General features: G+C 37.9%; 1 pseudogene; it reads left to right on the forward strand.

Moving 5' to 3' along the window:
* Nucleotides 1-23,792: 23,792 nt before the first annotated feature.
* Nucleotides 23,793-24,001, forward strand: LOC116506856 (annotated as a pseudogene).
* The last annotated feature ends 48,088 nt before the right edge of the window (nucleotides 24,002-72,089 follow it).

Here is a 72,089-nt window from a genome sequence, read left to right on the forward strand (position 1 = left end):
GGATGATGGGAAGCGGGGAAGGGGGAAGAAAGGCCTCTCTCAATGGCTGCCTGTCAGACAAATGCTTCAATGTCTATAAATACCCAGACAATGCCGGGTTATCAGCTAGTAAGGCTAATAAAAATAATAGCCATAGTGTGAGATTGAAATACACATACTGTATACATTTTGCCCACCTCATTCACTTCAAACCTTTCCATCTAGAGGAGAAAAGCCTTGAATTAGGCTCTGTGTTATTTTGAGCACAGTTCTAAATCTCAGTGAAATCAAGGAAACTTAGTACAATTATAATAGCACTAAGTTGTGGGTACAACCTAATTGCAGATTTTTTCTGTAGGGCAGGATGAGGAAGATAGGGTTGGGGTGAATAGCTGGGCTCTCCTATATGCTTTCAATTTTATAACCCTTGAAAAGGGCCAATCAAGACACCTGAGATGTGCTAATATGAAGGAAAGAACCCCTCCCCAAACCTTTATAGCTTACTCCTTTACAGGATATTATTTATTTAATGTGCATGTTTAATTGATGCTATGGGTGTATGTGAGAATAAAGTTCAATTTTATAAAATAAAATAGGATATTTTTTATGATAGAAATCATAATTTCAAAAAGGACAAAATGCTTCTCACTTATTTTTGCCAGCTGGGGAACATTTTTTTTTGAAGTTTCACAAACTCATGACATGAATATTAGCTCTTCCTGCTACTTGAACCATTAATTCTCTTGAGAACATATTTGCTTCCTGATTATTTGGAACTCTTGAGTTTTTCACTCAAGCTTCTAAGAATTCCATCTAACACCTTTTCTAAGTCATTCACTCTGACTCTGCATTTTCTCATGAAGATTCACTGTTCTAATCTCTAGTCACTGTTCATGTCTGATATCATTTAGCATTTCCATTTATTTTTCTTTCTCTCTCTAAGACTTCAACATTATGTTACTAGCTTCTCCCTCCCCTGAAAACCTGGAATCAGTTGCTAATTTTTCTTGTTCTGTCAAGATTAGACAAACCGTTCTGAATAAGCCTACTTTGTTTTCCCAAGGGAGTTTGCTTGAAATAATCCAGTGTTTATTTTTATTCAAATTCTCACAGTACTACAAGGTTTCAGTGATTTCCTGGGATGTTTCTAGTTTTTTTCCACCAGGCCAAAAGGCTATTCTCAGAGGTAGCTCCTTCATGTAAACCTAAAAATGGAACTTTCCCACATTACAGATTACTGGAGAGTTGAAAGTTCACTCGTCTGTCTCTCAGGAAAGTCAAGGAAAAAACATACAGTACAGGCATTTCCCATTCCACTTTCTGAAGAAAAGTGCAGCTCAGTCCTTAACAAGAGCAAACGATGACTGAACAGAATATTGTTGAATAGAATCCATTTTAAAGCATCTCCGTTATATACAGCTTGGTTCTATGTAAAGCCTTGAATCCCTCATTTTAAAATTTATTTTTAATTTTTTTAGAAAAACTGACTATCCATCAATATCTTACAGTATGAGTGCTGTAATGTTTGTAACAGATGAAAACTAGTGTTGCCGTTTTTAAGACTGAAATACTCAGCATTGTAGCAAGCACAGGTATCCAAAACCTGTATTTGCCATGGAGTATAAATGTTCAGGGGAAAGACTAACTTTTTAGGGGAATATATGCAAGAAGCAAGACAAGGGGAATTCAATATGTGCTGCATCGGAAATATTCTCCAGATCTCTCCCCCTCCCCCAATTATTTCTCCCTTCCAAAACCAGAAAAATCTAGATGGAACAAAAACATCCTACTGAGGCATTTTCATGGGAGAATGTTCTGAGAGAATGCCTTGACTTGGTGTGCTCACCCACCCTCTCCTTCGCAATGGCCACAAGGAGGCAACCCAAGACTTTTGCTTCTGTTTTCCATTGGCCACAAATTAACCGCAGATCAGGCTACATGTAAACCTTAGAAGTATTATAATTTTTGTTTACCATGCAAGAAAACAAATCAGCTATAAAGTTAAACTGAACTGATTTTTTTTTAAAAAAAATGTGGCTGGTTTTAACAGTGATCAATACAGTTCACGATTTGTCCATGACAGATGTAAGACTAAAATTGGCTTAGACAAAAACAGAAGCTTATTGATCTACCAAATATAATAAGGAAAGGGGACAGTTAAGAAACTGGAGGTTCATTCAAAAACCTTTCACTCTTGCATCCAAACCAGGTCAATGCATGAAGGATTTACCACACTGGCCAAACATTCAAAACATCTCTAATTAAGATTAACACATTCATAAGATACACAGAAAAAACGTAAATAACTAATATACTGTATGGAGTCCAATTTACATTGCACATATGTGCAAAAGCAAATTACTCACATATTTGCCGAATCATGGGTAAAGTAATCTGCTACTGCTATTTCTTAGGTTAATATGGGATTAACAGCTCTATTTCCCCAGTGGGATTGCACAGTGTGCTAGGCTGTAATGAAGTTTTTTTTAAAAAAAAATTCTGGGCTAGAATAACATAAAAAAAAATAACCATTATAGTTTCTAAATCAGTGTTAATGAACTGATGACATGGATATCAAAGGTGACACGCCATGACGTTTCAGGTGGCAGCCTTCACTAGCACCTGACAACAGCTCTTCTCAAAAGCACACCCTGATCTTGTATGATTTCCAGAGGCTGTGAAGGCTGTGTGAGAATGGCGTGTGGTCTCTTGAAATCTCCAGACTTTCTTGAAGTCACAAGAGAGGGTCATGTTCTCACATAGCCTCTGGAGCATCTTAAAATCACACAAGAACAGGGTGTGCTTTCCCGCAGTTTTCGAATGCTGCAGAGGCTGTGGAAGAGCATTCTCCAAAGATGCTTCAGTACTAAAGGTCTTGTGTGACCCACAGAGGCCTCTCAGCAGAAAAAGAACACCATCTAAAGGCAAATGGCATGTGGCAGACCCTGGGAAGTGCTGGGTCGCAGGGGCAATTGCACTATTTCCCAAGGTTCACACATCTTGGGAAACATCATGAGACAACCTTTTTTGAGTGACAGCAGTGGCTCTGCGCTGGAAATTCAGAACTGGGTATAGGGGCAGCCTTGGTGCTGCTGCCAAGTACCACTGTTGAGCATAGCCTAGATGCTCAGGAGTTGGAGGGGGGGGGCAGAATTGTTTCTCTTTTGTTTGGGAGTGGGTGACACACCAGCAGAATCAAGTTAGGCATTTTCCAAATTTTTAATATCCCCAATCCAAATAGTTCACCATCATTTTCTAATTCCTACAATGGCTTAGTATTGTATGGCTTAATCAGCAAATCATAACTGTCATAAAACATAGCAGCCAATGAATTCTTTTCTGTCCCAAAATCAGTGGGATTTACAAGCCATTCCCAATGGAGAGTAAAATAAGAGGAAGGAAGGACCACAAACCCTGGCACTAGACGCAGCGTCAGAGGATGCTTTGAAACCGCATATCAATCCAGGGCTGCAAGGAACCTCAGAGGTCATCTAGTCCAACCCCCTGCTCCAGCAGGAGACCTTATATCATCTTGGTTATTTTGGTGTCTCTAACAGAGAGGAAAAATTCCCAGAAATCCCCAGGCATTGTCAACCTCTCCCCCTAGTAAAAAAAAAAACCCCTAGAGCAAAAGTTTCATGCAATATTAAATAGAAGAACAGAAAAGGGGACTGCTATATATTGTTTACTGGACTGCTAAATTGGCAAAATGGACTGCTAAATTGGCCAGGGCCACCAAGTCACATGACAACATGGCAACACCCACCAAGCCACACCCATGTCTACAGAACCGGTAGTAAAAAAAATTCAATCCCACCATGGGTATGCATGTATCACATTCAGCAGGAATTATGCCATGCTGAGGTCTGATATGATTCCAACAGATTCTATAAAACTGGATTTTATGCTGACCTCTCATTTTGAACAAATATATTTCTTAAAAAACCACTGTCATACCTACAGGAGAAAGTATAATACTAGACTATCTAATGGATAAATAATCATTTTCCCATTAGCATACTTGTCATTTGATTTTTTATTTGTGAAGTCCATTAGTTTTCTTTTTAAAATATCACTGATACATGTATTGTATTTATTATTTTATTTGTATATTTCATTCTATTATTGCTGCACTTGCTGTTTCAAAATGTGTCTGGGGTCACATTTAGACATGTTTTGGGACTATAAGTGCTGTTGTTATGATCTTAAGATCTAATTAATTGCTGATATTGATTAGTTTAATTAAATATTGATGTTATGGTTTTGAGACTATTGCTTTTTGAACTTTTTAAAAAATAAAATGGCTGGAATAATTTTTATTAATTCATAGCCATTTCTTCAGTTTTGTTATATTGATAGACATATTTTTGGATACCACTCTATTAATCCTTTTAAAAAAAAGTTGTATTGTATTTTTTTCTTGGAAAATTAAAACAAAAACAAAAATGGATAGAGCTATTTAATGAAACTGTATTATCCTCCCTCTGGACACTTTGCCTACCTGCTCTATCATTATTTTTATTTTTCATGAAAATAACTGCCAATCACATTACACACACAGCCTCACATACAGTCACACACAGACACAGTATAAATATGCAAAGTTAAGTTAAATTTATATATACAAGGAGAAAGCATTAAAATGCTTACCATGTAGGCAGTAATAGTTTTAAAAGATGCCCTTCTTTTCAGCAGTATAATATTTCCATACCTACTTTTACCAGTACTGCAGAAATATCATAATAATTATGATCCTTCCTTAGCATAGATAAAGCTGTGAGTCAAGGCCTAGTAGATTTTGTTAAATTATAAGTTTTCTCTTGTTGAGAAACTAGTTTTATCCCTGAGGTTTTTAAAAATGTACCTACAAGATTATTAGATTTTTTTTTTAATGATATGCTTGTGCTGCAATTGAAAAATTATAAATTAAAAAATAAATTGAGTTTTAACCATAAACTATCCTACATTAAAACAGATTCTAGCCTTAAAAAGGGTCTTATGAAAATTGACTGGGACATAAATGTTGCTTAGTTATTTTTGGGGGAGGGGGGATTTGATTTTGTTGGACCTGAGGAAATGGGTTGTGAACTCAGCCACTTATATGGACCCAGATTGTTGGAGGCAATATGCTGACTCTGTAAACTGCTTAGAGAAAGCTGTAAAGCACCATAAAGTGGTATAAAAGTCTAAGTGCTATTGCTATTGCTATACATTAGATTGCTGCTGGCGTTACTGCTGGTTTGGAGTGTGCATAATAACCCTAACCCTGACATCACATCAGAGCCCTAGAATTTCCTGCTATACAATTCCAAATTCTCATGTTTTTCTTTTCTATTATTCTCCATCCCTTCTTTCTGTAACCCAATGATCATTGCTTTAAAAATGTGTGTGTGAATCTTCCTCTGCTGAGTTATGTTCCATTTTTGCCATGCACAACAGTGCATGCTAGTGTAGTGTATGTGTGTTTTGAATTTGTGCTAATTGAGTCAAGGAAAATTATTATTATCTTTGTGATAATTTCATTCTATTATATTTTTGATTCTACCTTAAGCTTTGACTTTCAGATTCCACTCTCGGTAGTTCTGTGAAATTTTGTGCTATTCAGCCATTAACATCTATGTTTTGTACTACCTTAATTCTTTGATCCTGATTCAGATGGGAATCCCATCTGAATTCCCCCCCTCTGTCTGTCTGTCAATCTCTCTATCTCTATCTCTGTATCTCTATACCTACCTACCTACCTACCTACCTACCTACCTATCCATCCATCCATCCATCCATCCATCCATCCATCCATCCATCCATCCATCCATCCATCCATCTATCTATCTATCTCCTGTGTGTCTGAGGTACTGGCTGTGTACCTATTGTTCTTTTGTGTTGTAACGACCTGGGTAATGGGCTGTGTGATGACATCCTGAGCTATATTGTAGTGATATCCTGAGTCCTGTGCTACAACCTCCTGGAGGGTTGGCTGCGTTGTAACATCCTGAGCCTTTGCATTGTAACCTCATGAGTTATGTGATGTAATGTCCTGAGCAGATGGCTGTGGTGTAACATCCCCGGCTTTGGTTTGGCTCCGAGTTTGCGGTCTGGCCATGTGTTCATGGCGTGTGTCAGTTTGCTTTGGGTGCAGCAGTTGGTGATGCCGCCGTGGTTTGGCTTCTGGATGGTGGTTGCATTTGGTCTATGGGATGTCATCACACAGGAGGAGGAAACAGATACCAGACATCTCAAGATGCAGGGCCAGGGTTCCTTGCAGGACTATGCCAGTGAATTCTGGCTACTTAACCAAGATTCTGCCTGGAATGAGACAGCCCTCATGAACACTTTTCAAGATAGGCTGTCGGACGACCTGCAGGATGAGCTGGTACGGGTGGACAGGCCACTGATGCTCAACATGCTGATCCACCTGTGCCTCTGAATAGACGCCGGGTTGCAGAGGTCGGGGTGTTGCCATGCATCCCAGGAGACCAGAGAGGTGCTGATCCTGCGGGAGACCTTAGCTCCACGGGAAGAGCCAATGGACTTGGATGCCGCTAACTGAGGTATCGCGAACTGAGATGGACAGATGGTGCGCAGGGGTGTTGTTCTTTTATTGCAGGGATCTTGAGCACCTGGCATTGGTTTGCCCCAAGAAGAGTAGGGGGTTGAGAGGTCTGGGGCCTATCCCTTCAGCTCCAGAACAACTTGTTGGGAAACGAGTGGAGCCCAATATGAGGGAGACCTTAGGTCAGGTGCACACTGAGACAGAGATTGATGGCCATCCCCGGCACTTGATCATGGCAGCATGCATTCTCCTGTCTGGTAGTCTGCCGGATTTTTTTGCCCATGCCCTGGTCGATTCCGGGGCTACCACGAACTTCATGGATGAGGCATTTGTGATCAAGTATGCCATCCCTCTGTGTCCAGTGGACCCACCAATGCTGGTTGAGACCATTGATGGCTGGGTGCCGTCTGGCTCTATCAAGACCGCCATGCATCCCTTACGCCTGGTCATCGGGGATCACAAGGAGGCCATCCACTTTTACATTGCCTCGGGCCTGCACTTCCCCTTGGTTGTGGGCTTGGTCTGGCTGTGGGTGCACAACCCCCAGATTTATTGGTCCCAGAACCTGGTCATATTCCCATTCCTGCAATGTGTCGATCACGCCAGTCACGTCTGTGCAGGAAAAGGTGCTTGGTTCACCCAGGGTGTCCTTGCCACCGGATTTAGCAGAGTTCGCAGATGTCTTCAGCGAGCAGGAGGCAGACCAATTGCAGCTTCACCAGCCTTATGACTGCCCCATTGACTTGGTACCGGATGCGAAGCTCCCTGTGGGTCGCCTGTACTCCATGTCCGAGCCAGAATTGGCTGCATTGCAGGACTTTCTGGACAAGAACCTCACCCAGGTTTTTATCCGGGCCTCATCTTCACCACTGTCTGCCCTGGTCTTTTTCCTCAAGAAAAAGACCGGGGATCTGAGACTCTGTTGTGATTACCGTCGCTTGAATGTGATCACGGTGCACAACCATTACCCTCTGCCCCTGATTCCTGAGTTGCTGGAGCGGCTCTGGGAGGCGACAGTGTTCATAAAACTGGATTTGCGTGGCACCTATAATCTGGTCCAAGTCTGAGCGGGGAATGGAAGATGGCCTTTGGCACCCGGTATGGATGTTTTGAGTACATGGTTATGCCGTTTGGATTGACCAATGCCCCAGCCGTCTATGAATGATGTCTTCCGGGACCTCTTGGACCAGTTTGTTGTCATCTACCTAGACGACATTTTGATTTACTCAGCTTCTCAGGAGGATCATCAGCAGCACCTACGCCTGGTCCTGCAACGACTCCGGTAGATCATCTGTACGCAAAGCTGGAGAAGTGTCAGTTCTGGTAGACTACCATCAAGTTCCTGGGGCACCATATCTCCCCTGAAGGAATCGTGATAGAGCCGGGCAAGGTTGAGTCGTTGCACAGTTGGCAGCCTCCTCGGCAAGTGAAGAATGTCCAGAAACTCCTCGGGTTTGCCAACTACTACCCGACCTTCACTCCCAGCTTTGCTTTCCTGACCGCGCCCCCTTACTTGGCTCCCGCAGAAGAGCCGTTTCGCTGGGGGCTCACAGAGCAACACGTGTTCGAGACCTTGAAGCACGCCTTCATGAAGGAGCCAATCCTGAAACACCCTGATCTCCATTGTCCATTTGTGGTGGAGGCAAATGTGCCAGACATCACGGTGGTCATGGTGTTACTGCAGGCTCACGCCCCTGGTGGCACCCTTTTCCCTTGCACTTTCTTCTCGCGGAAACTCAATCCTTCTAAGAGCAATTACACCATCTGGGAAAAGGAGCTGCTGGCCATTAAGTTGACATTTAAGGCCTGGAGGCATCACCTGGAGGGGCCAGGCATCAAGTCAAGGTCTGGACAGACCATAGGAATCTAGAGTTCCTGAAAACGGCGTATAAGTTGAACCAGCGCCAGATCCGGTGGTCCCTATTTTTTGCCTGGTTCAACTTCAGAGTGGCCTACATCCCAAATGCACACAACCAAAGGGCGGCTGCCCTGTCATGGATATGTGAGTACTCTTGAACTGCAGATCCGCTTCCACCCCGGACAATTTTGCCTGTTGAATCCTTGGCTACAGTTCACAAGCCAGTGGACTTACAGCCTCAGATATGGGATGCACAGTGGGACAATGGGTGGGTGGAGCAACGGAGGGCAGAGGTAGGGCCGGCCTCCCCATTGCCCTTCAATGATGACCTCTTGAGGTACCGGGACAGGCTCTATGTGCTCGTGGGGCCCCTCCGGGGACTTATTCTCTCCCAGTGTCATGACAATTCAACGGCGGGACATTTTGGCCTTTTCAAGACTTTGAACCTGGTCTCCCGTACCTTCTGGTGGCCGCGCTTACAACACGATGTACAGACATACGTCACCTCTTGTGTACAGTGTCGGCAGGCCACATCAGTGACGGAAGCTCCTCCATGGCTGCTTCAGCCATTGCCAACCCTGGTCAGACCCTGGGGAGCCGTGTCCATGGACTTTCTGATGGACTTGCCTCCGTCTTTGGGTTTTACCATGGTCCTTGTGGTGGTGGACATGCTCATGAAGATGACGCATTTCATTCCATGATGGAAATTGCCAAAAGCCTGCACCACCGCCCGGATGTTCATCCAGCACCTCTTCCTGCTGCATGGCCTACCCAATCGGTTCGTGTCAGACCGTGGGATGCAGTTCATGGCCCAGTTCCAGAAAGGGCTGATGGAGGCTCTGGACATCCAGATTTGTTTGTCCTCAGTGCACCATCCTGAAACCGGTGGGGGGGGGGCAAAGAAGGTGATCGGGATCTTGGAGCAGTACCTGCGCTGCTTCGTGAATCAGCAGCAGAACAACTGGGTGGACTACCTGGCCATGGTGGAGTTTGCATTTAACAATCTCCACGCGGATGACGCCCTTCCTGGCTAATGTCTGGTATCACCCTCACTTCTTTCCTCTTACCCCAGTCAGCACAGGGCTTCCTCTCAGAGCTCCAGGCGGTCCACCAAGTGGTGCACTGCTAAAGCTAAAGAGGACTACAAGAGGGTGGCGGATAGGTCTCCCAGAGTTGGCTGTGGGGGATTTGGTGTGGCTGTCCATGCAGCACCTTCCATCCCACAGGCTAGCTAAGAAGTTGGACCATCGGTACCTTGTGCCATTTCTGGTGGAGGCCACAATCCACCCGGTGGCCTATCGCCTGACTCTGCCACACTCAATGCGGTGTTCCATCACTCGCTCCTGGTCCCTGAGCAGTTGGCTTGTCCTCTCTGCCCACCTTCTTCTCCCCAGCCGTCAGCATGTGAGGCGGAAAAGCAGCTTATGCATGAAGTGGCCCAGATCTGGTTCTCGAAATGGCTAAAGGGATCATTCCAGTACTTGGTGGACTGGAAGGATGATGGGCTGGACTGGGGGACATGGGCCAATGCGACGGACATGCATGCCCCCACTTTAATGTGAGCCTACCATGCACAATATCCCTCGAGGCCGCACCCCGAGCATCAGACCTGGGGGAAGGGCCCTGTGGTGAGGAATAGTGTTGTGGCCCAGCAGGATCTGATTGAGCTGCTGATGGACTCGGATAGCAAGGAACCATATGAGTCTGCCATGGAAGATGTGGAGGATCCTGTCCAGGATTCAGACTCAGAGCAGGGACCAGAGAGGCTGGTTGGCCACCAGGAGGCGCCTGAGGCATGGAGCGGTGGGGAAGATCAAAGTCAGTTTGCCCCTGAGAAGGACTGAGAAACAAAAGACACAACTCCATAGCCAGTCTCATAGAAGATAATGAAGCACAGGTGGCTGTGGATTGGCCACTCCCAAGAGGGTTTATAAGTGAGGCGTTGGGAGGGGACATTTGTAGGAAAAAACTTTTCGAACTAGTATTGAAGAAATCTGTCTGTATTCTAGCTGTGTCATGTGGATTGTCTGCATTGCTTCATTTGAACTTTCTGGGTTGCTGCCAAGCTATTATCTTGAACGTGAGTTGCCTGGGTCTTCAGCCAAAGGATTTGTTATCTCATTAATTAAATAGTGGCAAACAGCCCAGCTGGTGTTCTGGTTTATTCACAGGCCGGTGTGTGTGTGTGTGTGTCAGAACACATGACTAAACGCTAAAAGCAAATGATCCCTATTTTTCTATTTGCATTTTTATGTGCTTTTGAACTGCTAGTTTGGCAGAAGCTGGGACAAGTAACAGAAGCTCATTCCATGATATGGTGCTAAGGGATTCCAACCACCGAACTGCCGACCTTTCTGATCCACAAGCTCAGCGTCTTAGCTACTGAGCCACCATGTTTGTGTAGACCCACACATTTGAAACCACAGAATAATAAAATAAAATAAAAATCTGTGTAATAAAAAAGAACAGAAAAGCCATATGCAATATATGTATACAAGGAGGCAAGTAAAGGGATACAGGAGGAAGTTAAATTTCACATGTTGATTTGAAACAGGCAGCCAAAACTTTAGCTGCAAGTTGCTAGTGTTACTTCAGTTAGGCAATGGACCATTTAAATTCCAATTTTCCCCAAGATTGTTTCTTACTCCAGTGAACTAGATGCCTTCTATGTAAATGTAATGAGGTAATGTGGTCTTGCAGCTTTTATGTATGTGTACATGCACAATTTCCTTTCCCCATCTTTTTTCTTTTAGAATTTGTTTATAGATCAAAACTTCAGCCAAAAACATTTTCAGCATCCATGAAGGGATATCCAAGAAGTGCAAATCTAGGCCATTTTATTTCCACCTGACCAAAACACAACTATTCATCTAGTATAAACTATATAGTAATTTTGTTGGAGGGGAAAAAAGAATAACCGAGAGGGAAAAAAAAACATATCTGGAATGGAAGTCAAGTGTCTAATTTCTTTCCAATCCAAATGTGAGCCTATAAAATGAAAGAAGCCCCACTGCCTTAGAAATGGGAAAAAATGAGCCATTTCCAATTGTTCCCTTTGGCAGGAATTGAGATAAGTAATTTCCTGAAAGATAATTATGAATAAATTCAAAGGTAATTACAGCTGAAACCTTCTCTTCAAGCGTAAGCAGTTGTTTATAATCATTTGATTCAACTTGCATCAGTCACAGAGGAAACAAGCATATGCACTCAACTTGGCAAAAGAGTGCTATTAAACAATTCCAAAAAGAATCCTGGCTCTAACTTTCATGCCCAAACTGTCCTGTATTTTTCTTTTCTGTGGTTTAAAATCATATTATAGCCTCTTTTGGCTACATTAAAAGGTTTGGCAGGAGTTGCTGGTTAATAAGGAGTCCTTTGCTCCACATCTTGCTTTCATTTTGCTCCTTCTAGGAAACACTCCAAGAGGTTTGGTGTATCAAAGAACATGGCTCCTTTCCCCCAAGGATTCAGCACCTGGGTCAGCAGACCTGCTCTCTGTCATAGCCAACTTAATCATAATGGCATCCAGTTAATCTATTTTTTTATATTCACATATCTGAAGTATAAACAAATCACATAGTCTAGGTTTACCCAAAACATTAGACTTATGATTCCGTGCATTTGAAAGATAGCTTTTATGTATCTACCATAATAATAACAGCCTGAAGTTCTTTGATAGCTTTATATTGTTGTTGGGTTAGAAACAACACATTTTAGGACGCTGGGAAAGAAAGGATATCTACAACTCTTACTTCCTTATCTGAATCTCAATTTGCAGATCATTCTTCTCATTTTGAGAGAGGGCAACAAGAAAGGATAACTGATCAGGGGCTGATCAGCATTGGTGACAATGCTTAGCAACTACATAGATTTTCTCTGTTCTCAGGATCTCTTTCTGGTCATTCAGATCTGTACCTATCGATCACAACAAAATGTAAGGACAGCCAAATATTGCTTCAACAAACAAATATACCATGTTGCTACTTCCTTGCTTCTGAGTGATCCACGGGGGCTGAAGAATCATGAAGAGTTTCATATTTGTCTCATCTGGAGGCTACTGGTTCCCATAAAATGCAATTGCAACCTATTTTCTTTTGAGCGAGGAAGGTACTACCTAAAAAAGAAGCAGGCAGACACCTACAGTACATGAGTATAGGGAAGATTCCTAATAATTTCTTGTGTACACCATAAAACAAGCTCCCCTCGCTTCAATGTATAAAACTGAAATTCAGTGCCAAGAAAACATATAATAGCCATGCTGTTTTCCTTTGATTTGGAGCATAAAATAAAATTAAATACTGTATTTGTTATTAAGCCCCCAAGAAGCTTAAAGCATCCATAAAATGTGGCTTTCCCCCAAAAAGAAAAAAATAGGTCAGTAAACCCAACTCTGTTTTCCACAGTAAAATCATAACTGCATCTCAGATGCAGCCCTTAGAGAGCAAAACAACATGAACAATTGTGCAGCCACAACTATACGAGCTTTCCCATCTCTATTTTAACTGAATATGTTAGGGATTGACTTTCTTTCTGAATGCAAAACATACTCTGGCATTAAATTATATGTCTTCCATTAATAGGCAAACTGAGCAGATTAATATCCTGTCTTTAATTTTTGAGAATATAGATCGCATTAATTCCAAGAAAAAATAAGGGGAAATCTCCCTGAAAATTGCTTTGATCTTTCTGAAGAGATAGGTTACACATTTATAAACATATTAAGCAATATTGGCAGCATTTGGTTGTAACTCTATTGTTACATAGAGAAAAATGTCTGTTGAATACTAAGAGCAGATCTCTTTCAAATATATTTTCTGACAATTTAGGCTACCACTGTCCTTTCAAGATTACCAGCAGTCCTCTTAGCTTAGGTTTACTTAGAAATGTGGAAAACAATAAGCAGTTGTATATCATATAACCATGATGGCACACAGGTGGTATGCAGAGCACTCTGTGGGCACGTGAGCCATCACCCCAGCTCAGCTCCACCGCACATGTGCGTGCATCTCCCACCGGCCAGCTGGTTTCCAGATCTCTGCCGTGTATTTGCGGAGGAGAGGGGTGCAGCAGGAGATACATGTGCATGCATGTGGGGGTGCATGTGCAGGGTACGTGGCACATGTGAAGGTCACATACACTTGCGGGAGGAGTGGCATGTGCCGGATGAGGGCGTGCAGGGCGTGGTGTCACAAACACATTACATTATGGATGCTCATGTGCGCATACGCATATGCTTTTAGCACATGGTGATAAAAAGTTTAGCCATCACTATCATGTAGCTTAAGAAAACTTCATCTCCCTGTTCCATACTAAAATGCAATATCTAAATAAATAGCATCTGGTTGTGCAGAGAACATTTCAGTAATTCCTATGGAAGGAGGTAACTGGAGAAAGAGTCACACCATCTTATCTTTTGGAAGGCTTGCTAGCCTGGCTGCAGCATAGGTGCTTAGAAGCAGAGTAAAACCGCCCTTTAGGCTCTATTGAGTTGCAGGTTTCTAGAAGACAGACATGCTGCACTTGTTTAAAGTACCCTGCAGTTGAGCTGGAAACAAAACAGCTCCGCTATCAAACTGAGAAGGTATTGTGAGACTACAGGAGCACAGAGTAAATAGTGAAATGGTGCAAACGCCATGTGTAGCAATTCCTTTATATCCTTGAACTATTATAGACTATTGCATTCAACAAAAAATGGTAATATTAATTCAAAGCTCTATTTTATGGCATTCTTTTTGATACACCAATGGTGAGGTCACAAGACGGCAAGCTACCAATTTTGAAATCTCTTCTGGTTACAAAAAGGAGATTTTTATGAAATGGGAAAAGGAGAAAAAAATACAATCAGAAGGGTTGAATGTTCACAACTAGGAATCTAGTCGAGACATTCCTTTAAACAAATAATACCTGCAGTAGCACACTAACTTCTCCAAGCTATGCTGATGCAAAAGATTTTTGAGCTATTGAAAGGGGAAAAAACAAAAAAGCTCATTAGTCCCAGAAGAATAGGCAATTAATTTTTCAAAGGATGTTTTGTATTTATGTCAGAAGACTAATCTCAGCCTTTCCCATGCCGGTGCCCTCCAGATGGGGGAATTTAATAATCTGCAGCTAACATGAGAAATATGTCTGTGGAAACGCACATAGAAAGTCTGTGCTGTCTTTTAAGGGGGAAGTAGAATACACCCGGCATAAAACAAAATTCTTCCAGAACAAATTGAACACTCACAGAAAGACACATACCGAAAGATAAACAAATGACAATAAGAAGTTTGTTTCAGAAAAAAAGTTGGATTGTGCTGTTGGCCGTACTTAAAAATAAATCCAGCTAATATATATCATTTATGGGTGTTGCCATCTTTTGTTCTGATGATTACTGCATTTTTAAATTGCTATATAACCAGCAGACATTCAGTGCTTAAAGCAATTCCCGTGTGAATCCAATTTCATATGCTAGAAAATAGTCACCTGTTTCATTTTTGTCATCACACATCTGTTAAAGGCATAGGACTCTGCCAGAAAGAAATAGAGAGATGGCAAACTTCCAGGATATCTCTCCATTTCCCCTTGATGCCTGAAAATAACAGCTCATAATTACTGAACTAATATTATCAATTCCAACAGATATCACATTTATTAAATAGAAGATGCTAGATTGCTGTTCATCAGTTCACAATGTGTATAATTGAAACATGAATATGATGCCTGTAAGAATGTATGTGATTCATCATGAATCCTATAAGCTTTGAACACACTTTCTCCTGTTCTTAATTAAACTGTCAAATAGAAAACTGATAATTAATGCAACGGCATTTTTTCTTTACCTCCCTATAATATTTTGCACAAATGTCAGGAATATTTCTATCTATTGTTAGCTAGAGATGCAACTATTCGGGGAGTGTAAAAAAAAGTCAGCCTTTAATATCTATTTTAATTTATTTAGGACATTAAAATATTTGCACATTTTGATCCTAAGATTAAGATGGGTTATATGGGCTTAGAAGAAGCCATCAGAAGTGGATTCTAAGGCAATGCTTAGGATTGATGACCTATTATGTATGGTCACAAATATATTTTTTTTTACTTTCACTTTAGTATTTTGAAAGAAGATCAGGTTTAAAATCTGTTGAATTGATCAAGGATTACCCCTTGAACAATCTTAGTATTACATCTCTAGATCAATTATTCAGATAGTTTGGGTCTTTCCTAAGTGAGCAAAAATTACTTATACAAATTTCACACATACATACCTCTCCACCTTAATGTCTGTAGACATCTGGGGTCCTGTTTCTGAGATTATATTCTATGCTGGTTTTAATTTTTTTAAATTATTGGGCACTGCTCAGAGTCTGAAAAAATGGAGCACTTTAATGAAACCTTAGTAAATAATATACAAAATGACAAGATTAAGAGCCATTAGCACAATCACTGTCAAAAACATTCTAGAAACTAAGAAAAGAGTGTACACATGTATGAAATTTAAGGTTTCATTCCCTCATTTTTATTTATTACAAATATTTCAGTGTGTTATTTACAAAAAATATTAAATCAGTCTAAAATAGAGTAGAAATGGGTAAAAACCTTCCCATCCAGACAGAGATATTGGATCAAATAATTAATTACCAATGAATATTCACAGCTAATATAATTAATATTCATTGGTAATTAGTAATTAATTTTAATAATTGATAATCATAATGAATAAGATTTTTAAAATATTATAGAATAAGTCTGATTAAGAATTTGGAGTATAGCAGAAGAAAATGTATTCCAAAGCACAGGAACTATCACAGAATCCATCTGATTCTGGATCAAGGTACAAACCCCATTCTACAGCCGAGAGGCAAGATTTTCTTTGAAGATTTTGGGTGCCTAGAGGCTTATAATAAAATTTTCTACCTATCTGACATTAAGAACAGAAGTGTTTAGTATTTCTCACTGAATGAAATGTGGTATTTAAATATTTGAAAGGACTGTTTTCAGTGTGATAAAAAAACCATCTGTAGAATGACCTTCTCAGAAAAAACTCACTTGACACCTAAATTAAGAGGTTTTTTTAAAAAAAATAAATCACTGGCAAAGGACTTTTTGATTTCCTCCCTTTTTTCAGTCTTTTAACTTTATTGTGCATTTTATATACTGTAATTTATATTACAATTATTTACGGTTATTGATCTTATTTTGGTGAATTCTTCCTATTTTGTTTTAAGTGTCCACACTTGTTATATTTATTGCAGTAACATTTTACTTTTTTTGTTCACTATCCACCTGTCTGTCTACCTAATTACTTCCCATATTCTAGAGTTTTCCAAAATATCATATTGAAGAATTTATTTGAAATTCTTTCATAAAATTCCAGATTAATTATGACATGTTCTGTGTGCTAAAACATACCTACACACACAACCTGCAGAGCTTAAACAGATGGACAAGAACTTCGCTTTTCAAATGCTGGATCCAAATCCAAATAACTGGTCATCATCATAGTAACTAAGCCTATTTGCAACAAAAATATTTATGAAAAATAACACAAACTTTTAATTTGAAAAACAGGAATCTAAAGCAGGGGTCTCCAACCTTTGCAATTTTAAGGACACCAACTCCCAGAATTCCCCAGCCAGCAAAGCTGGGAGTTGAAGTCCGCCAGGCTTAAAATTACCAAAGTCGGAAACTCCTGGTCTAAAGTACAAGAATGATCTCCTTTGCAAAAAGACCCTCCTCACTACTTGGGTGGTCACAATAATTCTACATGCCTCTTAACACTTCACATCCAATTACAACTCTTCCTTTTTGTGCCAAAAGAAATATCTAAACTATAGATGGAGAGAGGCAATGGTAGCTGTGGGTCCTTACGTCTGCCAAACAGAGCAGCTGTATTGCTGCGTATGTTTGAGAAACCAATTAAAAACACGTGGGATGACCAAGATGAGGAAGAAAGTATATAACATAAAATAAGCATAGTAAATAGTGTCACTTTGTGGGAAGCTAGACAAATGGAAGCAGAACAGCGTTGGGGACAAACCTAAGTAAAAAAAGGATTCAAGTACCTCCAAGATAAACATGGAAATAATCACAGTCTGCAATCCAAGACTGAAAGAAGTATTCATCATCATAGATTAAACCACATCAGTATAAGGATTACAAGGTTGTTTCTGTGGGTGTAGGCATGAGCAGCCACATCATTGGCAGTCCCAGTGGAAATGATGCCTGAAGACAGAAGCAGACAACTAAGGACAGCTTTCAGAATAGCCCCACGTTTTGGGGCAGCTGTTTTAATTGTTCGTGGAGAGATGTCTATCATCTAGGTCAGGGGTGTCAAACTGGATTTCTTTGAGGGCCGGATCAGCATTGTAGTTCTCTGCAGCTGGCCGGAGGGGGGGGGGAATGGCTCCCCACTCATGTTTTCAGTCTGGAAAGCCTCCTGCAGCACTCTATGGCCCAAATGGGGCAAGGGGTGTGTGCACGGTTCCCCACACCCTGTTTTCAGCTTGGATAGCCTCCTGCAGCAGTCTGCCAACCGAAACAGAGCGTGAGGGGTTTGGACTGCCAGAGCTACTGCAGACCGATCCTTTGCTCTTTCTAGGCTGGCCTGCAGGCCAGATTTAAGCACAACATTGGCCGCATTTGGCCCATGGGCCTTGAGTTTGACACCCCCAATCTAGATCATGGTTGTCCCAAAAGTGCTTTTTCCAAAAGGTAATTGGATTTCTTAGTATTTTCTTTGAAAAAGTTTTTGCTTCTCATTACAGATGAACCGAAGAAGCTTCTTGGATGAGAAGCAAAATGTTTTTTTAAAAAAATCAAGAAAGTCCAAATGTCTTTTGGAAAAAGCACCTTTGGTTCAAGGAGAGGTTGTTTTTGTTGATGCTGATGTACTTTAAATAGCACCTCTTCTGAATATTTTGCAGAATTCACCTCTTCTGAATGTTTTGCAGAATCTAGTATACCAACCATAGTCTATTACTCTTGATGCACTCCTTATTCCAATCCCTGTCCAAAAAAGCTTTTAAAAGAGAAGTTGGGAACCAGTATTCTCATTAATATAGATTATGCAAAGGAGAAATTGGGTGTGAGTCTTCTCACCACTCCATTTTATAAATTAATACTTCAAATGGTCAATGTAACAAGGGCTAAGAATGGAAGGAATTAATTCCTTGTCTTCCTGTTCTTGGGCAAGCTTATGAAAAGGAGGGGAAACATTCTAATTTGCAGTAGTTTTCATTCAATGTTGTTTTTGATGTTGAGATACAGGTTGGATTTTACTAAAAAAAGAGATATTCTGCTGATAGTGATCTGATGTTTGCAGGGCAACAAATACTTTGGATGAAATGGCAAAATAGGCTTGTAATATTTCCTTGTCTGTGGAACAATAAATGTAAATATGTTAATAAGAGCATACCTAGCCTTTTATTTTGGAATCTAATTTTACAGATACATGTTGATTTAATTCCCCTCCCCCCTCACATGTACTTTTGCATTGGACAATTATTTTTCTTACATATTTGAAAAAGGACCCTACCTCCTAGATTTAAAGGGAAAAAATCTACTGGAGAGATTTCCTTATAAATAGTGTATGAACTCTTTAGTGAAATAAAACATCAGTTTTGGCCCGTGCCATAAAGCTGGTGGATTCTTCCTTGTTGAATCTTTCTGCCAAAGGGGTGGCTTAAAAAAAATATGAAACCTTTTGTTTGATTAAATCCTAAGTGAGATTCTTACTTTATTTTAAGCAAGTCAGGAATTGTTAAGGTAACTAACTTTTTTATAATAGCTTCAGTCGGGGAATATTATATCAGTTATGACTAATAATATCTAAGATAACCATATTTCGGCTGCAAAGATCTGGACCAATATTTTTTAACCTTAGCAATTTTAGAATATGTGGACTTGACTGCCAGAATTCCATAGTCAGTACGTCCACATGTTTTACTACAGTTGAAAAACACTGATGTAGACAACCTCTAAATGGTAGCAAAGATTTCAAAGTTTTGAAATCTCCTGTCCTAAATTCTTGCTCCCTAAAGGAACCTTATGGTAACAGTCAAGTGGAATACTCTGCTGCTTATTAGACAAATGCTCAGATCCACATCACTGCAGCTATTAGCAAACATATTTTTCTTATTATTGATAGTTTTATCACATATTGTAAAGAATGTTTCATTTGCATAATCAGGTTAAAACAGGTTTGTGGTAGTAAATCTCTTTCTCCACTGAGTCATGCAATTGTCTGAAATATCACTGGTTATTTTTTAAAGGCACCCTGTAAAGTATGTTTTTTTTCTCTAGTACGAAGTAGTTCTCTATTCCTCTCACTTCTTAACATGCACTATTTTCATTTCAAAAAATGTTAAACCTAATTGAATAAATGAAATGCATTTTATAAATGAATCCAAATATACCAAAAATTAAATGATAAAAGTGATAAAAATTTGGGTCAAAATCACCCAAAGTTATCTGAAAAAAATTAGACCGTATTCAGAGATAAGATTTAAGGAGATTTAAGATGTTTAGGAGCCATTTACCAAAGTTGTGATTTGGAGACCATGAAAATATCAGTCTCCAAATCTTGTGAAATTATAGAAAGTCTGGATGAGTGAAACTGATTTTGTTTATTGGCAATGTGTATGAGGTTAATGCCCAAAATGTCAATGCATTATATGCTTGATCATGAGAAGTATGAAGAAATTGTATAAAGTATGAAATAAAGTGTTAAGTTCTTTCATATCCAAATTGAAATCACCAGCTGGGGGTTATGTAAGATGTTGCACAAGTTGCTGAAATAATTGCATCTATGACATGAATAAAGAAAATTCAGAGGGAATGCTTATTGATTATTTGATAAAGGCAGAGATAATATCCATTAATGATCTTGTTAATGCAGGGCCAGCAGCTTTAATATTCTTTTTATATTCTGTATGTAAATGCTTATGTTTATATAATAATAGCTGATGTTTGACTATTGTAGTAATTTATTTTCAAAAAAACTAAAAAGCACTCCTGTGTTTTATTGGAAAAGAGCTTCTGAAGCAGACACGGCAGCAACAATCCTCTCCTTTTAAAAAGCTATAAAATGGCACAACATCACTTTGAAGGAAGCTCACAGCCAACCCAACAGAAGTGTGAGATCTGTGTACTGAAGCTTCACATGAAGCACTTGCCATTGCAGTGAATGAACAAGTTCAGAGATTCCTCAAGTTTTGTGGTCAATATTTAGAATTGTGAGCGTGTTTTATGGACAACCTCATTTAACAATTGCCATAATAGGATTGTGTGGTATAATGGTTAAGGTACCAGTTTAGAAACTGGGACATCATGCATTCTAGTTCTACCTTAGGAACGAAGTTGGCTGTGTGACTTTGGGCCAGTCACTTTCTTCCAGCCATAGGAAGGAGAAAATGGCAAACCACTTCTGTATCCAAAATTTAGAGACTTGTCCAAGCATCCAAAAAAGGGATTGCATCATTTTAACATTTTCTTTTCCAAAAATATACTGGAAGTTACGTAAGGTCCTGAGACTTCATCGGAGGTATAGATTATATTTAAAATGGTTGCTTTGGGTTGGGTCACAGTCTTACCAATCCTAGTGGATTCTAATGGCTACATTAAAATGCTTATACATAGTAGATATCAATAACAATAGATAGGACTGAGAGTTTGCTAGCATAAGGAACATGTTGTAAAACAGTTTGTTGGCCCCAAGTGCCACACTGGAAGCACAGCTTAAATCAAAGAAATTATATTATCATACTTAGACAATCAGAATTAAAAGTGGATTTTAAGGTCAATCTCTGATAGCTATATTAAAATATCCATGACAGATGGCTGTTTAAATTCTGCTTGAAGACATCCAGGGAACGAAAACATACCCCTTCTTTATATGTAGATTTATATTGCCACCACAAATGGTTCATAAAGCCGATCACCACAGGGAGATACAAGCACAATTATATAACAATCCATCAGAAATACATATAAAGTATCTACTGTAACCAGTATCATCAACTGAAACACCTGTCTAAATAAGAATGTTTTGATCAGCTGTGGTAAAGTCACAGAAAATATTGCTGCCTACCCTGTTCCAGAGCTGAAATAGGGTGTGAGAATAACTTTGGGAAATAGGGGGAGGAAGGGATTCTCTGGATCCCTTTCAGTCCGGTTTCAGGCCTGGCTACAGCATGGAAACTGCTTTGGTCGCGCTGATCGATGATCTCTGGTGAGCCAGGGATAGGAGTTATTCCTTTATCCTAGTGCTCCTTGACCTCTCAGCGGCCTTCGATACCATTGACCATGGTATCCTTCTGCGACAGTTATGGGAGGTGGGAGTGGGAGGCACCGTTCTATGGTGGTTCTCCTCCTACCTCTCGGACAGATCGCAGTCGGTGTTGGTTGGAGGGCAGAGGTCGACCCCTAGGCCCCTCAACTATGGGGTGCCGCAGGGTTCGGTCCTGTCCCCCTCCTATTTAACATCTACATGAAGCCCCTGGGTGAGATCATACAACGGCACGGGATTAAATACCACCAGTATGCGGATGATACTCAATTGTATCTGTCTGCCCCGTGCCAACTCAGTGAAGCAGTAGAAGTGATGTGCCAGGGCCTGGAGGCTGTTAGGGTCTGGATGGGAGCGAACAAGCTTGCACTCAATCCCGACAAGACCAAGTGGCTATTGATGCTCCCTCCCAAAAATGGTCCAGTTATTCCATCCCTTAGCCTGGGGGGTGAAACCATACTCCCCTCAGAGACGGTTCGCAACTTGGGAGTCCTCCTGGATCCACAGCTGACGTTAGAACATCATTTGTCGGCTGTGACCAGGGGGATCTTTGCCCAGGTCCGCCTGGTGCACCAATTGCGACCCTACCTGGACCGGGAGGCCCTTCGGATAGTCACTCACCCCCTTGTGACCCCAAGACTGGATTACTGTAACACGCTCTACATGGGGCTGCCCTTGAAGAGTGTCCGAAGACTTCAGTTAGTCCAGAATGCAGCCGCGCGAGCGATCGTGATTACACCTATATTACACCTATCCTCCGCAAGCTGCACTGGCTACCCATTGGTCTCTGGGCGTGCCTCAAGGTGCTAGTCGTTACTTATAAAGCCCTACATGGCATCGGACCTGGGTACCTGAGAGACCGCCTCCTGTCATCATGAAAAGAAAAAAAATGTAAAAGGAAAAAGGCATGAGCTGAGGTCAGGCTGAGCTAGTTGCTGCCAGAGTCACCATGGATGACTCTGCTTAGTGCTTAACTGTTTAAAAAAGCCTCTTAAAAAGTGCCCTCTACAGGAGGTGGCAGGAGAACGATGTGCCTCATCTAGTCTGACTTTTTATGAACACTCGAGCAGAGTTAAGCAAAGGTTAAAAGCCGAAAAATTCCTGACATAGATGAGGCACTATGTAACACTCTAATACTATCCCTTTGGGTCTTCTGAAATTTTAATTATCTAATCATAAGCAAAAACAATGTTTTCAGTAGAATGAATTTCCACTTCTACTTACACCTGCCAGCCAAAATGCTGCTAGTAGTATTGTTAACATGGGCTGAGGAGGAAAACCTAAATTTTCTGAATCCTGATGCAACTTTGTGTGTGTGTGTGTGTGTGTGTGATTGAGAGAGGGGGGAGGGAGGGAGAGAGGGAGGAAGGAGGGGGAGAAGAAAAAGAAAGAAGGAAACTTATTTAGCAAAGGAGAAAAACAAATGCTGTCGCTTTAAATCGGAACTGAGCATGCCTGGCTGTGGAAATCTGGGAGTTGAAGTCCACAAGTCTAAAAAAATTGCTGCCTCACCAGCCATAAACCTCATAGCATGTCACTGGTGCCACAGAACCTTGCTTCATTCCTGTCAAACTTACTTTCATGGTCAGTGCAACAGAGAGAAGGACCTGCGAGGCATACCACTTTATAAATTATGATCAGCACTGTAAATTGTTCCAGAAACGGCTGTGAGCCATGAAACTTTGGTTAAATGGATATGATTGAAGCCCCAGAGCAAAGAAGCATTTATCACCAGCATTCTAAATCAAGTAAAATTTAGAAATATTTTTCAAAGGCAACTTCAGGCAGAATGTGTGACAGTAATAGCTATATGTGATGATAGTCCAAACAAAATGTAATGGACTGATTATCTGTAACTAAGTAGCAGTTAAATGAGGAAACATGTCCTTTCAATTGAACTCTTATAAAACCTTGGCAGGAAAATTCCCCAGCCTGAATCTATTACTCCAGTTGAGCAGGTATTCAGGATTGGCTGCCGTTACTAAATATTGGCAGAGGCAATTCTTTTTTTTCCAGTGCATGCCCGGAAACAAGCAATGTTGTCCGGGGAATGTATTAGCTGAGCCTTGGAGGTTATCAAGAAATGTATTTAGCACCAACTTAATTTTTTTTTTAAAATCAGCATTTTTTTCTGGTACAGCTTTGTGCAGTGGCAGTATCGTAGCCAATGAGGTTTATCCGAGGCACGATTATTGCTAGTTGAAACTCTGGTACAGAAAAAGAATTGTTGGTTTTGAATTTTGTAGATCTCTCTCTCTCTCCCTCTCTCTCTCTCTCTCTCTCTCTCTCTCTCTGTATGTATGTATGTATGTATGTATGTATGTATGTATGTATGTGTATATTTATATACACATCTTACACGGGAAAAGACCCAAATACAACAAGACCAGCATTTATTTATTTATTTTTTAGCACAAATGCAACATACATACATACACACACACACACATGCACACAAATATACATACATGTATTCATACATGTATACATACATATATGTATACAAACAAAAACAACATACATACAAAAAACAAAACTGAAAGTCCAAATAATGCCATATATATATGGCATACTATTTGGACTTTCAGTTTTCTTTTTTCTTTTTCTTTTAATTCCCATGACATGTCAAGCATTAGAACAATAAAACATGAAATAAAAAAGTAAAATAGAATTTTACTATATTAAACTTAGATTTGTAGAAGATTTGTAGAAGAATGGTAAACCCTCAGGAGATATTATATATTAGATATAAGGATTTTGTGGGAGCCAAGAGATCAAATGTGCATGGGCACAAACAAAAACAATAGTGAGGATTTCAAATCTTGAAAAAATTAGCTGCTGTCTGTAACATTTCTATCCAAATATAATGCAGTTTACAAGAATGAATAATAACTATTTTCAACAGTAGCAACTGATGAAAATACCAGATCTCCATGTCTGTCTATGTTAGTTCCTGATTTTGAATGAGTTTTAAATGAATAGATTAAACCTACTTATATAATCTAGGTCAGCAACATTAAAGTTACACTAGTACAAAAGGAAGATTAGCTTATTTTCTGGATAGTTGCAATCAAAGAGTAAATGTTCACATTAGTTCCTTTTTTGCAATTCTTACATTGAGTATGATATATATCATGTGTGTGTGTGTGTGTGTGTGTGCAAATATATAATAGAGGTTAATCCTGACTTACAATGGACCTCCCTAGGACTGCATACAACCATAATGTGAATTTCTGATGGGTGAGCCCCTCCTGTGTTCATGTGGTCATATTTTGGGTGTTCAGCAACCAATCAACATTTACTGCCATTTGCAGTATCTCATAATTTGCAACACTTTTGCTGGAAACCAGCATTTAGAGTCCTGGTGGTGCAGTGGTTAGAATGCAGTATTGCAGACTAACTCTGCCCACACCCTGGAATTCAATCCTGACAGGGTTTAAGATTGACTGAGCCTTCTATCCTTCTGAGGTTGGTAAAATGAGGACCCAGATTGTTGGGGGCAATATGCTGGCATTGTAAACTGTCCAGAGAATGCTGTAAACCATTATGGAGCAGTATATAAGTCTATGTGCTATTGTTATTTATTCTGGTTTCTGGCAAAAAAACATCCTTTGTAGACAATGGATTCACTTAACAACTATGGTGTTCACTTAACACCGTGATTCAATTAATGACTGTGCAAAAAAAGGTAATAAATTTGGGCACAATCACATAGTGATTCGCTTAATGACTGGCAAGACTTATGACCATAATTTATTTATTGGAATTTGAATTTTATTTCATTTATATGCCGCCCTTTTCCACGAAGGGGACTCAGGGCGGCTCACAATCCAAGTCAAGGGAAGGGGTACAAATAAAGAATAAAAAAGACGAACAGAACAATACACAATTTAAAAGCACACAACAACCATACCATTCGAGGGGGGGGGGCAAAAGCTCTTTAGCCCCAGGCCTGTCGGAACAGCCAGGTTTTAAGGGCTTTGCAGAAGGCCTGGAGGGTGGTGAAGGTTCGAATCTCCACGGGGAGCTCGTTCCAGAGGGTCGGAGCAGCCACAGAGAAGGCTCTCCTCCGGCTGGTCGCCAGTCGGCATTGGCCGGCGGATCGAATTCGGAGGAGGCCTAATCTGTGGGATCTAATCGGTCTATTGGAGGTAATTGGCAGCAGGCGGTCTCTCAAGTTCCCAGGTCCAATACCATGAAGGGCTTTATAAGTGACGACTAGCGCCTTGAAGCGTATCCGAAGACCGATAGGCAGCCAGTGCAGCTTGCGGAGGATAGGTGTTACGTGGGTGAACCGAGGTGCACCCACGATCGCTCGCGCGGCTGCATTCTGGACAAGCTGAAGTCTCCGAATGCTCTTCAAGGGCTGCCCCATGTAGAGCACGTTGCAGTAGTCCAGTCTAGAGGTCACAAGGGCATGAGTGACTGTTGTGAGGGCCTCCCGGTTCAGGTAGGGATGCAACTGGTGCACCAGCGAACCTGGGCAAATGCCCCCCTGGTCACAATCGACAAGTGGTGTTCAAAAGTCAGCTGTGGGTCCAGGAGGACTCCCAAATTGCGAACCCTGTCTGAGGGGCGTACTGTTTGACCCCCCAGCCTGAGATATGGAAAACTTGGCCAATTAGTGGGAGGGAAACACACCAGCCACTCAGTCTTATCCGGATTGAGTGCAAGCTTGTTAACCCCATCCAGACCCTAACAGCCTCGAGGCACTGGCACATCACGTCAACCGCTTTTGGTCTCAATTACAGTGGTACGTATAAAATGGAGAATAATGCATAAAAAAATAGGCTGTTAACATGAGCCTGAGCTGTTCCACATATATACAAAAAGAGGGCTGTGAAAATATCTACAGACCTCTGACATCCTGGACATAAACTGTTTAAACTTCTTCTCTCACCACGGCATATCAAAACAACTAGACACAAGGACAGTTTCCCCCCTATGCCATCAGTCTCCTAAGCAGCTAATTCTCACAACACTGTAAAACTATCTGGTAGGGCTGTATTAGTATTATCCTTCTCATCTCTCCTAGTACCTATTTCCTTATCTTCTTACCAATTTCATTGTATTTAAGTACAATGACAATAAAGATTATACTTACTTATGACTATAACTTTGCTGCTTGTATCTTACAATTTATATTAATTGTTTTATTTAGTATCCTTGTATGATTTATGTTCATTGCTTATTTAGTATTCTATGACTATCAGTGAGTGTTGTATCATGATTTATGATGAATGTATTTTATGATTATAATCATGATTTATAACTTGTTGCTTGTATGTACACTGAGAACAAATTCCTTGTGTGTCCAATCACATTTGGCCAATAAAGAATTCTAGCTGCAGACGAAACAAAAATAAGAAAACCCAACTTGTCCATTTGTTCACACTTTGCAATGCCCTTTTGGAAGGGTAGATAGAAGACAGAATGGCTAATCTGTCCAGGTCTCTTTATTAAAACAATGTCAGAACAGCAAATCAACTTCTAAGAAACCTTAATTTTCACCGATTCAATTCAAAAAAGCTACCAAGAGAGAAGGAAAAAAACTTTTAGAGATGATAATAATACCGTGGAACTATAAAGGGCCCTTTAAAACTATCAACACCAACATTCTTGTTGTTATAGGAGTCTACATTGAAGCATCCTTGGCAGATGGCTGCTTGAAATCATACTATTTATGTGCAGTTGCTTACAGATTCAAAACAAGAAAACAGTGAATATGACAGATGCAGAAGTTTGGATGGTTGATTGAGTACTACTTTTTTTTTCTTTTTACAGTAACGTTGTTAATAGGGCCAAAAAAGCTGATTGACTCATTAGGCCTATAAGTGGGTGAAGACAATTCTACAAATGAACAAATCCTCAAGCCCTTCCAACATATCAGATTATGATTGTTATTTTGTCTGTTTTGAACCATGTTGAGCAGCTGTCTGACATTTGAAAATAAGGCAATTCACTCTTACAAATTAGGGCAGGGTTGTATAGAAATCTCTAAAGCCAGCAATTTCAACTGGGAGAAACATCATTATATGAAACAGTTGAAGCCATGACAAAATCTGGGAGAACAAGAAAAAATTCTGCTAGAATTTCTCCCTAAACAAAGCTGTAAAACAGAATCCAGATCACTGCAAATGACTTGTGCGAAAGTCTAGCTGACACTGGAACAGTTGTGTCCATACATCTGCAGTATAACTGCATTGGAAGAATTGCTAGAAGGACTCTTTCCATAGCCTTCTTGTTAGTCATAAAGTATGCAAAAGGGAACAAATGGATATACCTGAAACATTTTAGAAGTTAATGGCTTGGACAAACATTGAACTTGTTGGTCACAACTGCAAGCCATAGTTCTGGAGAAAAAAAGAATGGTGTATGTGAAAAGAGGACACTATTGTACAGTGGGCTTTAGTACGCAAGAAACAGACCAGCAGAGATACAACAGCATTTCTTGACTTAAACTGGAACTGAGGAACAGCAGGCAATTAGTACCTGTAATTTATACTCTGGGCCCACAGGGCCTTAACCGATCATAACACATGAAAAACCCCACCCAAATATGAATGTTCAAAGTTTCCCTCCAAAACAGTTGGTGTTAACAGTTAGGGTTATCTAAAGGTTAGTTTCGGTGGAAGAAGGCGGGGCTTAGCAGTGAGAAGATGGAGTTTCAGGCTATTCCTGAAATTCCTCTATACCAAAGGATTTTTGGATGGGTTCTTTGAACTCTAGCTGTCCCGGAGACGACAGTGAAGGTGGGGAGGGACCCAGGACCCCAGAGATATTCGCAAATCTCTGGGGGGGGGGTATTAACTCCTCGTGCCAATTCCTTTTTGGATTAGCTGCGTGCTAACTGAAACTGCAGGTTGCCCCTAAGAATGGAAGAAGTGATGTCATTTGGTAAGCTGATTTTATTATCCAAGAGAGACTGTTCGTGTTAAAAAATTAAGCTAACTGAATCCAAAGAACAGGAAGATTTAGCAGCGAATTGGCTCTTCCTAATGGATTTATGACTGGTGGTTACTTTACTTCTTAAATGCTTCAAGAAACTCCGCGACATCCTCCCCCCTCTGAATCTCCCTAAGTGGATCGTCACGATTCGACATTTTTATTACTTTACTACCTAGTTCTGTTTACAACTAGATAAGATTGACAGCCTGTAAGAGACTAAAAAAAAAATGCTTTGAAGCCTGTGGGGAAAAAAAAAAAGAGAGCCTCTAATTTTTAACTACGACACATCATGGCGTCCCAAAATACCTCTAAGATTTCATTTCAGACTCTTTTCTCTGCGTGTAGAGGACTCTTTGATTCTTACCAAAAACTGGAAAGAAAACTGGATCAACTGATTCTAAAATATGAAGTTAAAACTGAGATCGTTGAATGCTTAAATGTTCCTGAAACACAAATGGAAAATGTGAGAAATGGTGTCTGGTCTATCTCAGAGGAAGAAAGGAGGGGGGAAGCTATAAAGACGACTCATTTAAAGAGACAGTGTGCAGGAGGAATGGAGAATCCACCCTTGAGAATTAAAGTTAATTTGGGAAATTTTATAAGCCTAGGACAACATTATTATTTCATCACCGACATTCAGAATCCAAAGGTGCCGAAATATTTTTGTTTGGATTTGCTTATGGAAACATTTGGTAAATTTATCCAACGAATGGCTATTGGACGGAGGAAATCTCGTTGTTGGAGGGACACAGGCTGACAGATGGGACAATACAACCTAAAATTAGCTAGATCGGATTACTTCAATTTGTAATAGATATAGCTGAATAATGACTGATATGGATAGCAATATATATAATTTGGAACTGGCTGATAGATTGATGAATACAATTGAAAACTAGTTAAACCTAATTGCTTTTTCTTGTAACAGATATTGCTGAATAATAATTGATATTGATAGTAATGTATATATTGTGGAGTTGATATGATAACTAACAATTGGATATGAGAAAACACCTTTAGATTATACATAAAGAGTATTAACTATAATAATTAGCACTATTAAAAAACTAAATAAAATTCATACAATCAAATGTTAATCAATACTGGGAAAATGTTATGATATATGATATAATTGAATATTATGGATGTTTAGCTAAAATAGGATATGAGGATTTGATGATAATAGAGGATTTTACAATTAAGTAAATGAACTGCCAGCATGTGTTATGGACTAATTCCTTAGCATAGCTAAGGATGAAGGATGTTTAAATAACCATAATAATTAAAACTGGAGGTATAATGATGTTGATATGGTAAATATTCGAGTTAAGATATCTGAATTAATATGAACTAACGGAAGAGAAGCACCAAAACATGTTGTAACCAGTTGATATACTTCTTTTTTTTTTTCATAATAGACACCTGTGTTTTGTTTTGTTTTCCTGATTGTCGTTTTTGTCTTTTTTTGTATTATCTACTATCCTTTATTTTAATTTTTAATTTCTATTTGTCCTTTTTTCTTTTTTCTTTTTTTTTTTTTTTTTGATTTTTCTCCCTTCTCATCGGTGTGGGTAGATATTGTTTAAGATTATTACTCCTACCAATATTTCTAAATAATAATTACAGTTAAATGAAAATGGATATATAATAATGCTTGAGTTAATATGAGTTATGTTGGTTGACTGTGGAGGAGATGTACCAAAACTTATCTGTAATTGATTGATATATTAAGAAAGATGCTGTACCCGTTTTAAACTAAAACTAAAAAACATTTAATAATAAAGGTTAGTTTCACTTTAACAGAACTTAACACATCTATATATATTCAATGCATAACAGAGACCTTATTTAATCAAGAACAGGTTGGTTCTATGACAGCTAGAGGCAGATCAAATATGTGTGTGGAAAAAACAAGGGATTTAAGTTAAGATCCACATATTCTAGAAGTAAGTCTTCCACAGTCAGTATTTAACTTTGTGCCATGTAGAGCAATGCTTTTCAACTGTGCAACTTTAAGATGTCTTACATTTAATTCTCATAATTCCCTACCCAGCATGGGATTTCTCAAAATTAAAGTCCATACATCTTAAAGTCCCAAGTTTGAAAATCACTGTTGTAGACATTTCTGTTCACTTATGATTCCTTGGTTTTAATTTGACCCAAGGTACCACATTTTTGGCTGTATTAAATGAAAAAGCCTTTATTTCATAAGTTTATATCCTAATAAGTATGTTAATCTTGAATTTGACATTCAGATATTTGTCTGTGTGTGTGTGTGTGTGTGTGTGTGTGTGTGTGTGTGTGTGTGTGTGTGTGAACACACTAACATGAGCAATCCTGAAAACTTTATAGACTAATACTCAAAATCTAAGTCCATGAGTTCTCATTTCTTTTTTTAAATCAAAATATCAGCCAGCATTTCAAGCCTTCTGCATCCATGCTCAAACCTTCTCCTCATTTATTGAGACTGCTACACAAGTGAGAATCCATCTATCTGTTTTAGGCATTATTTCTGTATCCTGATGTCTATGTGCTGCAGAACTTGCTCCAAAACCTGCTCTGTGAGTAACAGCTCAGATGGAAAGATCAAGGGTGCATAATTTTGCAGGCATGGCTGCAGAACAAGCAGCATTTTGCCAGCCCATCACATTCTGCTACCACATTCAAAAATGGATTCTGAAATTAAAAGTAAATCTTTCTTTTCTTTAAAAAAAATAAAATTGTGTCAAGATGGATTTTTTTCCTGCTTAAATTCTTAGCAATTGGAAAGATTTCAAATCTCTTCCTGAATTTGGAAATGAATTTACAAAACCTGGCCTTATGGTTTACACCTCACATTCATGATTGGTTGAGCCAACTCTTGTAGGTACGTTGGAAGTAATATGGATTTAGATCCAAATTTCTGACCTACTTTTAGTGAGGATATGGAAGATTTATTTTGGATATGCCCACTGAATTAATTTACTTATGTTACCATTGGCAGACATTTATCTGATGAAAAGATGGCATTATTAATATAATGCTTTTCCAAATGGTATTCATAGTAATCATTTTACTTTACAGTAGCAATTATCTCAGTTTTACAAACACAGGACTTTGCATTATTTTTATAACATAAAATACTGGTTACAATTCAAAACAACAAATCAGTAGCTTATCCTTCTTTTAATCACACTTTTCCTGCTCACATCCAACTGACCTTATCAAGTTTCTTATTTATTCAGGAGAGCAATTAATTCAATCTATATGTGAAATTTATTTCCGCCCATCTCCTTACCTTTGACTCATTACTGCTATTTCAATGTTTGAATTGCAATGCTATAATATCATTATAAGTCTAGTCTTACACATACCTCCAACCAGGAGAACAGCTTGGGGCGGGGGGGGGGGGGCTTCAGCTGACAGCTTACAACCATTGTAGTCTTGGAATCCATTCTTGGCTTTAATCACAATTTCTTTTCACCGTAATTTCTCTCTCTCTCCATGTTATACATTAATTCTTCTCAAAAGTAAACAATGCAATTAGGTTTCATATTTTCTTCTTTATTTTATTTCTACCCAGTATTTTATGCAAGGATATCATGAAAATTTAGAACTTAAAATATGAGCATGCTGTTTGCCATAATAATAAAAGAATTCAAGCAGACAAGCACTTGCCACATAGTAGCCCATACATAGCAATTATGGATAAGAAAGAAAAAAAAAATCTACAAGTAGACATCACAGTATCTGGAGATAGCAGAATAGAAGAGAAAGAATGGAAGAAAATCACAAAATACAAAGATCTGCAAATGGAAGTAGAAAGACTGTGGCAAGATAAATCAAAGATAGTACTGATAGTGATAAGTAATTTGGGTGCCATCCCAAAACATATGGAGTATCAGTTGAACACCATCAGCATTGAAAAAAATCACCATCGGTCAATTGCAAAAGACAACCTCACTTGGAATAGCTCACATAATGCAATGATACCTTTAATACCATCAAATAACTAGAGTTGTCTACCCCTTAATCCCCAAGTCTTTGTGAAGAACTTGATAGGTGAATAAAAATGCCAAATCCAATCCAAACATCTGATTAACTGTGCTATGATCACAACTACTACTACTACAACAACTGATAATAATAATAATTCTAACTTGCAAATTGAAGTTGGGTGACTGTGGAAAAAGAAATTGTGTGTTGTCCCAATTGTAATTGGAGTCCTTGGAGCAATACCTAAAGGGCTACCTCGCTATTTGGAAATTTTACATTTATCAGACTTGAACATTCTGATTCTACAAAAAACCACCCTACTTGGAACAGCTTATATCCTTCGATGTTACCTTAACAGTTCCCAGGTCCTTGGTTAGGACTCGAGCTGTTGAGCTACCAACCAGCCCCAAAGGCTGTGAATCTCACCATAGATTAACAACAACAACAACAACAAAAACAACAATGCCATATTGGAGCAAATTTTGTGCTATGGACTCTTTGTGACATAGGCTGGGCAAACCAGGAGCAAAAACAACAGTGACAAAAAGTTATGCCCAATTTATAATTTATACAGGGCCAGGGAATATTGAAAGCTACATTATATTCCCTGTTTTCCTTAACGTGATGGGGAAGAAAATTCCTTGTACTTGAATACTCTAAACAAACAGAATACTCTAAACAAACAATCACTTTTGCCTAACCAACCCTAAATAAAAATTCTGTATCTCTTTTTTTAAAAAAAGGAAATAAATCTCATGTTGAAAGTTTTTGTGGGGGTGTAGACCTTCCGACAATAAGATTGTTTCAAATAAAACAAGTGATTTAGGATGTAATTTTGCTTTCACTTATCTATGATAAATGACAAAATAAGGTAAAGAGATTTAAGATAGAAACTTTGTGCATCCTCCTTTTATACATGCCGATGATATTCTTTCTATTTTTAAAAAAAACTGTTCACAAGAAAAATATGTTTCATCTTCTCTGGAGTTTTATTATGATATGTCCCACTTTAAAATAAATTATATTTATTATTCATTATAATTGAAAACAAATTATAATTCAATGTATTGTCATGTTTTCTACCCTTTCCTCTCTGACACATAATGGTATACTTAATCCATGTCACAAAAATCCTTTAATACATGATTTAAACATCCATGGTATAAATAATGAGAAGGCATATTTTCTCTTCATCATTGATTGATATTTGATCTTGAGTCTACCACCTGCCTCTCCTGCTATGCAAACTGTGAGTGATGACTAGGGCCCTTCTTTAATTATTGGTCTGTCTAGTAAATATCCAAAACTATGCTTGGACCTGCAGGGAAAGTATCATAAATTTCCTGCTGAATCAGCTTACGTAGGAAGAACTTTAGCTGAAGAATAACAGCTGTCTCTTAGCTGTGGGAAGCAGGGTAGGGAGCATCAATATTGCTCATTCCCATGAACTTGAAATTTGCACTAGGGCACTCAAAAGTTCATGCAAAGCTTGAATCCTGAGGATGACAGATAACCGTCAGTTAATCAACAGTGTCCATTCTCATAATAAATGATTGCTTAAATAGTAGTGGGTTTTGTTTACCTCTTTGAGCAATGATGGAGCGATAAATTACAAGGAAGACCGGTGTAAATAAGTGGTTTGGGGAGTGAATGGCTTAGATCAATCTAAAACCAATGTAACATTATCTTAAACATTTGTGCTACTGTATCTGCCTCTCTCACTGACATACTGCGCCTACAACTGCATACCATAAGGAGCAATCGTCGCCCGCCTGTCTGCCTGTTTCCCTCAAGAGCCTGAAAAATGCTCATCCAATTGGCACCCATAACACGTCATATGAAAGCTCATGGCATCAAAACAATTTCTCTGTGCTTTAATTTAACCCTTGTTGGTCCTTGACCTCAGAGGAGTTGTTCTTTGACAATTACCATATAAAAATGGATTGAAAGCTTTATCATTTCATTCTTATATTTTGGTAATATTAAACATGGCATGGGACTGAGTTATCTGATGGTTTCCCTCTCGCCAGTTATATCATCCTGCATCACTAGATCTTCCAGACTGGCTGTTGTGGTTACCATTGTCCAGGGACCTTCAATAGATGGGTCCAGAAAGATGTGTCTTCTCTGCCATGGTGCCTATCTTATGGAACATTTTTCCTCCCAGAATTAGAAAAGGGAGAGACATTGTGGCATAATGGCTGGGCTAGTGGGGATATTCCAACTGCAGACTATTAGGCATCTAATAGTCTCTATTAGGCATGGAAGTCAGCTAGATCAGGGGTCACCAACCTTTTGGACCTCAGGGACCTCTAAATTCATAATTTTAAATCCCACGGACCACTAATATGAATCCAGCCCGCCGCTTGCTGAAGCACCTGTGCTTCCAGTGATGGGATGGGATCCTTCAGGCACTTAGCTTGGCTGCCTGTTTCTGCAATATAAAACACTCAAAGAGCCATTTGAATCAGTTTCCCACAGAAAACAAAACACCGGGATCTCTTATCTCTCTCTTTATCTCAGGATCTCTCTCCCTTCCTCCTCCCTCTTTCATCTCTTTCTATTTTTCTGTACAAAAATGGATAATGGAAGGAGAGAATAAGTAGAAAACACTCTCACACAATAGTAGGTATAGATACATAAATATTTGATCCATCTTTCAGCTTGAATTTGTGACTGACATTGTTACTCTGTTTTGCAGACAAACATCTATTCTGTAGCCAAGTAAAATGCAGTTTGTTGATAGCTTCATAGCTTTAATAATGGCTAACAGGGCAATTGTTAACTGGAAGCAGAAACAGTACTTCAAGAACAGCAATCCTTTCTTCAGAAAAGGATAATCAAGTAACTTCAGAGTGCGGATCTAGCTGTGACAGAAAAATAGAACCTTCTTGAAAATAGTGATTTCACTGTTTCCTAGTTTAAAAAAAGGCCTTTTGTCCCACTTTAAAAGCAGAAAAGTTATCAATTTATATTGGCTACAGGAAGCTTTAAGTGTTTTGTATTTATAGTTACAAGTGAAGAACAGAGCAATAGAAATGATATTGGATACTCACATTGCGGAATTTCCAGGCCTTAGAATGATACAAGTTATAACAGTGAAAACATGATCGTAGGGTGATTGTGGAACAGATTACAAACTGCTTGTGTACATGTTCCAAGTCACAACTAAAGCAGACGAACAAAGCCAAACCATTTCCATAATAAGGTCTTGAACCAGGGATGAAATTCAGCAGGTTCTGACAAGTTCTGGAGAACTGGTAGTAGAAATTTTGAGTAGTTCAGAAAACTGGCAAATACAACCTCTGGTTGGCCCCAGGGTGGGGTGGGAATGGAGATTTTGCAATATCCTTCTCCCAGGAGGAATGGGGCTTTTGCAATATTCTTCCTCTGGAGTGGGGAGAGAATGAAGATTTTTGCAATATCCTTCTCCCAGGAGTGGGGAGGGAATGGGGATTTTGCAATATCCTTCCCCTGGAGTGGCGTGGGGATGGAGGTTTTGCAGTATCCTTCCCCTACCATGCCCACCAAGCCACACCCACAGAACTGGTAGTAAAAAAAATTGAATTTCACCACTGTCTTGAACATATATCCATCATTTTCAAGGAATCACTCTGAAATTCATTGACAGAACTAGAGGAACAGTGGAATGAAATTAAAGAAGTTATTAAGGCTCTATGAAAAAAAAGGTTGCTGAAGACCAACAGAAGAAAGCAAACTGGGTGACAGAATAAATGGTAAAAATTGCCAAGGAGATAAGAGGAACCAAAGCCAAGAAATAACAAAATATCAGGAAGAACCTAACAAAGAATTTCAGAGAACTGTTAGACAAGATAAGAAATATTAAAGTGACATCTGTAAAGACACTGAAAATGGAAACAGATACAGCAAAACAAGGAAGTCTTCCAAAATATCTTTGAACTCAGAGGAGGTTCCAACCTTAAATTGGTATGCTAAAGAATGCCAACAGATAACAACTGATTCAAAGATCACAGATGGAAGAAGAGTTCTGAAAGTTTATTAGTACAGATGTCAACATTTAACATAGCTTTGATGTCCTATTTATAAGAATCTCTAGTACTAGAAAATGAAGTTAGAGTACAACTCCAATCTTTATCAAGTTGGAAAACTACAGGTCTGATTGAATACTTGTAGAAACATAGTAAGCTAGGGAAGAAGAATTAGTAAAGATTCTAACCAAACCATCCAAGCAAATCTGGAAAACAACACAATGGCAACACATATTGGAAGGAATCAATCTGCATACCAATACAAAAAAAAGGAAAACTTAACAGAATGTTGCAACTATTGTACAGTGTTCTTAATTTCACATGCCAGAAAAATAATACTTAACATCATCAAACACAAATTAGCAGCCTACAAGGAAAGAGATACCAGATGTTAAAGCTGGCTTTAGAAAAGGACAAGCAACAAGAGATATTATTACTGATACATGTTGGCCAACTGAAAAAACATAAAAATACAACCCTCCCTCCCTCCAAAAAGAGTCCATATGTGCTTTATGGGCTATAGAAAGGCCTTTAATAATGTCATGTAATTGATCTCATGTGAAACTGTAGACAGGTAGGAAGTCCCAAGTAGAACATCCAAACCAGATTGCTCCTGGTTGGCAAGGAGTGAGGTAAAGCTCTATATTCTCTCCTTATTTATTCAATCTATCTGAGAATAGAGAAAGATTTTAGACTGGAAGGAGCACAGCAAAAAAAAAAATGGAACTGAGATTAAATATACAAAAGATCAAACTAATGACAATATGTGCAGCAAATAGCCTTAGAAATGACAAAATTTAAATATTAAATTGGTGGGTGGCTTCTGTCTATTCTTATATTCTTGCCTGTCTTCACTGTATCTTTTTAAAAAATGTAAGAAATAAAAATGTAAAAAAAATAATTGGAGATACTGAGGTACAGGGTAGATAACAACAATACTGAAATATCACAAAACTAATACATTTTGATACATATTTGGAATGTTATAGTATTATGAAATATCATTGTCTAATTGAGATCCACCATAAAACTTTAAGCTGAAAAAACCTGAAAAATATTTATCCCATTAAAATAAAATTATAAGTAGTAAATAATGCATTCCATAATTACCATAAAATATACAAGAGCTCTAAAACCTAAATTTGGGTTATGGTATGGCCCAATTGTATGTGTGAGATTGAGAATGATTTCCATTTAAAATTACCTATATTAAAACTAAGTACCATGCCATGTTACTAACTTTTTAAATATGTTATTTTAGACCTTGAGACATATTTCCACAATTTAGTTAGCCATTTTTCCAAAGACGGAGTCTGAGATCTTTTTGAACAAAAGGTGCATATTGATCTTGCTTCTATTAACATATAACATTCAAAATTTAGCATATTTTTAAAAGTTTCATGTTTTGGTAAAAGTTATTAAAATTATATCTGGTTGTAGTCGGATTGCAGTTTTCAAAATGTGGCTCTTTCTACAGTGAATCACTTTCCGATATTATTGATCTTTACAATATTCACAATATATTGTGAACACACATGAAAGAAGAATCTAACCTCCTTGTTATATTTCCAGCACCTTTTGGAAAAACAATTATCCATTTTAGAATAGGAGTGATATGCATTTGTAGAACATCTTATATCAGTTCCCTATAATGATTAAAGCAAACTTAATATTATTTTCCATTGACATTCCTACTCTTTATAACTATATTTATAGTCTGCATCCATTTAATGGTACAATCTTTAACTTGTTCAGATTTTGAATCATAATCATGCATAAACCATACGTAACAAATGGTCAGTACTATGGCTTTTAAGATTTTTAAGTTTGGTCAAGCTTCTCAATATTGACCTTACTTTGTAAAATTTGTTTATTGTTGCACTGGCTATTTGAAGATATTGAAGCCAATTAAATATGAAAGAAAACTGCACAGTAAGAGATTCAAAAGATTTTATCTTTGTCCTGTTATTAAGAAAAACTTAAGGAAATTATCTCTTTACTGAGCAAATTTCTTCTGCTTTTTAAGGTTTATTCGATTTAGGATCCACTATTATCCTAATAAAGGAACCAGCTGTCAAGAGATACACTACAGATTAGCATTTGGTAGGGAGGCAATGAAGAAAAGAAATTCACCGGTTTTTCATGTCACATTCTATGGAAGTAGAAGTTGGATCTTGAAGTAGCAGAATGGAAAGAACTTTTGAATGTCATCTTGGAAAGAATACCATGGTTGCGTATGAATTCAGAGTTGAGGCACAAATGGCCAGATTAAAATTGTAAAATTTTCAACACAATATCCAAAGACTCAGTTCTCTTGAGAAGTCTCTATTGCCAGTAAAGGGTGGAAGGAAAGAGAAGAGAACAATTACCAGCAGCAAGGTGGATGGATCTATGATGTAGTCACTAACAGTCAATATATGACTTGATGGCACATAATAAACCAACCACAATGATATAACTTATATATATATATATATATATATATATATATATATATATATATATATATATATATATATATATATATGTGTGTGTGTGTGTGTGTGTGTGTGTGTGTGTGTGTGTGTGTGTGTGTGTGTGTGTGTGTGTGTGTGTGTGGTTTTTTTATTTGTGCTGATAAATAAATAAAGGGAGACTAGTATAGATCTATTTCAAGCTATTTAGCTCTCATCAGCTAGCCATACCCTTACTGGGATTTGAACCTGGGCTATATGGCATACTAGGCACACTAGGCAGAGATCTTAGCCATTAGGCCACAGGCTCTTATCCGTTATCAGTGAAGCCAGGGTGAAAGGTATCTATTAGATTTTTACAACCCCTGGTAAGCCCCAATTATGGGAGGAAGCTAACTGCTTCCATCATCTGTCCTTCGGCTCGTCACAAGAGTCCATCACGACAGAAACCCAATATTTTTACTGTTGCCTTTGTTATATTTGTGTTATATATGTAGGTCTCTAGTTGTTCGGGTTTTCTCCCGCGTAGAATTGGAGATGTCTTGGCGACGTTTCGACGAAGTCACATTCGTCATCTTCAGGCTGCTGCTGACTACTTCAGGTTTGGTGTTTCCAGGAGTAGTGTGGGATCTGGGCTGTTTGTTCCTTATAACTGCTGGTAGGGGATTAAATTTTAACTGCCAGTAGGGGATTAAGTTTTAACTGCCAGTAGGGGATTAAAACTGATTGAATGGGGGCTTGGGTGTGTCTTGATTAGGTGGAAGTGTGTCATTATTTGGTGGAGGGGTGTTCTGTTCTGATTGTTTGAGGGGTTGTGTTTCCTGTGAGGGTAGGAGGGGTTTTGAAGAGGCTGATTGTGCTTTAGCAGTCTGGCTTCTGGTTCTGGGTCGTGCCTCCTCATCAGTTTGTGTTTTTGGTTGTTTTCTTTGTGGATGTTTTTTGGTAGTATTCTGTGTGGCTATTGTGAGTGTGGGCCTGGTCTCATTCTTCATGTTTGGGATTCGTTTGTTAATGAGGGCGGGTTTCCAAAGGGCTGGCAGGCGGGAGGTGTCGTCTCGCCTGTTCATGCTATGTGGGTGTTTTTCTATTTCAATTGCTTCCCTGATTATATGGTTGTTTTTTTTTTTTTTTTTTTTTTTTTCTCTTTCAAAATATTTTATTCAATTTTCACATTCCATTTGCAATCATTTATATACAGGGTATTTACTATAAGAAAAGAAAAAAAAAAGAAAAAAAAAGAAAAAGGGAAAACGAACAAGTAAAAAGGAAACACAACTCATCATTCACAACCCCACCTCCTCCATACACCCCATCTACCCCCTCCAACTTTCCTTTCTCCCTCTAACACTCCCCTCCTACTTCCCTTTCCCCTCAAACCTTCCTTCTCCCCTTACTCCCCAGACACCCTCCTTACATTCCCCTTACTCCTTACATTCCCCTTACTCCTTCCTTACTCCTCCCTCTTCCTTCCCTCTACCTCCCTCCTTGGTGTATGCCTTTATTCGAGTGTTGTTTGATCTGATAAAAGTAAAATGAACCAAGGAAAAAATAATAATAATAATAATAATTAAAAAAAAGAACCACCGTATATAAATACATTCTTGTTCTTGTTAAAACTATGTTAACACCCCCCCACCCCACCCCCCACAATCCCCATCCCTAATCCTCCCGACTTCCCAGGGCCCACACCTGGCACTACCTTCTATCTAAAATATCTTGTATACATATGGATTAAAAAATAAAAGTAATATATCAAAAAAAAAAAAAGAAAAGCAGAGAAAGAAAAAAAAAGGAAAAAAAAAGAAAAGAGAAAAGAGAAAAAAGAAAAAAAAGAAACCACTCTTTGTGTTGATCTCAGCCCCCCATCTTTATCTATGCTTAAATAGTATAAATCATTCTATCTATGTTTTATTCTCATCTCTTACTTCTTTGCTATTTACCCCGACCTTCTGTAGGCTCTCCCGTTCCCTTCCTAAACCTCATGATCCCTTCCAATAAGATTTAAGCAGCGTGGATCATGCCATATATTCAAATATAACTTTACAGACAAGTAATCAAACTTTCCCTTCTAGTAAAATTTAAACAACGTAAATGATCTTTCTTTACCCCTTTTTCAAACAATAATTCAAAATAATCTAACCAGATTTCCCCTTCTTAGTAAGGTTAAGCAGCGTAGATCAGATATTACCTTACACAGGAATCAATTTCTATCTTAAGATAATTCCAACCGACTTCCCCTTCTAATAGGATTTAAATAACTTAGTTCATTCCACATGTATTTTACCCTCATCCCCCACTTGTCTGATATTTGCCACTATCAAATTTATACTACCATTTGTTTAAGATATAACTCAGAGCGATTTGTAGCATGAATCATTCCACATATTTCAATAATACTTTCAGCAAGAGTCAGTTAACCTTCTATTTTAAGGTAGTCGCTTCTAACAAAGTTTAAACAACATAAATCATTCCACATTCTTTTTACAGTTATCTTAAGATAATCCCAAGCGGCTTCCTGTTCTAATAAGCTTTAAACAACGTAAATTTTGCCCTCTTCCCTTGCTTGTCTGGTATTTACCTCAAAGAACGTAGTTCATTTCACATGCATTTTACCCTCATCTCTTGCTTGTCTAATATTTACCACTATCAAATTTATACTAGCGTTTATTTGAAAAATAACTCAGAACTATTACAACCAACTTTCCCTTCAAATAAAAGTTAAATAGCATGGATCATATTCAAATAATACTTTCGGCAAGAGTCAGTTAACCTTCTATTTTAAAATAGTCCCATCTAACAAAGTTTAAACAACATAAATCATTCCGCATTCTTTTAACCACTATCAAATTTATGCTAACGTTACTTTAGAATCTAGCTCAAAGTAGTTTCACCCAGCTTTCCCTTCTGATAAAAATTAGTCCACTTTTTCTACCGGAGAGAGGTCTCAAACCCCCATTCAGTCCTCAACTTTAGGAAGTCTTTTGAAGTATCTAAATTCTCGATCTGCGTTCTTCTGCTTCTCCGAGGGAGGAGGGGCTACCCCCTCCATCTTGCAGCCGCATGGCCAGCCGTTTGCTTTCTCCTTCCGCTTGTCTCTCCTCTCTTCCAAGCGCGTCAGGAAGTCCCGCCTTCAGAATCCTACAATAGAAATCTTGAGCCTCCGAAACAGAATTAAGACGAAATCTTTGATTCTCAAATGTAACCGTGATGCCGGCAGGGGCCTCCCATCTGTATCGAATCTGTTGACTCCTAAGCTCTTTAGTTAAAAAAGTGTAATCCCTTCTTGCTTTCAACATCTGGAAAGGTATATCTTTGAAGACAATCACGTCCTGGTCATCAACTCGGAGACTGTTATTATGAAACTTTTGCACAATCGCGTTTCTAGATTCTTTTGTAGAGAAATGTATAATTATGTCCCTCGGGAGCTGTCGCTGTTCCGCTATCAATGAGTTCTGGCGATAGATTTTCCGAATCTGCCCATCAAAGTTAAATCCCGGGCTTCCCAGCGCATGGCTGAAGGCTTCAGCAAAGGTCTGTTTCAAATTCTCTTGCTCCTTTTCACGGAATCCTCTGACTCTTATTGAAAATGCCTTCCTATCAAAATTTAGCATCATAAGCTGTTCTTCGTTATTTTTAATTTTTTCTTGTAAAATTTGAATATTGGTGGTCAAGTTAAAATTAGCCTTCTCCAGACTTTCCAATTTGTTCTCTATTTCAGCAGAGTAATCTGACAGGGCAGACACGGCTGCAAACGTATTCACCTTCATTTGATTAACTTTAGATTTTAGATCATCATAAAGTTGCAATACAAATTCCTTAATTTCTTGCTTAAAGGTATTAAGTATTTTAAAGAGATATTCCTGTGTTAAAACTTCTCCAGTAGAGGGCGTAGGAGACAAAGGCTGTGTTTCCAAAAAAGATTCTTTAAATTCTTTAGACACATTTGTAGCAAGACGCTTCTTTGATCTGGGTGCCATAATAAATAAACAAGTAAGCAGCGCTTCGCTCCCCTCTATTTCCAAAGAAAAAGAGTTTATTTTGTTAAGGAGCGGTCTGCAGGAAGATAAACCCGGCTAAGTACATCCAGTAATCATCCACGGAGAGAAATCGCCATTTTGAAGTCTATTTAAACAAAGAAGTCTTTAAGACGAATGGTGCTGGTATTTAAGATAGTAATAAAAGCATAAATCTCACAGGGGTGGTACCCTCCCGTATCAAATCTAGCTTGAGAAAACTTTGTTTTGTCCTGGGGGGGGCTAGCCTGTCTGGGGCTGCCAAAAAAAAAAAAAAAAAGCAGCTGAGAAGAACTGGCCGGAGATAAAAGCTCCGCTTCGGCTGGATCTAATCTCTTCCACAGCCAAAAAAAAAGAAAAAGGCTGTGGCTTACGAATAGACCCTAGTCTACGGAGCTATCCTCCCTGCCCCTTTCTTAGCCAAAAAGGGGTGCTATCTATGATCTTATTTAGATATACAGACCAGATCTCTGAGGAGCTCGGTGGAGCCCTCCTCGGCAACAGGCCACGCCCCCAGGAAGCCCCCCTGATTATATGGTTGTTGAAGTGTTCGGCCTTGGCGATGGTTCTTGTCTTATTGAAGTCAATTTTATGTCCTGTGGCTTTGAGGTGTTGGACCAGGGAAGAGGTTGGTTCTTCTTTTTTGATTGCATTTTTGTGTTCTTCAATGCGTGCACTTATTCTTCTGTTGGTCTGTCCGATGTATGTGGCGGGGCAAGTAGTGCATGGGATTTCATATACTCCTTGATTTTCTAATTCAATTTTGTCTTTGGGGTTTCTTAGGATGGTGGATATTTTCCGGTCTGTGCAGAATGCTGTCTTGATGTTGTGTTTGCGGAGGATTTTGCTGATTTTGTCTGTGGTGCCTTTTATGTATGGGAGGAGGGCTTTTCCATTTTCTTGTTCTCTGTCCTGGACTTTAGTGGGGGTTTCTTTTTGGATTAGGTTGATGATCTTATTTCTTTGGAATCCATTGGATGTCAGTACGTTGGTGAGAGTGTGTAGTTCAAACTTTGAAACCCAAGCTCTAGAAAAATCTGATCACAAACCTAAACTCTGGCTCAGATATGTAGACGACACTTTCATAATCTGGCCACATGGGAAAGAACAACTGGACATCTTCCTTACACACCTCAACAGCCTACACCCCAAAATACAGTTCACCATGGAAACAGAAGTAAACAACCAACTCCCCTTCCTGGACGTCTTAGTCTACAGGAAATCTAACGGCTCCCTAGGACACACCATCTACCAGAAGAAAACACACACTAACCGCTATCTGCACGCACTCTCACACCACCACCCAGCCCAGATCAATTCCGTAGCCAAGACACTCATCTCCAGAACAAAACGCCTAGCTGATGAACAACACCTAAAAACCGAACTACACACTCTCACCAATCCCCTACTGGCAGTTAAAATTTAATCCCCTACCAGCAGTTATAAGGAACAAACAGCCCAGATCCCACACTACTCCTGGAAACACCAAACCTGAAGTAGTCAGCAGCAGCCTGAAGATGACGAATGTGACTTTGTCGAAACGTCGCCAAGACATCTCCAATTCTACACGGGAGAAAACCCAAACAACTAGAGACCTACATACTAACACCCGCGAAAACCTCAGAAAACATATATATATATATATATATATATATATATATATATATATATATATATATATATATATATATATATATATATATATATATATATATATATATATATTAGATTTTTACAACCCCTGGTAAGCCCCAATTATGGGAGGAAGCTAACTGCTTCCATCATCTGTCATTCGGCTCATCACAAGAGTCCATCACGACAGAAACCCAACATTTTTTTACTGTTGCCTTTGTTATATTTGTGTTTTTTTATTTGTGCTGATAAATAAAGGGAGACTAGTCTCCCTTTATTTATTTATCAGCACAAATAAACACACACACACACACACACACACACACACACACACACACACACACATATATATATATATATATATATATATATATATATATATATATATATATATATATATATATATATATAATTGTCAAGGTCAATAGAACTTTGATATAATAGTCTCATTGTGAAATTCTTATTACATTCCCTTTTTGTCAGAGTTTATAGTGCAGTTGTATAGATATTTACTCAGAAGCTATTAGTATTCTCAATGGGATTTTCCTCCAGAAAGTTGGACATTAGAATAATAAAAAATAATGATCAGACCACATTATTAACTAGACTTAGACTTAGAAGACTTAGAATAACTTGATTGTCATTTTGAATGTACACTAATCGGCATACATTAAAATGAAATTTAATTGCATACAGCTCTCAAAGGGTCACCACCTCTAATATGCACTACATAAACACAACAAAATAAATAAATACAAAATTATGCACACACCCAGATATATTATATGATACGGAGAAACAACATAGTCTATTCTATTCTGTGGGATGCAAACAGGCACATTTACTTTCAGGAAAAAGGCATTCTTGCCATCCATTAGAGTGGTACAGTTTAGTGTTATACCTTTCCTAACTTTGGCACATTCCAAATGTGTGGACCAACATCCAGAAGTCTTGGCAAAAGTCATGCTGGGTGAGAATTTTTTAGCAATCTAACTTTACTTCCTATAGTACTAAATAATTTATTCTATTTGTAGTTCAATTCTCAGAAATTTTATTTACTATCACAACAGTCCAGCTTTAAAAAAATATTTTATATAAATGTCATAATCTTAAAATAGCAGGTATTTCTTACATTCATGGCTATATTCCTGTGAATTTTTGAGACTTGGAAGATAACTTTTTTCTCTATTTTCATTGCATTATTTTGACATGAACCTTTTAAAATAAGGAGCACATCGAGGTCATCATTTTATTATAAATAATTGTTTTTAGTACAAATAGTAAATGGTGCATATGTTTTCTTCAGCTGTGATCTTTTATCAGTTACCACTCAATACTTACTAGACATGTAAGCTCAGAAGTAAACATTTTCAAAGTTTGCAGCCATATGTAATGCTACAAAATTTGCATAAGAATGTATGGGGGTCTATTTACATCTAGTTCCTTTCCATATGTATTTCTAATATCTTTCTGTTGAAACAATAAGTCCTACAAGGATTCTTTTTGGACAGTTTCAAGAATTTTAGCTTTTATATTAAGCCCCCATATTCTAAACATACTATTCCAGCGGTGGGTTCCTACCGGTTTGGCCCAGTTTGGCAGTAACTCAGCCTGCCACACTGCCAAACCACTTCTATTGGTGGCGCCTATGCACCACTGTTTTGTTTTTTGCTTCTGCGCATGCGCAGAATCATTTTTTCAGTACTGTGCATGCACTTGTAGCATGCATCAAATGTGCGTGCCCACAGTGCATCCCTGAGCAAAGCAGCAGTGACAGCAGCCAGAACCCACCCCTGTACTATTCATACTAAAACTTATGAAGAACAATTGCAGGAATTGGGTATGACTAGCCTAGTGAAAAGAAGGACATGATAATGATTCAAGGTACTAATTATGACCTTTAAAGCGCTCAATGGCTTAGGCCCAGGGTACCCGCAAGACCACCTACTGCCACCGGTAGCCTCCCATCGTCCAGTGTGGTCCCACAGAGTTGGCCTCCTCAGGGTGCCGTCGGCCAGACAGTGTCAGCTAGTGACCCCCAGGAGGAGAGCCTTCTCTGTGGGAGCGCCTTCCCTCTGGAATGAGCTGCCCCCGGAGCTTCATATAATCCCCTTAGGGTCCTTCCGACGCGCCCTAAAAAGTTGGTTTTTCCAGCAAGCTAGCCTGGCCTGAACAAAACAAAATAAATTATTGATCACGGTTTATTTTAATTCGAATTTTTTTTTAAAAAAAATGTCATTGTCAATTTTAATTGGGTTTGGGATATTCTATTTAATTTTTTTTAACTTTTGTATTATTTAATGTTGTACGCCGACCTAAGTCCTTGGGAGAAGGGCAGCATATAAATCTAATAAACCTAACCTAACCATAGCAGTCTTCCAATGTTTGTGGGGCTGCAACAAAAAAGAGAAGGGCAACCTATTTTCAAAAGCTTCAGATGGCAAGACAAGAAACAATGGATGGAAACCAATCAGGGAGAGAAGCAACCTAGAAAAATTTCCTAACAGTGAGAACAGCTTGCTTCAGAAGTTGTGGATGCTTCATCACTGAAAGCTTTTAAGAAGAGACTGGACAGCCACTTGCCTGAAATGGTATAGGGTCTCCTGCTTGAGTCGGGGGTTGGACTAGGACACTTCCAATTCTATTATTCTGTATTATGTATGTTGGATTTGCATGGCAATACTCTATGTTATCTGTAGCATAAGAGTAATACATTTCAGTTTTCATCTTCCACATCACTGCTTTTAGTATTCTTACCTAAAAGAGGACATTTTTTTCCCTGAGTTCTGTTCCCCAAAGGAATGTTTACTGATTCAAAGTTCACTGGAATGTGTAACATTTTCCAAGGTGCGCCACTGTACTAGAGGTGTTATGTGAGTGAATTTGTCTGGTTTTGGAGGTAAGTTTCTGTGTTGTTGTTGCTCTTGGTGGTGTGGATTGGAAAGGTTTAATTAAAAAATGGATTTCAGGACCACCAAATCAGCCCATGATCATGGGTTCAGCAATTGAATTGAGCTTTGTGTACTTTCTGAAATTCATAGGGCAAATACTACAACGCCTGGTTGGTTTTGTGGTCAGGTCATAGGGGAGGAACACAAGAAAATCAATTATGCTCATGGACAAGTTGCTCCCCTTTCTTTGCCCATGAATAACACTAGGACACATGTTTGCATCAATAATTTCCCAGGAGTTTATTTACTGTGACTTGGAAAAAAACCCACCATGGATTGCTACTCTGGCAAAACTACAGGATGACCACAGGGGAAAAAATAGTCAAACATGCTCACCTCAGTTACCCTTTCCTCTAGCATAATTATTGCTTCCCAAAGGAGGAAGGGAAGAAGAATGAAAGGCCAACCTATAGCAATTTTGATTGTATGGTTTTAATTGAAAATTCTGCTGGAAAAGCAATAAAGTTGAAATACCATACAAGCAGTCAAAAAGACAATAATCTTTTTTTTACAGTTGCATGTCAACTCAGCTTGTTTTGGTGAGAGACACATGCAGAAACCTACCACAGTGACAACTGTTGGCACGAATACCATCAAGACAATTAAAGCCTGGGCAGTTCCAATCATTAGATATACTGCTAAACTGGACGCAAACAGAACTAAAAGGCCTGGGTAGGAAGACCCCCCAAAATAGTAATAACTATGAATCATGGCCTTCATCCACAGATCCTACCTACCAATGAAAAATGACGGGCATGGAATGCTTTAAGGACACCAGATATTTGAAGAAGCAAAAAGGTTATCGGAATAATATGTGAAGGATGAGTTGAAATGGTGCCCTGTGAAGGCTTACTGAATATTGTGGGCCTACAAGAAAAACTAAATGAAGAATAGAAAAGAAACAGGGCATTGCAAAGCATTGCATAAGAGCCAAGGTGGTGCAGTGGTTAAATGCAGCACTGCAGGCTACTGCTAGATCAGCAGGTCAGCGGTTCAAATCTCACCGGCTCAGGGTTGACTCAGCCTTCCATCCTTCCGAGGTGGGTAAAATGAGGACCCAGATTGTTGGGGGCAATATGCTGACTCTCTGTAAACCGCTTAGAGAGGCCTGAAAGGCCTATGAAGCGGTATATAAGTCTACTGCTATTGCTATTGCATGGCTATTACCCCCAAAAATCTAGCAGGCAAAGCACATAATATCAAGACTTGACAATGGCTAAGAGCAGCAAAGTTGATTTAAGAGCAGGAAATTTGAAGAGAGAGGGGGGCTAGTTCTGGCTGCACAAGGCCAAGCCTTAAGAACAAATGTACACAAAGCCAGAATTGAGAAAACAGCAACAGACAGAAAGTGCTGTCTCTGCAAAGAAACTGAAGAAACAATGGACCACTTAATCAGCTGCTGGAAGAAGATTGCACAAACTGACTACAGACAACAACATGACAAAGTAGGAATAATTAGAATAGAATAGTGCAAGAAACACCAGAGACAAAATCACACCAATCAATTGTAAAAGGCAGCCTTACTTGGAACAGCTTAATACCTTTAACACTATCAAACAACAACATCTACCCATCCAAGTCCTTGGGAAGAACTCAATAGTAAAATATCAAATCCAGCATAAACATGTGGCTGGCTATGTGGCCAAACCTAATAATAATATAGCTTGCTATTTATTTATTAAACATCAACAAACATTAAAAACAACAACAGTTAACTACAAAAATAACACAGAAGTCAGAAAAAAGCAGGAAGACAGAGAAACATGTACAACAGGCAAAATTTTTATAAGTAGTTCTTCAAAACATTCTTGTGGACCTATTATGAATCGCTAATTCTACCAATATTTTACTAACCTGATTCTTGACTGTTTCTAGGCATTAATGCAGAACAGACCAAGAACGTCTTTGTGAAAGCAGATAATGTCACTACCATTGTTATTCCTGTAATTTCAGAAAACAATCCTGAAAGCAGAGTAACATTCTTTATTCCCCAAGAGTAGTTTTAGCTCTGATAGTGTTGGTTTCCAACTTCCAAGAGTTAAAAACACATTCATAAAGCCTTCTAACAGCATTTTTTTGCAGAAGATATCATGTCTGGAAGATCTTCTCAGATAGAAAACATACTTCTTGACCCTATATTATCCATACAATTTCACCTGCACTGTCAGCTAGTAAAGAACTCCAAGCAGCTGCTGCTACTAGGAGCAAGCAAAGATTTTAATAAAATATTTTGACCTGTCTACATCCAATAGGATAAAAGCAATAGGATAAAAAGGATGTTGGAATTATATGATTTTAAAAAAAGAAGCTTAAAAGCTGGCGAATAATAGTCTGATTGTTTTACAGGTGGTAGGTTAGATGCAATGTGTAGTCTTACTTGTACAGGATTGGTATGTTAAAAGCAATACGCTATGGTAGATCAGATACTTGAGATTAAAATAAAAGGTGAGTGGAAGAGACAAATTCTAAAATCTGGTTTACATGTGTTTTATTTATTTTACTTATTTTTCATTTAATAATGAAAAATACAGCTGGACTCACCTAAAAGAAATACATTAAAACTTCTTTTTAGCTTTATGATTTTTAGATGGCCATAATTTGCTTATGTCGAACATATGAAGATGAAATCATTACTTAAAAATTATAAGCAGCATACTTATTTAAATAGTCTGAGAAGCTTGGGTAAATACTGAATGCCTTTAATTAGAAAAGGCTTGGATTTTATTAATATCACAATCAGCTTTTAAAAAAAAACATACAAAATTGCATACATATTTTTGTTTTACCCTAAATATAGACATTAGGTAGATATCCTTACAGCTATTTATTATAACTTACTATAAACCAGAACATAAAAGTATGTATTTTTAATAATTCAAAATCTCAGCAAAAAAAATCTGCTTATTTGTTTGATGGATTTGGTTCTTAAATCCCTTAAAAATTGTCATATCACATTTTTGGATAGCCATCTGGTTTGTTGAAGACTGAAAAATCTGCCTAACACCAACACAGAAATCTTGTCATAAAGAAAACAAATCTCAGAGAAATCACTGCAAGTATTCACAACAAAACAGTTTCAAGTACTTTATACACACACACGCATACACATGCACGTACACATAATTGTTGCACTTAGGTTGTCCACTCCAGGAGGGAATGGAGAACAATATCATTATCTCTATCTTCTTCTGTTACTTACAGTGAAAATCTGAAGCAAAAGTATTAATTGAGAGTCTACCTTATACAGGTAGTCCTTGACTTATAACAGTTATTTTAGTAATGGTTCAAAGTTGCAACGGCAGTGAAAAGAAGTGACTTGGACCATTTTTCACACTTATAACTATTGCAGCATCCTCATGGTCATGTGATCAAAATGCAGACACTTAGCAAATTACTCATATATATGATGGTTGCAGTGTTCTGGGATCATGTGATCACCTTTTGTGACTTTCTGACAAGCAACATCAATGAGGAAGTCAGATTCATTAACAACCATGTTACTCACTTACCAACTGTGGCAGGAAAGGTCACAAAAAGGAGCAAAACTCACTTGACAAAAGTCTCGCTTAGCAACATAAATTTTGTCCTTAATTGTGGTCATAAGTCGAAGGCCACTATACTACTTGTTGTCTATCCACCTTACTATTTATAGTAAGTTGTCTATCCACCCTACTATTTATAATACAACTTTTGATTAATATATTAGGAAGTTAGAATTAGGCAAAACAAAGACTCCATCAACATTTTTACTTCCAAAAATGCCAAGGAGGCGTTGACAATTTTTGTTTATACAATAGCTTTCATGTGGAGCAGTTGAGATGGGCACTTTTTTGCAAGGTTCTGAGCCGAGGTGGCGCAGTGGTTAAATGCAGCACTGCAGGCTACTTCAGCTGCCTGCAGTTCGGCTGTTCAAATCTCACCGGCTCAAGGTTAACTCAGCCTTCCATCTTTCCGAGGTGGGTAAAATGAGGACCCGGATTGTTGTTGGGGGCAATATGCTGACTCTGTAAACCGCTTAGAGAGGGCTGAAAAAACTATGAAGCGGTATATAAGTCTAACTGCTATTGCTATTGCTAAGAAACATCCACCCACACAGAAATGCACACAGATACCCACAAAACAAAACCAGAAAATTACTTTCTAAACTGGGTATTACTTTTGGAAAAAATGGAAAAAGATTACAAGGCACATACTTAATTTTATGAACTGAAAGAAACATATAGATACGGACCTCTAAAGAAAAAAGACAATCTATATTCTTTTGTCCTTGGGTACTGGATGGATAACACTTTGTAAAAGCTGCTCATTCCAGAATGTGTATTAGAACCTGAGTGTTGGGTCCACAACCAAGAATAACATGTGGTAATTCTCCCAAGCTGAGTTCTTTATTATTTCAGACTTATAAACAAAGTCTTGCCAGACTGAAGACTCTTATTATCTGCAACTGCTATATATTCTGTAAACTTTTAAGGAGAAGTTGTCTTCATCCTCTTCCTCTGATGCAAAATATCTGGGCTGACTTGCCTCTCATTCCTCCAGCATCCACCCCTTCTCACCTGGGAATCTATCTCCTAACTATATGTCATCACAAAATCAGCCTCCTGTTTTCTGTCTTTTTGGTTATAAGACACAGATTGAAATCCATAGCTTATAAATCTCCTCAGAATCTGTTTTCAAGTTCCTGAAATCATCCAAGTTCATGTCAATGAAAATTATCTATATAGTTTGTTATTTTCAATGACTATAGCACTGAAGATATATGAGGATAGTAGATGTGGTGGTGCAGTGGTTAGAATACAGTACTGCAGGCTACTTCTGCTGACTGCCAGCTGCCAGCAGTTTGATTCTCACTGGCTCAGTGTTGACTCAGCCTTCCAACCTTCTGAGGTTGGTAAAATGAGGACTCAGATTGTTGGTGCTGACTCTATAAACCTCTTAGAGAGGGCTGTAAAGCACTATGAAGTCATATATAAGTCTAAGCGCTATTGCTATAAGAATGCAGAGCACCTGCTAATATACCTTCTGTAATTATCCATCTTCTCTTCCTCTGCACAAAAGGCCATTCAAGCAAAAAACAAAGCAAAGCAAATGAAGAACATGGAGAAAATAAAATTGCTAAGCCTTGCCCTAAAGATATACATATTTCTGCAACAAGCCATGCAGATAAAATGTAATGTGATGTGGAGAAAGAAAATAATCCTAAACCTAATTTGTAGAGGATAGTTATCATTGATTTGGTGATCTTTGTGTCTAAGGAAATGTGTTTAGACCACTATCATTCATGTAATTCATTCTAATGAAATGGAAGTTCATTCAAAACATATTTGATTCCATTAGCTAATTTAGCCTTATCCTTTTTTGAAGAAAAATCCAGAGATGTTACGTTGTCTCACAAGCCTTTGCCAAAATCTTAATGAGAACATATATTCTTAACACAACAAGTACATATAGAAGCAGAAGTATTCAATTTACACATATTAAATAGTTCTGCATGCTGTGTTTCAGTGCATGAGGTGCTCCAGAAGAGGCTTTTGGAGGTCTTATGCAAAAGTTTTTTTCTTGCTTCTCCAATCCAAGTTTAGAAAACCTTCTTACCTCAGAAGCTGATAATCCTGGTTTTCTGGTACAAACAAATGAAGGACAAGAAATGCTTAAGATCTCCTTGGACATGTGGTTTAATTACAAGTTTGTTGATAACAGAGCAGGGCCTTTTTGAAACAGTATAATTACAATTAATTATTGTAATCAATTCATTATAGAGCACCAAGATGGGCAAATAATTTTACGGGCAAATAATAGTGCCTTGCCTGTATTCTAAGGTGCTCTATAATCTGAATCAGGCTGAGCACAGCAAGAGATGGAATGTAACAAAAGATGGAAGGATATTTCTGTGGCAAACACATGTAATATGCTTCTCACTTTGTAAAAATTGCAAATCAAATATTGCAAACTTAATTCACGCACATGAGGCCTCTTTCAAGCTTCTTCTTTCATTATGAAGCTTTGAATCACATGTAATTATATTATCAAAAGGGACAGCTGGAAAACTTAGCAGTATCTGGTGGAATTTTGTATCACATTTTAATAAAAGTAAATTACTTCTTTCTTAGTGAGGCATTTTGCAAAGCTGTATTTGCTGCTGGTTTTACCATCTCAACTTTTCTTGTTGATAGGTTCATTAGATAGCTGCAACATGTTTTGGCATTTTCTTTCTCTCCCCCTCTTCCCTTTCTGCATCTTTTTTTTAACACTGAATCGATTACTGTCCCCCCCCTCCAATATATCTAGAAACAAGTAGAGCCGTACAGAATAAACTTATTGTTAAAAGCTGCTACGTGATCACACTGGGACATAGCATTTAAAAAGTTTAAATTCATTTGTCCTATAAGCTAACCTGCCCATATAGCCAATCTTTAACAGTTTGTGGAAATGTCTGTTTTTAAAATCTAGTTTTATCTGGGTAATTATATACAGCCATCTTTTTCTTCAAAAAGAAACAGTCCTGCGTCCCCTTGCCTTATTTCTATAGGGGTAGATAAAAAGTTTCACCCTTGTTGATGCAGGTTACACTATTGACATCCTCCAGACTTGTCTCAATTGCTGCATTTAAGCCTGTGTATAGATGTATGTGTGTGTTTGAAAGAGACACAATATGTTTAGTAATAAAGGATTTTAAGAATCAAATTCCATAGTTGTGAAACTCTTCTACTAGGTTTAACTGTAAAAAAAAATGTCTGTCTTAAATCAAACTTGGAAAAGGCAAAGAATCTTGAGAGCATAAATAATATTGATGGTCAGCTCAGGATTTGTGCAAAAAGAAAGGAAAAAGAAAAGGAAAATGGAGGGTTGAAACACTAGTCCCACCCCCCAAAAAGCCATTTGTTTGAAACAATTTGGATAGAAAGGAGAAAGCAGAGAAGCAAATCCACTCAAACACTAACTCTAAATTTGGCTTCCAACTTGAAAAGATTGTGTTTTTAAAGGAGTCTAAGAGCGTGAAGATTTATTTTGTCCGAGTGTTTCTTAACTAATATATCTTAAGCAACCCAATTAATGAGAGATGGAATGTAACAAGGGAAAAAGATCAAGAAAAAGCACTACCTCCTCACTGACAACTGATAACCTAATCTTGCTTGTGTGGGAAATGCTAATTAATCAACCATAGTAAATCAGAACTTGGAAAAGCAGGAGATGAAGAAGAAACATACCTGAGCAGTTTTGACCAATAAGAGATGAGGAGTGACAAGGAAAGGAAATAATAACAGTCAAGAACTGGGAAATACAAAGGGTTTTTCTTTCTTTTTCTTCCTTTTTTTCTGCAAAAGATTAAGATGGCTCCAGCTTCTCTTCCGGTTTCACAGTAGTTGAATTAACTAAATTTAAGGTGGACCAGAACCTCGAAATAAGACTTGTATAACTGACTGCAATTTTGGAACTGGACATTAAGGAAGAACAAAAGACCAAGATGGCTCCCATTGCTCTTCCCCACAGCAGCTGAATCAGAAAATTTAAGGTGGATCAGAACTCTGAAATTAGAACTATATAACTAACTGTAACTTTGGAACTGGACATCATGGAAAGCTGGGAATTTGAAGAACTATGTGAAATTATAAAAAATATACATAAATCATTAAAATCAAGCCTAAATAAAATTCTGAACCCAGAGAAACAGGTACCGTATATACTCGAGTATAGGCCGACCCGAATATAAGCCGAGGCAGCTAATTTTACCACAAAAAACTGGAAAAGTTATTGACTCGAGTATAAGCCTAGGGTGGGAAATGCAGCAGCTACCGGTAAATTTCAAAAATAAAAATAGATACCAATAATGTTTTTGAATATTTATTTCAAAGAAAAACAGTAAACTAGCGGTGTATTCAATGAAATACTTCACTCACCTCATGATGCTGATGTCCCGCTGTGATGATGATGTCCCGTGCAGCCGCGGGAGCGATGTCCCGCCTCCTATGACACATGGCACAGTGATTCCTATCATTGGATCACTGTACCAGAGGAGGTGGGACATCGCTATGTGGCTGCTTGCCATAACAAGGAGGAGGTGGGACATCGTTGCAGAGCGGCAGGAGGAGAGGAAGGGGAATCATAAGACAGCCCTGCATTACATTAGAACGTGAGGAGGGGGGATGGTGCGGTGCGCGCTGCGCGGCAAACTGACACAGAGGGAGGGGAAACTCACAGGGGCACTGGGCCATTCACGAGTGTCACCCAGCGGCATGGCCCCACCCCTTTTTCTCCTCCATTTCAGGCACATTTTTCACTGACTCGAGTATAAGCCGAGGCGGCTTTTTTCAGCCCAAAAAGTGGGCTGAAAAACTAGGCTTATACTCGAGTATATACAGTATTTAAAGAAGAAGGCAAAAAGAAGGGGGGCAAGATAATGAAGGGGTAGAAACGGAGGGAAATAAAAAGCAGACAAAACTCCATTGGACTTGGCAGTGGTATAGGGAAAATTGTAAAAGGGGGATGTGTTCCCACAAAAGAGAATAAAAAGCAGACAAAAGATGTTTTGGAGGTTGTCAGTGGCATAAGGAAAATTGAAATAGGAGTTTATGCCCCAACAAAAAGAACTATAAAAGAGCTTCTTGATGGTGGCTTGGGGAAAATTGAAGAGGGTGGAATGTCAAAACAAAGAAAAGGGAGAAGGCAGGAACAGAGAAGTGGGATAAAAGACTTACTAGGAAAAAATCAGACTAGAAATTATTATATGGGAAAATATAAAGCTAAGGGGGTTTATTCCTAAATATGACAATAAAATAGAGTTCCTAACTGGTTGAATATGATAATAGAAAGATAATTAAATAAAGGTTAAAATATATGGGATATGAACAAATATGACACTGATATGGGGAAATTGTAAAGCAGAGGTTTATGATTCACTTTTATACATGATAATTAAACTGAGTTGCTAATTGATAGAATATGAGAATAGAAGTATAATTAGGTTTGGGTTAAAATATATGAAACATGGACATATATAGAACTTTTAAGATGATGAACAAAGTGAGATGTTTACCGCTTGTTATTCTATATAGTAGATTAAGGGAATAGTAATGAACATTGAACAACAAGGATTGCCATTTATAGACAATTAAGGGTAATCTAATCCAAGATATGGAAAAATGGAGAGGGAACATGAAATATACTTATAATGGGAAACTATTGAGATTTAAAGAATAACAAATTGGGGTGAGTAAGGATGTATAATTATATAACTATAACGATGAGAATAGCTGGGAATTGTAACCAGGTCTACATCTCGACCAAAATTAGGCGGCGGCGGGGGGGATTAAAAGCACATTGACTATATATGTATACCTTTTTGTTCTGTTTTTTTAAAAGAAGGGGGAACATATATGTTAAAATTAAATATGTATATTGAAAATTATAAATACCATCAACATAAAATGGAGCTTTCTCAGAAGCTGAAATACACCAAGTAAATGAGATTAAGAGTGTGGAGGAGAGATGTAAGGAAAGAAGACAGGGATAGGAGAGAGGGTAGGTGGGGAAGAGGAGGATAGAAAGGAGGAGTGGAAAGGGGAGAGAGGAGAAGGAGAGAGGAAGTTGAGAAGAGAAGGATAATAGAGGGAAGAAGGTAGGGAGAGGGAGGGAGGAGAAAGTGATAAAAAAAACTTTATATAAAATATGTCTATCATCTATATCCAGCTATCTAACCATCCATCCATCTATTATCTATCTACGTACCTACCTACCTACCTACCTACCTACCTACCTACCTATTGTACCTACATATCTTCATAGTTATTTGCACTTTAAATTTATGTAGAAACTAATGACCATTGAAGCCTCAAAAAATGTTTATCTGATGAACTTGACAACTTATTTCCAATTATCAAAACCAATACCATGTATGGCTTGACTATTCTGTTTTTACAGTTGTAGCCACTTTGTGAAACATGTATACAGTTTAGGTTTAAGGATTAGAGATGTTTGAAGAGAATGGAGTGAAGTACAATAGTGCAATAATAATAATATTAATGAAGCTCCTTAGTCATTCATAGTTTGTCACCTGCTGTTTGGATTATTGCAATATTCTCTGCCCTTGAATTCTATCCAAAAACGTCAAGTACCAGTAGTCTACAACACAGCAGTGCACCCAGTAATGGTGGTGTTTAGGTTTGCCCATGTAATAGCTTTGTTGTGTAAGCTGTACTGGTGTTCAGTTTCTTTCCAGGTGCAATTCAAGTGCTGGTCATTACCTTTATAGGGCCATGTTATCTACAAGACTGCCTTTCCTTAAGGACATTAGCCTGTCCTACCAGGTTAGATAGGGTGAGTATTAGGGGTGGTACACACTTACCTTCCCTACTGGTTTGCGAATTTGAGCAGACACGCCATCTCTACGCATGTGCAGATCCTTCCATACATATGTTTTTGGTGAAAAAATGGCCTAAATGGGGTGCCATAGATCATTCTCTCTCTCTCTCTCTCTCTCTCTCTCTCTCTCTCTCTCTCTCTCTCTCTCTCTCTCTCTCTCCCCCTCCCTCCCTCCCTCCCTCCCTCCCTCTCTCTCCCCCTCTCCCCCTCTCCCTCCTCCCCTCTCTCTCTATCTATGCATCCATCTCCATACTTTTTATAGTCTGATTTATATATAAGGATGTTGCTGGATATTCTATAGCTAGTGATATTTTCTAAACTATGTTATTCAGAAGGAAAAATGGTATATAAATGCAACTATTTATTACGGCTGTAGTTATGTAATTTGACATTTACCTCTCTTATAATTTCATTTTTCATTCTTATTAAGACTCCTTGTTTACTTTTTTCTTATATTTCATGTATCCTTAAATTTACTGCTTCTATCAAGTGAAAACAATCTGTTTACCTGGTACATTTGCTAGCTTTTTGTTGTTGTTGTTGTTATTGTTGTTGTTGTTCCACATATAGGTGGTCCTTGACTCCTACTTCTGCATTGTCCTAGTCAGAAGACCAATTCAACCAGCTTGGTGTATATGCATGCATTCAGTAATTAATGGTGCTGGCAAATGGACTGGGGGCTCTCATCCCCTTGCAGCAAGATAAAGTGAAGGCTCCAGAGGAGTAGGAAGTACACTTTGAACTCTTCTTCAGGCAATATGATGGGTGTATACTGTGGGAGGCAAATAGAAGAAATCCGTGGTTTTGCCTAAGTGGTTTGCAGAACAGATCTCTGGCTCTGCAGCAGAAATGATGGCTGACTTCCCTGGGCTGTCTAGGAGCAGGCAGCGTTCCTTCTTTGTTCCTACTTTAAAACAAACTTTGGTTACATTTTACTTTTGATTTAACAACTATCAACTTGAGGCTAAAAAGCCTGTCAAGGAGGCAGAGAAGCCAGATTGGAGGAGGAGGCGGTGAGAGTTTTGGAGTGGGGAAAGCAGGAGGGTGTGTGTGTACGTGTTTGCCATTAAAACTTATAGCTAGGCAAGCACATAAGAATGTTGATGGTGTGGTAATTAAACTAAGGGTTTTTCCCCCCTTTTCTTTTCTCAGTTCTACCTCTTAGTGCCAGTTTCACTGCTTTACACTTGGAACTGTTTTTAGTTCCCTTACCCAGAAATCGGAGACTATAGAGACTTAAAACAAAAAAACACAAAAACAAAATCAAAACTCCACGTTAGGGGGCAGCTTTTTAATGCCACAGTGAGATATTTTAGGGTGTACTGCTGAAATAATATCAGTACTTGGATGGCTAAAGCATGTGGCCTTTGGCCTCATTTCTGGAAGACATGTTGGTATCCTAATGAGTGGTAGAAGCTGCCATGTCATATCATGGGGAGAAGGAAATGTTCCTTGCAGGAGCACTTTGTGAAACTGCAGCAAGCAGTTCAATTGTATTCTCTAATATTAGATATGCAGATGTCACTTAAAATTTTTTGGCAGACAATTCTTTATCAAAAGTAACAGGTTCTCCCACAAGTCCCTATAAAGAGATTTTAATTTTTAACATGCATTCAAATCCAATTTGTTTGAATGATAAAATAACTGGAATAACTGAAGGAACAATAGGGGTGCCCTTATATTTTAAAGTGTCAACTTTAAGCTACAAAACCCATGTGTTCATGCAAACACTCAAATCTGTTTTACATTGCTTTAGATCCGAGTAATTTCTGCTCTTTCTGATGGGAGAACTTGGGAAGGGTTCTCCCATCTCTTCCCATCCTCAATAGCCCTTGAAATAGATGGAAATAAAATGGAAATGTGGACCTTCTGCAAACAAAGCATATCCTTCATCTTGAACCAAGGCACACACATCGCCAATTTTACATCAAGTAAAGTATAAAGCAATAGTTCACTCAGTTACTTTAGTGTACACATGAAGAACCATTGTCCGCAAAAGGCAACATTGACAGCTGAGAAAAGTGTTGCCAGAATTGCAGAAAGGGATTTGAAATAATTTCTATATTGGAAAGACAAGGTGGAGATTGAGTCAAAGAAAATGGAAATATGAACTATTGCTTTCATTCTGGCATTTATATGGCTATTTCATTGATTCTATTGTTTTCATTTTTGTGGTTTCTGAGTTGCTACTGGCCTAAGGAAGAGGTATGGATGATCCATGTAGTTTGAAAATCACTTTGTACATATTTTAAAATCATAAAAGAAAGGTGTGTAAATAAATGAATGCATTTCATTAATGTTTCTTCAGGCAAAAACAATACAAAGCAGCTATATCCGTGGACTCCTTTCAGGCTTTGAGTTCTTCCTTCCATCATCCAATGTTAAGTGAACACCTCTTCATTTGATGTATGCCCTAATTTTGAAGTCATTTGTGGAATTTTGGGGTACTGTATAGGGACTGGATGGTATTAAAAATTATGGAGGGGCCTTGGAGGCCATCTGGTCCAACCCCTACTCAATGCAGGAATCCTTCTTGGCAGATGGTCCTCCAGCCGCTGCTTCAAATACCTCCTGCAAGCAAGAGCCCACCACCTCCTGAGACAGTCTGTCCATTGTTGAACAGTTGCTACCATTATGAAATTTTGTCAAAATGTTTTTAGCTAAAGTCTGCTTCAGTGGCATTTCCACCCATCCGTCTTGCCCCTTGAAGCAACAAAAAATCAGTATGTTCAATCTTTTCTCTAAAAGTTGACTGCCTGCAAGAAGGATAATCTTTAATATAGTGTTTGGAGTGCTATGGTTTCCCATCCAACTTAAGTGCTGCACACTTAAATGCTGCACACGGCTTGATGAACTTTATGGGCTTCTGCTTTTTTGAATAGTTTTAAATTTATGTAATCTTATTATTGCAGAGCAGCATAGTAAGTTTTATTGGTTGAGCCTAATAGAAACATACCTACACTGAAGACTCTGGTTTAAATAACTAAATCTGGCTTATAAACCAAAGCACTACCATTACTCCTAATGGATATGTATATTTTTAAGAGGCTATTGTAATAGTCTCTGGCACACATCTACAACAAGATAAACATATATTGCCATATTCTCATTTTATAGTATAGATAAATAAGTTGTAGTCACAATGAAGATTCAGATTTAAAGTTTCAGTACAATTGCTTAAACAGGTACATTTAAACCCCCAGTCATGTTTTCACAGTGAAGAGAGGCAATGCAAACCGATCCTTTTAAAAATGCTACCATTTAAAGTATTTCTGAGTTATTCCTCCAGCTGTTTCAAATCAAATGTTGACTAGGAAGAACAAATATAAAATGGTTTCATATTAGTCAACAAGGAACTAGGGATATGTGAGTCACGATAAACCTATTTCATGTTCATAAAGACCTTAGTGAAAGTTTATTCTAGTACTTTATCTAAGTACTTTATTCTAAGTTTATTCTAGTACTTAAAAGTACATTAAAACACTGTTTTGCAGTCACAGCGTTCTTCCTATATGTAGTTTTTATATGCCATACTCCCCCAAATACATGGATTTACATACATTTACTGATATGCATTAATTCATGCCCTTTTAATGGGTATTTAACATATTTCTCCTGATGTATGCTATTAATTGAAACTACATCTAATATTATTTTTGATGCTAATATGCTTCCTCAGTAGATAAAATTCACACTAGGTTTGACTAGTGAATGACAAATGCCACTGGTTTCCATCATCTTCCTTGTGTGCATGAAAATAATTATCTACCAGTATGTTGTATCATGCTACTTCACTCTTCTAAAAATCCTTGATTCATTCAGCCATGCTGGGTAGAGAATTCTGGGAATTGAAGTCCACACATCTTAAAATTGCCAAGGTTGAGAAACACTGGTACCGATATGGATTTTCAAAAGGGTAAAACAGCAGCAGTAGAAAAGAAACAATAACAAGGCTCTTTATGAAAAGCTAAACAGTGTCTTTACTATTCCAAGTAATTATCAGCATTATTACTCCTTGCTTGTACTCTCTGGTGTTCTTTGTTAGAAAGCTAATCATAATGTCATACATATGGCTCTGCAGCAGTAATTAAGAATTAAGCAACAAACCCTAATCTATCATCCACTGCTGTGGGGATTTAGCTTTCTGACAGAAGGGGGAAAAAGTTCACAGCACAGGTAGAATCTGCAGCAATCAATTATGTTCTTGAATGAACAAATGACATACTTGTGAATCAAAACCAAATGGCTGAAGTTTGGTTTGAAACTTGAAGCTATACATTTTAGGTGTATAGCTTCTTTTCATGAAAACAAGGAAGTGTACAGGGAGAAAAAAAGGGAGCTTTCTAATCGAGAACATGGATCCTGCAACCGTCCTCATTATTAGTCATCATATAACATTTATGAACAGATGAAATGACAGGTTAAATATCAAAATGTTATTTATCTCTTTCTGCATCTGTCAGGAAGTGGTGTGTTTTTGTCTGAGAGCATTCACACATATGGACATGAATTCAGTATATGTGAGAAATACTCTGCAGATGAATTTTTGCTCGCCTTGATACAGACCTTTCTTTAACAGAACATGTATGGCAGAGGAAGATCACTTTATTTAGATTGTGCCTTTTCTGATTGTGGATTTTCCATGTCTTCATAGACTCTTATTGGTTCCAGATTCACCATTGAATATCTCTCCAGGCATTTTTTAGTACTTACATTCTCATGTCTTTAACTTCTTTCACTTACTGTTTCTTATTTTTCTTCTATACCTTGTATAATATTGCTTATTCCCAAAGAAAACAGTGTGATTGGTATATGTATATGTGGGTACTTATGTGCGCGCACACACATACACATACACACACACACACACAATGTACATTTAGAATGTGAAAGTGGTAAGATGTATTGCAATCACGAACAGAGCTCGTTGGCACAATTGTTCCCTCACATTTTTCAGTGACAATTAGTGACAAATCACAGTGTCACATCCCATTTGTTACTCAGATTCAGACTGTATGTTATATGTAATTTTTCTTTCTTCTACTTGTTGTTTTTTCCAGTTCAATTTCAAATCAAAGAAGCTGAAGGGGGAAGACTTAAAAAGTAACCATTTGAGGAAAAAAGAGAAAAATCCTGATAGGCATCTGAGTCAAAATACTTACTGAAACATGCCTACATGTTTCAGAGGATTTCCTTCTTCTGAACAACTTGTAAATATGAAAATTCTTATAATTGAAAAAATGATGGAAAATGCATCCAGACAATAAACAGTAAAGAGAAATATTTTTCTTATAATTCTCTCTTATATATTGTACTCATCTTACCACATGCTTAAGCAAATTCATTTGATCTTGACAAATAATATAAAAGGAGATCTCATCCCTGCTCTCTGTCACCTTTCTACAAAAATACCTTCTTTTTAATTCCAGCTCTCCTTTATTAATTAATTTGGAGCTTGAGAGATATTGTAATTAGAGGTAAGCCTGGAGCATGACTAGATTTGATGCAGGATCAAACTGGCATGCAATATAACATGCCTCACAGCATTTGTTACAAGGTTAAAAATTGAGAGTTGAGCTATCACAGAAAAAGTTGGACCAAAATATATTTTTCTAGTTAATGGCAATATTGGAACTGATAATTTGTTTTAGGTTCTTTTGATTTTTTTTAATAATTTTTTTTATTTTTTTGTTACATAAACAACACATGCCCACAACAGTGGGGAAAAAAATCAAAACAAAAAAGAACAAAAAACAAGAAAGAGGGAAAAAAACACAACAAGTATATGTTATAAAAAAGTATATCAGCTGGTTACAACAAGTTTTTGTGCATCTCTTCCATTAATTCATATTAATTCAAATATCTTAACTCAAATGTTTGCCATATTAACATCATCATACCTCCACTTTTAGTTGACTACAGTTGTTTAAACATCCTTCATCCTTAACTATACCAAAGATTTAGTCCATAACCACATGCTAGCATTTCATTTACTTGTTTATAAAATCCTCCATTAACATCAAATCCTCATATCCTGTTTTAGCTTAGCATCCATAATATTTAATACCAAAAATTCCATCCTCCATGTATATAATTTATGATCATTCTCCTTTCTTTATTTAATTATATTGTATATCATAGCATTTTCCCCATATTAGTTAAGATTTAACTGTATATAGTTTTTTTAAATAGTAATAATTATTGTGATTAATAACCTTTATATATAGTCCAAGGATATTTCTAACCTTCCCTTCTCATATCCAATTATTATTTATCATAGCAACTCAACATTATATACATTACTATCATTATCAATTATTATTCAACTATATCTATTACAAATGAATTTAACTAGGTTTAGCTAGTTTTAAATTGTACTCTTCTATCTATCAGCCTGTGTCTCTCCAGTAACAGAACCTCCTTAGTCCTGTTGCCATTCGTGGGTCGAATTCTCCAAACATCTTTATGACCAAGTCCATACAAAAAAATCTTTGCACCTTTTTGCTTATGGCGCCTCTCATATAATGCTGCTGTCCTCAGTTTATTTCCTTTATCAGCTTGTCTTTAATTCTCAGTGGTGGTATCAAAAGTTTTGCAGATGGTATTTCATAAGGTATAAATTCTTTAATGCTTCTCACTCCTCCTGCGCTCTGTCTTTTGAAGTAAATCTGTGTGGCTGCTCCCCCTTCAGACATTCCATCTTTTTCTCCCTCAGAGGTAAACCAGTTGCCCCGAATATCAGCAAATTGAAAATCTTTATCTCTGACATCGTTAGTTTGTATTTGAAGAAGATTCAAACGTTCAACATTCTCATTTTTCCCCTCATATTTTGTTGCTAGAAACAGCAGATAATCCAGTTTCCTCTCAATTCTATCATGTGTGGCAGATAATTTTTCTAGTGCCAAAGAAATCATTTGAATAGAGGCTTGAACAGATGCCATATTTGTACGCAGTTAGTATTCTGAAATATTTGCAAGTAAAAACAAGCTGGGAACTGTACAATCTTATCTGATCTTAGACCAATCCAGCCAAGCAATAAAAGTGTCAAGTTGAAAGGAGCCAAATTATAGTGAATTGGTTTACAGCCCACTTGCAGAGGATCAGAGGAGATGTTGGAGTAATCTATCCTTTGTCCGTGTAAATAGCATTTAAGACATTTAAAAAATAGGGTAACCACCGTCCATAAACCAATAAAGAGATCGAAATCGCCGCTAGATTCTTCTGTTCTTTAATTTAAATTAGCTTTAATTTTTAAGTGGACTGTCTTTCTCTGAGTAATAAAATCACCTTACCAGCTGAAAACACTTACGCCATTCTTTGGAGCTATCTGCAGTTTCAGTTAGCCTTATGGCTAATCCGGAAGTCACTGGCAAAGGAGGTTAAATTCCAAGCCCCCCAGAGACTTTGCAAATGTCTCTGGGGCCACTGAATCTCCTCCTACCTTTCACTGTCTCTCCAGGACAGCTTGGGTCCAAAAAGGAACCATCCAAGTGCTTCGGAATAGGGGAATTTCAGGAATAGCCTGAAAATCCGTCTTCTCACTGCTAAGCCCCGCCTTCTTCCTAGGTTCTTTTGATTTTTAAAGTTAGGGCTAGGTGCATTTGAGAAACCTTTTTTTTCCAGTCTGAACAGCTTAGTTAAACATATTGTTGCTTCATCTATTGGTGGTGGCAATTCTCCTTTTATTTATTGTGTCATCCAAAAAGATTCCCAGGTAAAAGCAGGTAGCAGTGCTCTCCTTCTGAACTGGCTTCACATATTATCAGGGAAGATAATTTGTCCGTATTCTGGGTAGAAATGGTTTTCACCAAACAAACATGGTTATTGATAAGCTTGTATCTGCTTCATTGTTTTGTGCCTTCTGAATATCAATGAACTTCCCAATAGTGCAGCCTTTGGAGGGGGGGAAGGCCAGATATTTGGCATCAATCAAAATATTTATGACATTAGCTTTGGATGTACAGAAACTTGAGTTGCTATCTATTTTAATCACTATCTATTTTGTAGTTTTGATTCTGAGACTCAAAGGTTTATATAGCATGTTTTATAATACGTCTCAATCAGAACAGCTCTATATACTTCAGCCTACAAAACTAATTTCATATGTGGCTCAGAAATCTGAGTTTCCCAGATCTCATTTAATTGGAAGAGGATAATGTTGAATATGGTTGGCAGATGTGTTGCTAATTAATATCCTACTGGGTTAATCAGCAGAACCTTGGGAGATGCTCAAAGACTTTTGATGTATTTTAGGGGAGGGGAAATCCTCACCACTTGATCTATAGCTGTTTTAAACAAATTGTATTCATATTGTTATGAATTATTTTTGTATAAAATTATTTTACTTTATATTTTGCATTTTGTTATTTTTACATGTTAATGGATTGATATGCTGCATATTTCTTAAATGCAAGATATTCCTTTTATAGGTATACTTTGATTCTTATATTTTTAAACCATTTCAATTTGTATTTTCTATTATGGTCAGTACATGCTTTCCCACAAATATTAAACTACAGCAGCTTGGTACAACTAAAGCTTGATACTATTGTAATTATTCACTTAAAATCTTGCTACAGAATTATTGTAACAATCACCTTCCTTAAAATTCTGCAGTTATTATGTGCCAATATTCTCAAAGTTTGCAGGTACCCTTATATATTAGACTAAGGCTGAGAAAATGACAACTCACTCATTGTTTACAGCCATGGACTAGGTTTATCTGCATTCATTCCATCTACTGATGGAGCTTACGCTTTTTAATAAAATTTGTTAGTCAGAAAAGTTTTCCAGATTATTATTTTTTTGCTGACTAATATGGCTGTCCTACCCTAACCCTTATCCTAACCCTACTACATTGGGTTTTTTTTGTTTTTATCCCTGATTTATTCAGGATAGACGTACCTTGGAAGTACATTTTCAAGGATCATTATCATTTTTATATCTCCTGCTCTTCCCAGAACCTTTGCTGTGATTGTTTTAAAACATAATTCCAGCTCTCCACAACAAGAATTTACTGCCCTATCTCCTCAGAAGCAGCAGTAGATAGATATATAGAATTCACTTTTTTTGGCAAAGTATGTCAAAAGATAGTGTCTGTTTGATTCTATATCAGTTCTGCCTTCTTCCTGTTTCTACTCAGAAATTTTTCTCTCCTATAAGGGGATAAATCTTTAGGCTGTCATATAGCTTTCTGGGAAATGTTTTCCAACTCATGGATAATGGAAGCCAAAACAACGCTGGCCTAACCTGAGATTTAGGAAGGCAAGTTTTTGCCTGAGGCAACTCTTTAAAGGTTAATGATAGTCCCACCCAATTTAGGATGAATCCACTTTTCCCATCCCCAGCTGCCCCTACTCTCTCCCTCTTATATTACCTACTGAATTACTGGTAGGAGTAACTTATTCTTCCAAGAAACAAATCTTCCAGAAGACCACCGAACAGCATAAATATGAGCATTTTCTAACATGGAAAATATGCTAAAATTATTTCCTCAAAAATGGGTTGAGATCTTTAAAAAAACAAAAAAACAAAAAAAGGGTTGAGAAAGATGTTATAATCCAGCATACGATCCTAATTAATGTCCAAGAAACTAAAAATGTATTGAATTTGCCATGGCATTATATGAAAGCATATTGACATCCAATTATGGCTCGGAGAAGTTACTGCCATGAAATGGCAGTGCATCTGTTCAGCAAAACAATCATGGATTATTTTTTTTTAAAAGTAGTGAACTACTACATATATGGCTAATACAGAAATTGTAACCAATGACAACAGCATATAAAGTTGCATTGGGGATAAAGCAATCCAGAAGAGCATTTTTAAGAGGGTGTTGTTTTCTCTCTCTTCTGTCTTATAAATTGTGGTGTTTTGGCTGTTGGGGAATGCCACCTCAGAAAAGAAATTGCTTGCCTCTTACAATGACAGGCAAACAAATTCCTGGCTAATAATCTTAATATCTGTCATGCCGGGAGCTACTTCTCTAATGGTTGTGGCTGGCTATTTATACAGATACTGATTTCCCTAGATCAACTCTTAAGTGTCACTGGCATGAGTGGGAGGGGAATAGGTCCTTTATGTGGAAAGCACAATTCTGTCAGGACTCTCTAATTAGTTATCTTAATTAACCATCTTGATTGTATTCAACTGAGCAAAGTGGTAGACAACAATATAGAGAAACTATCCTGCACTGGAAGAGATCAAGTTAATAAGAGAAGAATACTTTCTCAATAGCATTTCATTTTCACTATTTTTCACATTTCACTTTGTTTGATGAAAAGTGGCATTTGCCATGTTAGTATATAATTGAAATTTACAATCAGGAAAAATGAAGGCTAAACAAAACTTCACAGAAGACAATATTTGTGTGTGTGTTTGTGTATGTGGAAGGTGAATTAAAATCCCTTAGTTGAGAATTAGAATGGAATTATAGATTTTCCCCCAAATATTTATATTGTTATTCAAGCAATTGCCTCATCGTCATAAGAATAATTTTGATTTAACTTCCTGGTCAGGACTAAACTATTTGCTGGACATTTCACATTCATGATTCTATTATATGCCAATTTTATTGCATAAAGGAGTCATTTTTAATTTATTTTCATGCAAAACATTCCATAATTTGAGCCTATTCACTTTATAAAGTGGTGTCAAACTGGCGGCCCATGGGCCAGATGTGTCATGTGCAGGCCATGCCAACCCCAGCTCCACGAATGAGAAAACATCACAAAATGTCATGTGACAACAATGTGACACCATGAGCTTGACACCTGTGTTCTAAACTATTAAAGCATTAGCATCTTTTTTCATTTGGACAACATACAAGAAATTTCCTGCCTGGGAAATAGGTTCAATTTTTCTCTTTGCTACCTTTGAAATACATTTTTAATTTTCTGTGATTTTGAATGTTTGGACATGACTAGTTGATAATATTCTCTTTCATATCTTTCTGTTTAGAACCTTGAATCTGTTTTGATGTTATGTTACCACTTTGAGTGTTTTAGAGATAAACTAGGAAGGCAGGATATAAGTACCATCATCCAATTACCTTGCCACTTCTAGTGACTGTTCAAACTCAGAATTTTTAATAATGTGAAAAGATACCAAATCAACTCACTCAACAAAAACAGGCTAAAAGGAAAAATAGACACATTTGTCTATAAATGTAAAAGTTCAAATTACTCTATCTCTCAAGAATTTATCTCTTGGACAATAACATTCCCAACCTAAATAATCTTGTCAACTCTGGTGCTCATACTATCCTGTCCTATAAATTAAATCATCTTCGTCCAGGAGAAGATGAGGGAGAGAAAATCTTTTAATTTTAATCATTTTACATTGATAGTAGATAGCATATTTTCTGTAAAGACCCATATTTTCTTAGTGGTAGATAAGGTCAAATAAGCTGTGTAGGAGGCCAGAGTAATAAATAGATAGATATCAACATTGTATTCTTGAGGTCTAATTTCTCTGACCTCTTATCTTTATAGGAAGCCTCACTCATTCATTGAATCCCTGTGCATTCAATTTGCCAGATGATCAAAAATAGATCAAAAGCAAATTATCAGATTTTTGGATTTATTTTGGATTTATTAGACATTTATAGGCCGCCCTTTTCCCTGAGGGGACTCAGGGCGGCTTACAATCAAAAAGGAAGGGGAGTGTAGGACAATACAAAGGAAATGTGCACAAAAATAAATTAGACAGTAAAACTCAACATTCACTCAGCATTCGGGAGGGGCAAAAATAAGATTATCCCCAGGCCTGACGGGCTAGCCAGTTCTTGAGGGCTGTGCAGAAGGCCTGGACGGTGGTGAGGGTACGAATCTCCACGGGGAGATTGTTCCATAGTGTCGGAGCCGCAACAGAGAAGGCTCTCCTCCGAGTAGTCGCCAGTCGGCACTGACTGACGGATGGAATACGGAGGAGGCCAACTCTATGCGATCTGATGGGACGCAGGGAGGTAATTGGCAGAAGGCGGTCTCTCAAATAGCCATGATGATGAGATTTCTGTTGAATAAGGTTTTGAGTGAGGTCCAAGAGTATAATATATGTGCACTAGGGGTCTTTGGTAGCTTAGGGATTATTAATTGCCCATCCCATTGTATATTGTTGTAACCATGCACCAAAATTATTCATATAGTTTTATAATAAAATGTGAGCATATGCAAGAAATAGAGAAAAACAAAACAAAAAAAAGAAGAAACAGAATCTCCTGAACTCCATAATTCATTTTCATGCTAAAATTATGTCCTCGAGGCACAGAAGTCCTTCTTTAGCAACTGCCATCACGTTGACGAAACAAGGTTTTACATCCCAACTTGTTTGGGAAAGTGAAAGTTAAGCTCCCATGTGTTGTTATTGTCAGAACTTAGATTTGAGAGTCACCATCTGCGAGTACTCACACTTGAAGTCTGATTAAAATCAAATGCATTTGATCAAGAAAGCGAAGCAACATAATGAGACTGATGGGAATCATTCAAAACTCTAGACCAAGGAGATGGGATTTAGATCTTCTGATATTATTTTATTTGTGTAAAATCAGTACTTTTGTAAGGAGAGAGTGGACTGAGAGTCTGGCACTGAGAGATAGGCTGGAAATAAGATTCTGAATTGACTGAGAAAAATTCGCCTAATATATAAAAGATGATGGTGTTATGGAATGGTCTTCTGCTGACTTGTTTCTGAAACAAATCTGTTTCTTCACACTAAATTAATCTTAAGACTTAGTTAGATTAGAGCATATATCAAAAAAGATTTCAGTATAAACTCCATATTCTCCGTGACAGAGGATGACTTTAAAATTTTGAAATAAAATATTATATGGTTTTCTAAATTATTTCTACTATATAGATTAGAGGAGGATTAAGAGGAAGAGGAAGATAATGATTGTGAATTTAACAAAATCTGCAAGAATTTCATGCTTTCTGATTAAACACTTGTGGTAATTTAAATTCTGTTTTATCTAAAATAATTTTGTTTCACCTGTGAAATATGCCACAACTAAAAAAAAGGTATATTTTGCTGTAGACAAACAGGCAAGAACTGTTCTTATATGGAGTAAATATTTATTTCTGTTCTAGTTAGTGTAATAGAATGGGGGAAGAATTAACTCATCCTTCCCCAACATGAATTGAATGTGAGGTTCAGCTAATCAAATTTAGATTGGGCAATCTGGGATATGAACAAAAGGATATTTATCATTTCTATGATGGCATGAAGAAATGTAGGTGTCTTTGATTGTACTTTTTAACAAATCTCAAGTGAACAGAAGCTGACACAAATTCTTTAATGAGAAAATATAAATACATCTTTCTGCAACTCTGAATGCACACTAACTATGTATGTGCAAGTTATTTGCAGGTTCAAAATAACAAAAAGTGAACATAACAGATGCCAACAAATAAAACTTTCCAGTTGATTTGGTGCTATTTGTCCCGTCCTCCCATACATTTGTACAAATGAAGAAAGTTGTACTGGTGAACTAAAGGTCTGATCCTTCTAAACTTTGATTATGTCAGATCTTCAAGGTAATCCAAAAGCACAATGAATACTAACTTTACCTCTATTGTAAAGTTACACTAATAGAATCTTGCAAGACTGAAAGCATTTCCCTACTCCTTTCCTTTTGCTTTTAAAAAAAGTAAGAAAGGCCTCTTTTGAGATATTTCCCATGCCTCCTCTGCTTCTGTGAACTTTTTTCATGATGGTTGCCTATGCTGTGGTTCTTCCTCATTTATCCCAAGGCCATTCCCACTTACTATTACAGATTATAATTATCGCTTTGCTTATTTTCAAACCTATGGCTTCTCTAAGCAGTCCTTTGAACATTTGAAAATTAAAATATCACATGATAAGTAAGTAAAGACATTTAGAATAAGTAAAATAAATAAAGACATTGTGGAGGGAAAAGAAAAGAGGGGAAAATGGTTAAATGCTTTTTCTTATAAACTTATATTTTCTGTTTTTCTTTGATTTTATTATTGTTTATTCTACATTTATTCTAAATGTTTGTATAAAACCCAGTGGTGGGTTCTGGATTCCATTCCAACCGGTGTGGTTGGAACGGCCCCAGCATCACACACATGCTCG

The sequence above is a fragment of the Thamnophis elegans genome, chromosome 3 (genome assembly GCF_009769535.1).
Source record: "Thamnophis elegans isolate rThaEle1 chromosome 3, rThaEle1.pri, whole genome shotgun sequence".
Taxonomy (NCBI): Eukaryota; Metazoa; Chordata; class Lepidosauria; order Squamata; family Colubridae; genus Thamnophis; species Thamnophis elegans.